The sequence below is a fragment of the Dipteris shenzhenensis genome, chromosome 9 (assembly GCF_047967505.1).
Source record: "Dipteris shenzhenensis isolate YYH24624 ecotype China chromosome 9, Dip_SZ_1.0, whole genome shotgun sequence".
NCBI classification, from domain to species: Eukaryota; Viridiplantae; Streptophyta; class Polypodiopsida; order Gleicheniales; family Dipteridaceae; genus Dipteris; species Dipteris shenzhenensis.
The window spans coordinates 51,478,951-51,551,039 of NC_141604.1; the positions used below are offsets into that span (position 1 = coordinate 51,478,951).

The 72,089-nt window shown below is 43.7% G+C and overlaps 1 protein-coding gene across 1 annotated transcript; it reads right to left on the minus strand.

The window, feature by feature from the left end:
* Positions 1–5,413: 5,413 nt before the first annotated feature.
* On the minus strand, positions 5,414–28,468 carry LOC147898808 (putative carboxylesterase 11). The gene is made up of 2 exons (XM_087379481.1): positions 26,731–28,468; positions 5,414–6,109 (listed from the first exon to the last, which is right to left on the minus strand). The coding sequence occupies exons 1-2, from the start codon at positions 27,780–27,782 to the stop codon at positions 5,572–5,574; spliced, it is 1,590 nt and encodes a 529-aa protein (XP_087235607.1). The 5' UTR covers positions 27,783–28,468; the 3' UTR covers positions 5,414–5,571.
* Positions 28,469–72,089: the final 43,621 nt, after the last annotated feature.

The window sequence follows — 72,089 nt, forward strand, 5'->3', positions numbered from 1 at the left end:
CTCCCCATAAACCTATTCTTTCAAATTCTGATAATTGTCCTTCTACCTTGAAGGAAAATAATAATTAGAATTGTAACATTTATGGTATGCCATTCATGGGATCAGGCACAAGATTTCATTTGCACTTCTTAGGAGATCCTCACAAGCAAATTGGGAAGTCAAAGTGTATTGGGCCAGGAGTCAAAGTAGTCAAAATGCCCAAAGTGAGGCATCTATGAGTTTAGGTGTTTTGTCACAAGATGTCCTTGATCGCAGTATGGTGGTTCGAACACACAAATGTCAAGTTGCATGGATGCATCTACGAAACATGGAAAATAGCAATGTGTCCCATGAGTCTAGCAACAATTGTTGGAAGCATCTTTCTAATCACAACACATAGTAAATCACATTTATTATGATGTGAAAATATCAAAAGGAATTAAAAGTAAAAGTACAAAAAAATAGATAGCTCTTTGCATATGTGTCAGTGAGCTCTACATGGCTTACGTGTTGTGCAAGAAATCTTATTAAACACTTCATTTTATTGACTTTCATTAAGTCTCCTTTTGTCACTTAAGAGAGCATGTTTCAAATTTGACTCTATGTGTAGATTAGCTTGTCTTAACCCTCTCTTTATTATGTTCCATATTGCCTTCGTTGTTGTTGGCAACCTTCAAAGACATGAACATGTGACTCTAGTCTATGTTGGCAAAACACACAATAGTAGGTGTCGTTGATACATTTGGTTAGCACAATAAGTAATTAATAAGACACCAAGTTTTTTGTCTTCTAAAATCCAAAAATGATTCACAATTGAGGGTTGGAAGTTGTTGTTGCATAGGTGATGCAAGTTGAATCGTTGCAGAGAGACATTATTGCGTGGTGCCTCAACATCTTTTCCTGGTACAAAAATTCTAGGAATTCCTTTTTTTTGCTATTAATGTTTATGTTGGCATAGTATTGCAGATGTTAATGGTCTTTTGGTGTGCACCACTAGATGAGACAAGACATTGCCGTGTACATTGTAGAAATGATTGAGCCAATTTTAGAGGGGGATTCAGAAAGGACTTTTTTGGTCGCAATGTAGGCCTCTTCATTCAAATAGAATTGAAGCATTTCTATATTTTTCAATGGAGTTGCTTTGAACATGTTGATGAATCAACAATGCCATCCAACCTAGTAAGACAAATTGGGAAACTTGATTTATGCATTGGCCTTATGGTGCAAACAAGATTTGGAACTTTTGGTGATCTTTGGTGGCAACATTGGGGAGGTGATACCTAATGTCTCATTTTGGTATGTGATGAAATTGAGAAAGAATATCATGTATTAAACATTGTGTATTATGAGAAAATTTCTTCTTGATTGCATTCACAAACAATGGATCATGGTCCTAGTTGGTCTTGGTCAATTATAATTGACTTGGTCAAAGATCATAATGGGAAAGCTTTTGAAGAAGTGACTCTACACAATAAGTTGGCCTTGAACTACTCATGTGCTACATTTGAGAGGAATAATTTTGTACTTTATCTTGTTTGGATCATCATGGTGAAGATTCTTGTGTTTTGAGGGACCTAAGGAGAGGGCACAAAGTTATATCCTTGGGATTTCACTCAAGGATATCTGTCATAAGGATGGTCCAAGGCTCACGGGGCTAAGGCCTTGTGAAACATTCTTGAAGGTGTAGCCTTGAGTTGGAAAAAGGCCTTTCAAGAACCCATCAAGAAGGACTGAGACCAAGCGGTTGTTGTCATGCAACTAAGGAATAGAGTCACCAAATGCTTTATTGCTACAATTAGACTAGTTATGTCAACAAGGGGAGGGCAAATTCATCTCTGCATTAATCTAAAGAAAGTTGAAGTTTGACCTACCTTTTAAAATTCATCGTTTTAGAATGGATTAGGTTATAGTTTGATATTTATCATTAGTCTTGATTCTAGTGCCCCAATCCCGATCATCTTCTTATATAGTAGACATCCACAAAAGGATTTCTATGTCATCTTTAAGCTCTGTGAAGTGAGGCTAAAAGTGTTGAGCAATATCCACACACTTATCATCTTGGTTACTCATCCCATCTAGGATTTCTCTAATAAGAGTGCTTAGGGAATAAGAGACATGCATTGAGAGTCAATCCTCAACTTGACAGCCCTAGTTTGTAGGATAGGCTTTTAGTTAAATGGGCTTATCTCGTTGCGTCTTTTAGTGACTTCCTTGGCCCAAGAGACTTATTGTGACTAAATGTATATTTTAGTGAGTTCCTTGGCCCAAGAGATTTCTTTTGTCCTCCCAAAGTGTCTCGCGCTAGCTAAAAACGAATGTTTAGGCTAAAAATTGGTGTTACTCCAAGAGTATAAAATTATTTAGATCTTCTAGAAAGTTTTCTTGCCAAATTTGAAGGAGCATTCACCATTTCGGGCTATCCAAAAGAATTTAGAAAAAAATAGTTTCAATACTTCCAAGACTTGACTCCGAAAGTGTATGGAGGATAAAAGGGATGCCCCTTTCAATGATTCGCGTCACGCTATTTCTTTAGTCAAGTGATGTAGCAACCAAGGCTACAATCCATCTTGAGTTCTTAAAGTCGTAGGTTTGCCCACCGAATGGCTAAATTTGGAACCCTACAATGAGTTCTTGAGGAGCTCTTGATGGCTTTGTATTTCTAATCTTCTAATGGTATTCCACATCTAAGTTGAAGAATGGGAGATCCATCCTCTTTGGACAAGATATCTTAGTTTCCTTTTCTTTTCTAGGTCTATGCACTTGGTATTCTAAGTTCAATCCCCGAAACGTTAGTTCTGAGGTTCAACAAATACATTGAGTGACAATCATGTGCAGCAGAGCAATCAATGCTCGCACCCAAAAAGAATCTCCTCACAAACCTATTTTCACACTGACAATAAGAAGGGGTAGCACTAGTACTCAAGTGTTGCATGCCACCTGTTAAGCATCCTTAAACCGTTGCACATCCACATCATGCTGCAATTGGTAATGCCATGCATGCAGTTGCACCATCATGCTCTCTTTTCCCATGCCAATCTCAAAGTAGCTCCAAATGACCTAGATGCTAGTGTGTAAGTGCCATCCACCTTTAGTAGATTTGAATTGTGTGCCACACCCATTAGACCAAATCCAAAATACTGCCATGTAACTCCACAATCTCTCAAGAAATATCATGATGAGCAAAGCACTATTGCACAACATGTGCATCATGAGAACGATAATCACTCACATAGAAATCACTCCCTAATAATCTCTCGAGACTTGGAAGTGCTATAAACCTCATTGAGTTGTGATTGTGCATGACGATAACTAATGTGCACAAAAGTAGCAACCTACACAAGGAGACAAAAAAAACAAGAATAAGGGAAATAGGATGGATATAAATGCAACAAATATGTAGTTCTTAACAAATTCTAGCATTAAGCAGCCATCCCTTGAGGAGACATACTCAAGCACGTGCAAAACTAACAATCCTTTGACTTTGTAGTGCGGGTGTGTTGTAGGTAGGGGTAGATCTTCCCTCTAAATGCACCAAAGAATACTACACATGGAGCCTCTTTCTCAACAACCATTTGGACATATAGTACATGCATAACATACTCATAATGCTGCCAATGCACTATCTCCACCTCACTAGCGTCCTGCTCAAAGCGTGGGAAGCCTAGCCAACTTAGCACATGTGGCACATCTCCCCTTCATAGCGAATGGTACAAGGCATCCTCCTCTTGTGGACACAATAACGAGTGAATGAAGTCACATGAAGTAGTAGGCACCACTCCCTTGTGACCACTAAGGGAACGAAAGACATCATAAAACAATTTAAAGTCAATATGGTATCAACATGTTCATGGTCTCGTGAGTATCTTACAAACCATGGCCAAACCATGGCTTGCACCTCTCAAAAGATCTTTGGTCAATATTGAAGTCGAGATGTGCCTCTATAAACTATGTGTACAACTCAATTTGGCTAACCTCAAGAGAACACACAACATGCTCAATGCAAACACCCCTATGAAGCTCTCTTCCTCAATGCCTTCTTGAAAATTGGAGATGCTCTACAACTGTCCCCCAAAACTAGCAATACGGGAAGAAGGTGGTATCCTTTGATAGGATGCTAGAAGAACACCCAACATATTGTAAGCTGTTTGTTTTAGAGGCATTTCAAAATTCCTTAGAAGACTCAATTTTGAGCTAGTTGTTGAATACCATAGGTGAAGCCTTAAGGCTTCAAAAGATAGACGCAACAAGACTTCAATCTCATAGATGGATACAAATATACAAATGGATGACTACCCATCCATGTATTTTCTAATGTAGTAAAAGCCAAAAGAGTAAAGCACTACATTGCTCTCGTGTAGGATAGCAGTGGTGTCCTTCACACTCATCCTTTTTAACGTGTGGAATGCCAGACTGGGAGAAGGAAACAGAGGAGTTAATGTCTCATATGGATGCTGGGATTATTATTCTAAAAGGAATAGACTAGAGAAGCCTTTAGCTCTGAGGTATTTAGAACATGAAAAGGTCTGCATACTGAGTTTCTGTCAGCACTCCAGAGATGAAAGGCAGACTCAGCCATGCCGAAGGCTAGCACTAAAGGCAAGCATGTAGGGTTGGGAAATAAACCAGATTGGCTTGAAGCTTGTGACTTTCAGTGGCAAAATCTGGGAGTGATTTAGAGAGGCATATTGGGTGTCCCATAGCGACTTTAAAGCAATGTTTGAATGGAAGTTCATTAGGATTGGAGCCGTGGAGATCCTGGTTGGAATGCCAAGATAATTATGCGCCATGTCTAGTCCACTTATCGTGTATTTATATATCTACTTTATAGTGCTTCAATGCCTCGACTGGACTTGAGAAGAAATTGAGGAAATTTTTTATGGGGTAAGGGTTCTGGCTCACAAAGCTTTCATGTGATCCCGTAGCAATCTATAATTTCCCCAAACAGAGAAGGCTGTCGGGAGTTCCTCATTTGAGTGTTATCTGAGACTTGGCCAATGCAGCATACTTAGCATAGAAAAGTCGACAAGGACAATAAATCATAAGTGTAAAACGAAGTGCTTTGACTACTGTAAAGAATTCATTTCTTTGGAAGGGGGAGGTGGCCGGCTTACAAGGACAGTGGTTCAGATGCAAAGGTTTTCGCCAAACCATAAACACTTCTGGACCCACTCCCCACACACGTGCATATGTGTGTGCACTCAAAGGTATGCATGCATAAAAGCATATGCAACACACACAGATATGCACAGGAGCAAAAAGTGTTGGTTTGGCTCATAAAATCAACTTTCTTGATAACTTCCTCTCTCTGCGAGAGCAGAATGATTAAGATGTTACATACAAGCTTAAAAACTACATCTTTCATAACTTTAAAAGAATCATCAACAATATGCAGGCGCTTTAATACGTTAAAATAAATAAAAAATGATCACCTTATATATCAAAAATTCAACTTTCCAAATTGACATGCCAAAATGACATGATGGCATACATAGACAAGAGACCTCTTCAGCATCTACAACAAGAACCGGTTACACGTTTCATAAAGATGAAACTCTGAGCTGATAATTCTGACAAATGGTCTTCATCAAAACATTAATATGAGAACTCATGACCTTTCAGGGAAATATACTTCTTTATCCATATAGCCATATCCTCTGCACATGCCTCTGCCTGTCTCGACTTCACTAAAAAATCAAGTGTTGCAAATTCATGGACCGCATCCTTGTACTCTAAAACAGGAGCATCAAGATTAACCCTCCTTAGTGCTTCAGAATAAGCAATAGCTCGATCCTTCATCCAATCTAGTTCTCCAACTACAGTTAATGTTGGAGGCATATGTTTCAAGGGTGGTTGCCTCCCAGTAACAAGAGGGTTTGCGACAGGATGGTCTAAATTATATTCTCCACCTGGAAGAAACAACTTCCAAGCACGAATACAGGTGGCTTTGTCATAAAAGTAAGAGTTCGCAAGTTTGATCTCCGAGTGTGTAGGGATAGTCCCCATAAAAAAGGGGTACATGAGAACCTGCGCCACAACCTTGACAGGTTCAAGCAACCTGCCTGCTTGAACTGCCTTTCTAGCAACAAAATCTGCAATGTTCCCTCCAGAGCTCACCCCAAGTAGCACACACCTGAAACATTCATCCCGCTACTGATTAGACGTATTAATAGGTCCTCCTCGTCACTTGACCATTTTAAAGTATGAAGAAATATTGGGTTTTGATTGAGGTGCATGTTTTTACTAACATGATACACATAACTGGAGTACCGGAAAACCGACATTCATTATAGATACCCAGTTTCATAACATTTCTATGAATTTTGTATTGCTTCTGAAGATGTTATACTTGCTCCTGGAATATAAATTATTTGGGCCAATCTTGTGTAGTCCATTATTCGCCACAGAAACACTTTGTTACATTAGGTTATGAAGAAAATGCCATGCTTTCTCAACACAGCAGCATCAGATGTAAAAATTTTTAAAGGCAAAAAGTTTGCTATGAAAAAAATTAAAAGGCTGGGGAGAGAAAATTTCAAGAACTGAAACATTCATCCAACGTTCCCTCTGATAACACTCAACATCTATTCCCGCATGCTGTAGATTATGACTCTAAACTGAGATTAACATTGGGAGTCACTGCCCACCTGTTGAGCCCCCCACATGAGAACATATGGGAAGTCGACTAGGAAAGTATGGATAGAGTGTCCAAGGGTGAGGCATTTTTGAGACTGCTGCTGCTGGCAGAAGGCAGCCAGAATAGGGCCTATTTATAGGCCAGACAGAGGCTACCAGAAGGCAGATCTGGCCAACCACTTACTGGTCAGCCAAAACATATCCAGTTGGGTCTCTTGCAGACCCGTCAGATGTGGTGGGGGGTGGAAACACCCCTTTAAAAGGCGGCCTTTTTGGTCTTCTGCACATCCCATTGAAGCCCTTCGCACAAGGCAGTACAGGCGTGCAGATTGGGCTAGACTGTCCTCAGTCTGCTCTACTTTGCCCAGCATCTGCTGGAGGTTCGCAGCCTTCTCTGGGGCAGGTTTTCCCACTCCTTGTGGAAGATTTAACTGAGTACTCTTGCCTTCATTCTCTGCTGAAATTTTGTCTACTGTAGGTTCAAATTTCAGCTTACCTTTTCTGATTGAGGATTGGAGAGAGTTGAGAGGTCCTTCAACTGTGTAAGATTGCTACAGCACTGACAGAGGCCAAGGTAGCACTCTCATGATCCCCTCGGGTTGAAGGAAGCAGCCTCTTCAAGACAAAGACGACCCGATACAACAAGGTGCTAGACATAATACTAGTGTAGGTCCTTCTGCTGTAGTGCGGGGAAGTTGATGGATCCTTGTTAGCTGTTATCTGCACGTTGCCACTGGAGCACTGAAGTTCCTCAATCTAGCAACAGTATACAAGTTTGGACTTGTTGAGAGGGGGCTTCAGAGGGGGCTTTCTAGCTCTCAATACAGGTGCCCATGCAAGGAAGCAGACCTTGCACCGGAGGCAGTATCAGTTGGATTATTGTTACAGGATCCTCTGTTGGAGTCATGTAGCAGTACCAGCAGTTAAATTGTTGTACCAGATGACCCAAAGTACCGTTACGAGACTAGAGGAGTGTACCTAGCACCAGTGGCCTGGGAACAACAATTCCAGGTTTCCAATGATCGTGCTGAGGTGGTTCGTGCCACAAGGGGGGCTTCTTCGACATTACCTATGGCAGTTTTCAACGGTGGAGTACCCGACGGATTCTTCCAGTAGTTCCAGCGGCACACCCAGCTTCATGGCCTCTCTGTTCCATCCAGGAGCTGAGAGGGGGTGTTGCAGGTCAACATCTCCTGATGTCACCTTAGTGAGAGAGGGCCAGTGCTTGTGGGTGCCCCCCCCTCCCCCCCGGTGAGACCAGGCTAGTCCAGAGAGAGGGCCTTGTTGTGGGTGCGCCCATCCTCCGTGAGGATAGAGTAGGAGCAGATCAGGGCAGCTTAGATCCATATACCTTGGTAAGGCTAAAATATGTCCAATCATACAAATTTAGATTTCTTGTTGTTCTAAATCTACACGGAAAATAAAAGAGAAAACGAAAGAGAAGAAAAAATAGAGGTAAACAAAAACTTTAATGAAAAACAAAGGAAGACATACTTAGCAAGCAAAGCAACACTTATGTCGTCATCAGTGCTGCCCAAGCATAAAGTAGCTATACTGGGCTTCAAGACCCGCAGAGTCTCTTGGGAAAACCTAAAATACGTCAAAAAAACAAAAACAAAAACAAAAGAAAACAAAAAAAAACAAAGAAATAAAGAAGAAAGGAAGAAGGTGACTAAGCAAAAATAAAGAAGCAAGTAAAGAAACAAAATCTTCCAAAAAACAGGAATAAAATCTCTCTCTCTCTCTCTCTCTCTCTCTCTCTCTCTCTCTCTCTTATTTAAAACATAAAAGCTAAATGGACCCTTGATACTTATGTATCGCTTCCTACAAAGAGGCAAAATTACGCTCCTAACTTAGAAAGCACAAGCATACTCAATCAAAATCTCTTTTGAAACTAAAAGAAAAACGGGCTATTCAGCTCCGTGCTTTTTGTTTTCAGCTTATGATCAATCATTCTCAACATACCTAAGGCCGATACACCATAGATAAAAGACTTCATATCTAAGAATGTGTGTACTTTTTTCATTATTTTTCTAGGATTATACCTCTGATCAAATTACTACATTGAGTGATAAAAGACTCGGTATGGAATTGGAAAGAAATGACTCCATATTTTGCCCTCATTTTGCCAAATCAGAAATGTTTGAGTCGATGTGAGGCATTTTTATAATGTGTAAACCACTATATTCAGGTTGTTCACGTTTATCGTATATAGCAACCTCTAATCCTATGGTAGATTGAGAAAGTCTAAGATCTAAGAAAACATAAGAATCCCCTCTTGAAGTGCAGTTCAATTCACAAGAGTCACGAGGATATATTCCTTCTCCAAACGCACAAGCATCTTTATACATAAAGTCTTGAAATTCAGGAACATCTGGTACAAATAAATCATCTATAAAACGCCTAGCTTGGCTAAGCTTATGTGAAATGATAGGGCAGGTATTGATAGAAATAAGACGTTGCATAAACTCAAATTCATAAGTGTGAAAAGATAAAAGTTTGCTAAAAAGATAGCACAATTAGTGCCCATGGGGATTCCTTAAAAACCACCTATGGTGATGTAAAGATTATCTAAAAGAAAATCTATCCAAGAGCAAACATCTTCAACACTTACTACCTTTGTGTATCTTTTCTTTTTAAAACCCATGTCATGATCTTTATTTTTCAGCCACAAAAAGTCAAAGCATAAAGCTGTTTTCTCAACTTTTAGCACTTTTCATCTATCTTTGTCAAATCTCAGCTCAGATCCAGCCTAGTATGGCCCGTATGTATGCCATGGTGGCTAGCTGTGGAGGCGCCCTTGGTAGGCTAGGAGAGGAGGCCTTGTAGGCCGTCCTTTGGGGCAGCATATCCGACTGCCAGGTCGGTTTGGCAGGCCCCAGCAGAGGCGTTCTTTGCTGAGGTGGTCCAACCTGCTGGTCAGCCCCTCAGCAGCCTCTATATGGCTGCATGGCAGCCTTTCTTGTGGCGGACCCCAAGGAAGAGGGGGGCGACCCCCTAGAGGTGCAGTAGGGCTGTGTGCCAGCCCTTTATAGAGGGCAAAGGTGGGTCGGCCCACCCTCTATGCTGGTTGGTGGCCTAGGGCAGGGGATCGGCCATGAGCCCCCCTGCTGGTCGGTTGTATAAGGCAGGGGCTGACCCTATTTGTAGGGGCCCCTCCCCTCATTTGTTTCCAGCATCTTGTGGAGCAGCAGTTCAGCTCATTCCAGGGCCTCGCAGAGGAGCAGAGCCAGCCCAGTCTTGCACCTGTGGAGCAGTTCATCTACTCCCTTGTGCTCCCTTCCACGTGTTGTTGAGCTGTGTGTTCCGAGCTCTTGAGCAGCCTGTTGTTTCCGTCGTTTTTCTCCAAATGTAGCGGGGTTTTCTCCAAAGATCACTTCCAGTTCTCATGTGCCTCTCTCTCCTTTCTCTCCCAAGCGTGTGTGTGTGAGGTGTGCTATCCCTCTCTCTCTTCCGTTTATTTCCGTTGTGCTTCTCACACAAGCAAAGCCCTCTCTCTAAGGTGACATAAGGAGATTTGACCTCCAACACTCAAATGGTTTCTACGAAAGAGGATCTTCTACAACTACTACTCCTATTCCTAGGTTACCTATTGTTTATGGCTTTAATATGTGTCTGTAATTTTCTTTAACAAACTTACTTGGAGTGAGATTTGTTTCCTCCATTGTGTGAACCCTGAGCAAGGATTTCTTGGGGGAGGCTATAGTAAGTGAGACTATGTTTATGACATGGAGCAGCATGCCCAATCATCCCATGAGGGAATGGTAGAGTCTGATCAGGTTGGGACCTCATTGCAGATTCATGGAATATTGGAGGTGACTTCAACATGGTGGAGTTGCCTTCAGACAAGAAGGGGGGCGGAGAGGAGGCAGCCGCCTAGGATGCCTTCAGTTTTAGTTCAATCGCAGAGATGTTTTAGTTGGATGATTCCTTTCACAGTCTGTCACAATCACTCCAATTCTCGTGGTTTAACAGGAGACCTCAGATGCCCATTCACACACGCATTACATACTTTATGTTGACGCCTTGGATAGAGATGGTTTCTGTATGCATTCCTCATGGGGTTTTTACCTCAGACCACTTTCCAGTGGTCTTGATGATTTCTGAGTCTATAGGAGAGGTCGCTCTACCAGTATTAGGACAACAGGAAGAGGATATACAGACAAATAAAGAGAATGCCTACAGAGAGCTGATTACTCACTTGGGAGAGGCAAGAAGCGACCCTTTGTTTCGCAGGATGGTACAACCTCTCTTTGAAGAAGAGCCAGAAAAGCCTCCTTTTGGAGCAAATTAGGAAGTGATGGGCAAAAAGAGATCTTTGAGTCCTACTCCTCTTTCCACAGATGATGCATCAGAAAAGAGTAAGAAGTCTCGCCATAAGGACAGCAAAAAGAGGAAAAGAGAAGGTTAAGGACAGCAAAAAGAGGAAAAGAGAAGGTTCTCTTTCCAAGAAAAAAAAGGCTTAGCATCATCATAGTTCATCTAGTTCGTCTTCTTCTTCTAGCTCTACCGCTTTATCCTCGACATCATCTTCTTCTTCTAGATCCTCAGAGCCAAGGCATAAGAAGAAGAACAAGAAGAAGAAGTCTAGCAAGAAAGCAGAGACTAAAAAGTTCAAAGCTAGTGGGAAGTCAGAGAGATTTACCACATATATGGTCAAGCTAAGAAGGCAATGCAATTCATAAGGCAATTTGATGCTGCCTTTAGTCTGGAAAATTTCAGTAAGTCTTCGAAACTTCGTATGGTTGGTTTGCATTTGTTTGGTACAGCCAGTGCATGGTGGATAGCTAAAACTGCTAATTATACAACTCCCAAGAAATGGAAGGATTTCAAGAAAGCCTTTTATAAACAGTTTATTCCCAAGCGGTTTCGAGACCATGTCCTTGGTTGGGAGAGCATGCATATGGAAGCACAAGTTATAGTTGAGTCTTATAATCTCATGTGTAATGAAGGGGAAAAAGAGGCCAAGTTAGAGGCCCTTTAGGTGGAAAATGTGGAGGGACTATGTAAGTCTCCATCCACCCACTACTAGGTACCTTTTTTATGTGACATATAATCCTATCTACTCACCCTCCTCCTTCCTGCTGCCTATGCTCACACTCTCTCTCCTCCCTCTCTCTATCTCTCTATCCCCTCATCCTTCTCTCTCTTCCTCTCTCTTTCCTTTTCCCCTCTCTTCTCCTCCCTTCCTTCTACTATTCTATCACCATCTCCATATCTGCCCCTTTCCCCTTCACTACATTGGTATTAGAGCTCCGTTCTCTCACACCTTTGCTTTCGTCCTTTACACCCTTCACTCTGAATTCTAGCAATTGCTACGCCAACGCCTATCCCGAACTTGCAAGCTACAAACAAGCTACGCCAACTTCCGAACGACGGGCAAAAATCTTGAGCGTTGCTCCAATGCCTAAGCGTAGGGCCACCATCGCCAACAAGCGCACCACCACTGTGATTATCACGCTCAAGATCTGTGATAACATTCTCAAGCATCGTGTCCCCAACCGCCATTGCCAACGAGTCCAAGGTCTTCTACCTCAAGATGACGGGCGACTACCATCGGTACACCTTGCTCACCTAAAAGTCTACCCAGTGGCTCTTGCGTGACGCGCGGGACACCCCTTACGCCGTTCCTTGCCCGCCCCAAGCCTCTTGCATGGCATCACTGCCCCTGCGTCCATCCCACGTCCATCCTTTCCCGTCCGGACGACCTGTCGTCCCTCGTCGTCGCTGCTCGCATCCATCCCTCCCGTCGTCGAGACCGCGCCGTCACCTTTACCCTTGCAAAAAAACCTTAGCCTTTCTTCCTTCCTAAGGTTCAGTAGCCAGGGTTAGTTGGGCTAGGTTAGGTCTGGCTAGTTTGGTTAGGTTTAGTTAGTGGAGTGAGTTAGGTTAGTAGATTGGATTAGGTTAGGTTTAGGTAGTTTGGCTCTAGGTTACTAACTAAGGTTAAACGTTGGGTTGGATTGGTCTAAGACATAGTCCTAAAGGTCCTATGTTAGAGCTGCCCTAACTATCCTAGGTGACTTAGGACCCCTTCCCCCACATTATTTAAAATTTTCTATTATTTTTTTTAAAAGGGGGCAAAAACTCAAAATTCCAGCCTCTTTTAGGAGCTTTCCACTGCCTTATTTGGGCTCATTTGGACCCCGTTTTCGAAGCTTTTTCGACGACCCTTCTTCCAAGCCTCTCCATCAACATTTTCGTGTTTCCACGCACTATCTCAGGTGCTCATTACGCAGGGTTTTGTTATCCATTTCTCCTTGCCTACATTCGAGCTCCTCTCTCCATGGCCAATCACCATGGCACCGAAGCGCGTCCCTCGTGATATATTGCATGACACTGATGAGGCTGCTCAGTATGAGCAAGTGCCTACCATAGTGGTTGCATCCATTGGTGGTGCAGAGGTTCCTTCCACTCAGCCTCTCTCTCCTACATCCCGGGAAGTGCAAGTAGCGCAGACGCAGTTTCTGGATGCCCTTTCCTCTATGCTCCAGGGTGCTTTCCACCAGATAGGACAGGAGTTCAGCCAACAGCTTACCACAGCCATGGCTATGTAGGATACGACTCTTGTCCAGATGGGACAGCAGATTGGTCAGCAGATCACATCTGCCATTGTTATGTAGGATAAGGGTAAGCAGCCCACACCCCAGCACGGGGACAATTCAAACAGTCAGGATGTTTTGTCTGCTCCATGCAAGGGTTTTATGGCAAATACCCGTCATGCCTATGAGCATCAGTCTTCTAGACCATTGCATGTACCCCAGCTTGGGGATAATATTGACATAGATGATGCATTTTCTGTGCCACAGAGCACCTTCTTGCAGGATGTCAGGCCATCTTTTGGCTCTCATCTTTTTGCATCTATGCAAGCTGAGCCGTCTCTTTTGGGCCGACCCATTGGTGTGCATCCAGCTAGTGCTCCTTTCACTGCACCAGCGAGTATGCCTGGAGTTGGCTTGGGTTTATATGGCAGCCCACACCCCTGGGAGAGAGGTTAGTCCTCTTCTCAACCCTTTGGTATGCCATCATTTCGGAGAGATGCATTTCGCAGAGAGACCCAGCCCGGGGTTCATGCACCTATCGCTCCGCTAGCGAGCACATATAGCTAGACGCAACCAGTGCATCAGATGGCAGCAGCTTCTACGCAGCAGGGGGTTGATGGTGGGCAGCAAACCACTTTTGATGACATGTTGGCACATTCTTTGCGTTCATACAAGGCCCTACCCGAGGCCATCAAACTTGAGATGCCCTTCTCCAATTATGTGAACCTCAAGCGTGATGATGCCCGCACTTCTGGAGGTTACACACACAAGAATTATGCAGCCAAGGATATCAAGGACAAACTCACAATGCATAAGTTTAAAGGGGACACTCGCACTCCCAATGAGTTGGGAGGAGTGGCTCACGAAGCTGGAAGCCTATTTCCGCTTCTACCCCAAGTCTGAGGAGGAGCGCATCATTTTTACAGGTATGCATATGCAGGACTATGCCCACACATGGTGGCGATACATGAGGGATTCACCTCAGAGACCAACCACTTGGAGGGGTTTCAAAGAATTGATGATCACTACATTTGAATCTCCACTTGTATTGGATCAATACTTGGCTGAATTTTATGCCTTGTCACAGACCGGTACGGTCCAAGAGTACTTGCAGCGCTTTTGGAGGCTTTCCCTGTTTGTGCAGGACGTATCTGAAAAAGGAAAGCTGTTGTGTTTCATCCATGGGTTAAATTCTTCTCTCGCTGCAGATGTGAAGGCACATAACCCTCAAACAATTAAGAGGCCAGCTCAACTTGCAGAGGTATTCAAGCCTAAATATGCTGGGAAGCACAGAAATGCCATGGGCAGCTGGCATGCTACGGGATATGACACTGAGTCGAAGCCTAAGTTTGCTGGGTGGACTGACAAGAAATCTGCAGCAGCACCATTTCCTTGCTTTCCCACTATCTCGGGTAATAAGATAACGTATGCCAAGCCTTACAGGTATCTTGATGCCAAGCCTACTGCTGCAAATGAGCAGGCTGAGATAAAACAGCATACACAGGCAATAATGGACAGCAGAAAGAAGGCCAACTTATGTTTTAAATGTGGCGACTAATGGACTCTTGAGCCATGGTTGACACGTACGATCACGTTCGATGTGTACCGTTCGATATTAAGTACGGTACTAAACGAACTAAAAAATCTTAGGCGTACGTCCGATGGTACGTTCGATACCCAAAAAAAAAGAAAGATTTTAGAGTTTTGGAGTAGGTACTTGTACAAGCTTTAAAACTTGTACAAAACATGTAATATAGGTGCTTGATGGAGATAGAGGGAGAGAGATGAAGATGCTTGATGCAGCTTGAGCCTCGTCACTTGTTGGAGATGGAGAAGGGAGAGTCGAGACTCAGAGTCGGAGGTAGATGCTTAGTGTGAGATCATAGTGAGGAGAGAGGGGGTTTATATGGAACCTTGCCATTTGGGAGGCCCAAAATCAGTTTGACAGAACCACCACCAATGACAAAACCAGTCATCCAAAACAAACGAATGCAAAAAACAAAAACAAAACAAAACCCCACCCAAAAAACCAAAACCCCCCCCTCCCAAAAAAAAAACAAACATAATGTACGGATCGTACAGATCAGAACGGAACGTTCCATACGTTGAACGAGGGCAACCATGTGGACCTGAGCACAGGAATGTGTGCAAGATGCGCAACAGTGGTACTACCAAGCTCAGCATGATCATTGACTTCTCAGATGACGAGGAATTGTTTGATGCCCCAGGTTCTTTGGATACGTCTCAGGATGAGATGGCAAATACACATGATGCAGATGAGGCTCCTGACACTGGAGCCACAAAGGGCACTGACTTTCCTTTTGATCCTGGTGGTGCTATTGCACATGACACTCATGCTTCGCATTCGTATGAGATTCTGCCCACTCGTGACATGAGAGGCCGTAGGCCCACACTCTTTTCTGTGAAGCATCACGATGCGATACCTTTTTATGCACGTGAAGATGCAAGTGGTAATGCTCCTGTGAACAAGGAGGAGGTTTATTGGGATGCCCAGCCAACACTTTATAGTATTTCCATGCATGCCCTCATGGGTGCCAAAAATGCTGATACTATCAGATTAACAGGGATGATTAATGGCAGAATTGTGCATGTGTTGGTGGAAAACGGTAGCACCCACAATTTTGTTAACTGCAAAACCTTACAGAGGGTGGGACTGATTGCTACTGAGATAGACCATGGGCTGAGAGTAGAAGTGGCCAATGGACAGCATATGATCAGTAGATCTTGTTGCCAAGATACAAGGATTAAGTTCTCTGATGACTATACATTTGCAGGTGATCTCGTGGCACTTGAAATGGGCCCAATAAATGTTGTCCTGGGCTGTGATTGGTTGCAATCACTAGGCAAAATCAGCATGGATTTCAATGCCTTGACACTCAGCTTTGTCCACAGGGATGGATCGGTTACATTGCATGGTATTGCAACTCCTAAATTGCAGGTTGTTTCAGCAAGGCAGTTGGCCAGAGAGCTCAAGAGGGGCAACGCCATATATGCATTAAATGTGTCAGTAACTAAGGAGGGTGGCACTCCCCGTGTTGATGATTGTGATATGCAGAAATTGCTCTTAGAGTTTGCAGATGTGTTTGCTGATTTGCCATCACAGTTGCCTCCGAGAAGAGATGTAGATCATGCCATAGTCCTGGAACCTAGCAGTAAGCCAATCAATAAGGCCCCATACTGACTCTCTAAGGTAGAACGGGAGGAAGTGGCAACTCAAGTGAAGAAGAGTTTCATCACTCATAGCACTTCTCCTTTTGCATCCCCTGTGCTCCTAGTGAAGAAGGATGGTTCTTACCGTATGTGCATTGACTACAGAGACTTGAATAAGGTCATCGTCAAGGAACGAGTTTCCAATCCCCACGATAGATGACCTGTTGGATGAACTCAAGGGTGCTCAGTTTTTCACTAAGATTGATTTGAGGTCCAGTTATCATCAGATTAGAATGAAAGCACAAGACAGCCTTTCGCACAGAGAGGGGACTGTATGAGTTCAAGGTTATGCCTTTTGGATTGACCAATGCACCAACTATCTTCCAGGCACTCATGAACAAGATTTTGCAGCCTCTCCTTTTCAAATATGTGCTGGTATTTTTTGATGACATCCTCATTTACAGCAAGGATAAGCAAGAGCACATCAGGCATGTCAAGCAAGTGCTAGAAATTTTGAGGTTGCATCAGCTTTATACTAAAGCCAGCAAATGCACTTTTATGGCACAAGAGGTCGAGTATCTTGGTCACATTGTGAGCAAGGATGGCATTCGAGTGGATCCTGCAAAGGTGAAATGCATTGAGGATTGGCCGCAGCCACGCAACCCTACTCAGTTGAGGGGATTTCTAGGTCTTGTTTCCTTCTACATGCGCTTTATTCGCAAGTTTGCCAAGCGGGCAGCCCCTCTAACAGACCTTTTGAAGAAGGATGCTTTTATGTGGTCTACAAATGCACAGCGCAGCTTTGAAGACCTGAAATTCGCCCTCACTCATGCTCCTGTGTTGGTATGCCCTGATTTTTCACGTACTTTCATTGTGGAGGCAGATGCCAATGGCAAAGGATTAGGGGCTGTGCTAAGACAGGAACACAGGGTAGTTGCTTTTGAAAGCAAGAAATTGGATGCCAAGGAACTAGATTATCATGTGTATGATCAGGAAATGTTGGCTATCCTCCATGCTTTCGAAAAATGGCACCACTACCTGTACAGTAGCAAAATCAAGGTTAAGACAGATCATAGGACACTCAGGTATTTCCTTACACAGCCCAACTTGTCAATGAAGCAGAAGAGGTGGCTGGCTAAGGTTCAGTCTTATGATTTCGACATCGTGTACAGGAAGGGGAAAGAAAACGTGGTTGCAGATGCCTTATCCAGTATGTGGGCTTACAGTTTGTTTGCCATTTCTACCATCTACCAAGAGTGGATTCATGGTATTCAAGAAGAATACATGCAGGATTCTAAGGCAGCTTCCATATTTGTGGAGTTACAGAGACCATTGAGCCAGGGGCATGCTGAATTTAAGCTGCATAATGGGCTGTTGTGGTGCAAGGACAGAATTTATTTGGTGCCAGATTCAAAATACCAACCGCTGGTCTTACAGGAAATGCACTCATCTCCTATGGCAAGACATGCGGGTATTACTAAGACATATGAAAAGGTCAAATAGAGCTTTATCTGGGATGGCTTGTGGCGGGATGTAGTTAAATTTGTCAGTGAATGTTTGCCCTGCCAGCAAAATAAAGTGGACAGCCAGTCACCCACGGATCTCTTGCAGCCATTACCTATTCCAGAAGGCAAATGGACTCACATTGCTATGGATTTCATCACAGGGTTGCCTTCCACAGAGCGGGGATGGGATAGCATTTTTGTGGTGGTTGACAAAATGACAAAGCAGGCCCATTTCATACCCACTAAGACCCGTTATTCAGCATCACAGGTTGCTTGGCAGTTCATCGAGCATGCTTTTAAGCATCATGGTTTGCCTCGGAGATTGTCAACGACAAAGATGCAAAATTTATGGGTCACCTTTGGCAGGAATTATTTACAGCAGTGGGTACTTCTCTTACACCTAGCACTGCTTACCACCCTGAGAGGGATGGACAGTCAAAAGGGTAAACAAATGGCTAGAGGAGTATTTGAGGCATTTCTGTCATGATACACAGAAGTCTTGGGATAATTGGTTGGCACTTGCTGAATTTTGTTACAACGGTACCAAGCACATCTGTATTGGCATGAGCCTGTTCGAGGCTATGTATGGATGCACAGTGGGTATGCCATCTTTAGTTGCAGACATGGCTGTGAAAAATCAGCAAGCAAGAAATGACTTGGAAAGTATGGATGCCCTTCTGCAATTGGCTAAAAAGAATATGCAGGATGCCCAAGCCAAGAAAAAGAAGTATGCGGATGAACACAGAAGGTATCTGTCTTTTGAAGAAGGGGATTATGTGCACTTACGCCTCCATAAGAACCGTTATGCCTCGCTGAAGGGTAACACCAACATGAAGCTTGCTCACAGGTATTACGGTCCCTACAGGATCATCCGCAAAGTTGGTGAGGTGGCGTATGAGTTGGAGCTACCCAGGACCTCCAGGATTCATAATGTTTTCCATGTGTCCTTGCTGAAGCCACATGTCGGACAGCATGTCCAAGTCCTTCCTGAGCTACCACCTATGGATGAGGAGGGCCACATACTCTATGTTCCGGAGCGCATCATGGGTTTCACTGATCACGTACTCTGAAACAAAGTCTACACCGAGTATCTTATCAAGTGGCACGGACTCCCTGAGGATGAGAACTCATGCCAGCCAGAGAGCATTGTCCAGGACAACCCCTATCTCCTACCGGGCTGATTATTATTTGCTGTTTGCTGCACCTATTTAACAGCCTGCATATGAAATTTTGAGGGCAAAATTCTACAGGAAGGGATGGCTGTAATGAAGGGGAAAAAGAGGCCAAGTTAGAGGCCCTTTAGGTGGAAAATGTGGAGGGACTATATAAGTCTCCATCCACCCACTACTAGGTACCTTTTTTATGTGACATCTAATCCTATCTACTCTCCCTCCTCCTTGCTTCCTGCTTCCTACACTCACACTCTCTCTCCTCCCTCTCTCTATCTCTCTATACCCTCATCCTTCTCTCTCTTCCTCTCTCTTTCCTTTTCCCCCCTCTTCTCCTCCCTTCCTTCTGCTATTCTATCCCCATCTCCAAATCTGCCCCTTTCCCCTTCACTACATCATGCCACATTTCTCTTTAGCATTGTTTCTAAATTGTAGCATGTTATCAAAGCATTATTTCATCTAGAGAGAGCTTGAGAGAGAGAATTCCTTTGAGAATACCTTAATTCCTTGCCTTGTAAGAGAATACCTTAATTCCTTGCCTTGTTAGGGGGAGAGAGAGAGAGAGAGAGAGAGAGAGAGAGAGAGAGAGGGATCCAATTGCAAAGGCATATTAACTTTCTGAAGAACTACAGAGGCAACTTTCTCTTCAACCTCACTATGTGGCATTGCATATTGCTTTAGAATTAGAGGAGAGAGAATTGAAGCAAAGATGGAGTTTCTCTTCTAGAAGGACTAGAAACGGCATATCATTCTCTGTGTGGGAGAATACAAGGGCAAACTACAATGCAGTCTTTTGAGACCTGTAGGCAATGCAATGCTCATATCCAGAGCTAGAGCTAGAATTCGGATTTGAGTCTTCAACCAAGTTCTAGATCTTGTTAAAATATACAACCTTTTTTTTGCATTGCTTCGTAGTTTCCTAGGCCTGTGTTCTTACTACAAAAGATTTATCGGGCATTTTGCAGACATAGCCGCTCCACTTCACGACCTTACTAAGAAAAATGCAGTTTTCAGATGGGGAATTCCACAAAAGGCAACATTCACAACACTCAAAGAGAGGCTGACCACAAAGCCAATCTTGATAGTTCCAGATTTGTATCAGCCATTTGATGTGGATTGTGATGCTTGTGGGGAGTCCGTTAGTGCTGCATTGCATCAGAATGGTCATGTAGTGGCCTATGAGAGCAAGAGACTCCGAGATGCAGAGAGATATCTGGAAATCTATGAGAAAGAGGAGTTCCATACATGGAAGCATTATCTTTTGGGTGCAGATTTTACAGTTAAAACAAATCACCAAAGTCTGAGATACTTTTTGACTCATACAAAACTCTCCAAGAAACATATGAAATGGGCAAACATGCTGTCAATGTACCATTTTCAGATTGTCCATACTCCTAGAGTTAGGAACCTAGTGGCAGATGCTTTGTCTCGAAGACCCCAGGTGAACAATGTGACTATTGCTTATCATCGAGATCTGGAAGACATGAGGGAGCAATATGCTAATGATGCAGATTCTGGTGAGATTTTACATCAATTGCAAGAGGGGCAGTCTAACTAGTCACTATTCCCTGAAAGATGGGTATCTAATGAAAGATGATTGTCATGCATCACCCAGGAGATGAGGAAAAAGATCTTGGAGGAATGCCATGCACCTCCCTATGCTGGGCATAGAGGAATTACAGCAACAACTCAAGCACTCGAGAGGTATTTCTCTTGGCCAGGGATGCGGAAAGATATACACCACTTTGTCACATAATGCCTTACCTATCAAAAGGTCAAATATGACAAACGGAAGGCACCTGGCCTACTTATGCCTCTTCCCGTGCCTCAGGCACCGTGGGAAATGTTAGAAATCACGGTACATCGGAAGCAAAAGAGATGCATACTTGCTGGAAAACAACTCAACAAAAGTGCAGCAACAAAGTAACAAAGGAGATGGCAAAACGGAACAAGTTCTTCCTTCTAGAATGAAGGGAAAAAGGCTACAAGAGGAGAAGCTACAAAGGGCAGCAGTTGCTGCAATCTTCTTCCACCAATGACAAGTCGCCTTCTCCCTACTAAGTACGCGCTGCTGGATCAGCTTCAGTGCTGAGAGGCTGAAGGCTGAGTGCTATATGATAGTGAGGGGGAAGGGGGCTTTATATAATAGAGGGGAGAGGCCACAAAGGGGTGGTGGATTGACCACCGACCATTGACCTTGACCACTAACCATTGACCTTGACCACCGACCATTGACCTTGGCCACCAGCCATTGACCTTGACCACTAGCCATTGACCTTGACCACCGGCCATTGACCTTGACCTTGGCCACCAACCATTGACTTTGACCGATCGGCAACCCCCTCTCAATCACTCTCCCTTCTAACCGCTTGCCCTTCTCCTCATAAATTGGGGGGCAAAACATGTGGGGCATTAACCACGAATTCTAACACCCCCTCTTCATGACCAAATGGTGGGCCGATACCCATGCGTGTGATCACATGCTCCAGTTGCTCTCGAGGGAGAGCCTTCGTGAAAACATCAGCAAGGTTGTCGACGGTGGGGACGTACATCAGCTCAACAATGCCATCGATGATGAGCTCTCGAACAAAATGGTAGTGAACCTCGATGTGCTTGGTTCTGGTGTGAAACACCGCATTCTTCGCAATCGCCATGCAACTCTGGTTGTCACACAGGATCACGGTCGCCTCCATCTATGTCTGGTCCAGATCCTCCAAGATCCATCTGAGCCATAAAGATTCCCATGCTGCGATGCATGCAGCCCTGTACTCTGCCTCTGTCGATGAAAGGGCAACGGAAGGTTGCTTCTTGCTGAGCCATGAGATAGCTCCTGAAGAAAGCACAAAACAATAGCCTGTAGTGGATCTCCGAGTGTTGAAGTCCCCAGCCTAGCCGGAATCACAGAAACCCCCAAGGTCCAAGCCTGAGGTGTAGAGATACCACTTTGGGAGTTTCCTCACTGGCTGAGGATCCTCTGAAGTGGGTACTGGGGCTGGTTGCTCCTCCTCTTCAGTTTCTGGGGCCTCCTGGGGGACCTCCTCAATGACAACTTTGGGTGGGGGGATGGGAAGAGCTCTGAATTCCTGATCATCATCAACAGTCTCTAGCAGTGTCTCCTCAAACACCACATCTCGGCTAACAATGATCTGCTTCTTCTTGGCGTCAAAGAGTCTGTATGCCTTTGTAGCCAACAAAGATGCACTGCTGGCTTTTGGGATCAAGCTTCTTCCGTTCATCCTTGTGCACATGAACATAGGCGTTAGAACCAAAAATCCGTAAGTGAGAGATTGTTGGTTTCTTACCGTAGTACGCCTCGTATGGAGTCATGTGTTCCACAACCTTTGTCTTCGTCCGGTTGAGAATATGAATTGCGGTTGAAAGAGCTTCACCCCAATAGGATTTGGCAAGATTCTTGCCTTGCAACATGGTCAATCCCATCTCAACTGAGGTCCCGTGTTTCTTTTCAGCTACACCATTTTGCTGAGAAGTCCTAGCTATAGTCAATTGTCGCTTGATTCCATGTGTTTTGCAGAAGCTGTTGAATTCAATTGATGTAAACTCGCCTCCCTGATCGATATGGAAAGCCTTGACCTACCTCTCTATTTCTTTCTCCACCTTTGCCTTCCATTCCTTAAACTTTTCAAAGGACCGAGATTCTTGGCAATACAGTAAACCCAAGTCATCGTGCTGAAGTCGTCAACAAATAAAAGAGAGTACCTTGAACTTGGGTTCTGTTGTCCCCCACCGTTACTTTGGAGCCTCGATGAGTAGACTCCATGGTGGTAAACCAATCCTTTTTCAAGGACGTGTGTTTCGAGGCACCGCTGTCCACGAACCAGCCATTGTCGTTCTCTCTTGCCAAGAGAGCAAAGCATGTTTCTAAGATCATGAAGAGCTTCTCTGTAGTAACATCTGCCGCCTCCCCGCTTGACTCCTCCTTGCGCCGCTTGTTCTGCTTCTTTCACTTTAGGTGTGCCTTCTTCTTGCGGCATTCCTTCGCCATATGACCTGGCTTCTCGCAATAGAAGCATTTCATGTTCTTCTTGCGCTCCTGATCATCAGTCTTCTTGTGGAAGTCCTTGGACTTGCACTTGCTAGACCTGTCCTTCAGAGTTAGGACTTTCTCGTCTGCCTAGGAGTACAAATCCTCTCTAGCCTCCTCCTGGATGAGAAGAGGGCAAAGCTCTTCAAAAGTCATGTGCTTTGTTCTTTGACCTGCTGTGACCGTCGTCATGAAACCTTTGAAGCTCCTAGGTAGCTTATGTAGCACCATCAGTGCCAACCGGCTTGAACCCACCTTTTGACCAACTGGCGCAAGTTGGTCTCTCACAACCTTCACCTTCGTCAGGTGGTCGTGTACTTTGTCTCCCTCACTCATATCCATGTTGCGAAGTTGATGAGGATGCGGGCCATGTTGTCTATCTCGTAGAGATCTTTCAAAATGGCCCATGCCTCTACGGAAGTCTCTACCATCTAGATATGTAGGATGACCGTGTCTGCCGTCGTCCCAATAAGCATGGCAAGAGCTTGAGCATCTCGATCTTCCTAGTACTCGAGATCATCCGGATCCGCCAGGGTAACTATGTTTCCTTTGCTGTCCAAGGTGCCTACCAGCCTTGATTCACCTCCCATGACGAGCCTCCATAGTTTTCGGGCCACGAGGTGCCTCCGAATCTTCACCTTCCATATCGGGTAGTTGGTACCATCGAGCTTCCCGCTTTCTCCGAAGTTGGGGATGAAGGAAGAAGGAAGATGAGAAGAAGAGGGAGAGGAAGCTGTCGTGGATGAGGCTTTTGTCAACATGTCTAGAAACAGAAACCTTCTTCCTTACTGTTCGGACAGCAAGGGCAGCAAGTAATACTTGAGCTGGGACCTTCTTCCGCAAAGATTCTCGTGTTGAAGTCCCTTCCTTCAAGCCCCTAGGTGAGCCCTAGAACATGGGCTCTGATACCATGTTAGAAATCACGGTACAGCGGAAGCAAAAGAGATGAATACTTACTGGAAAACAACTCAACAAAAGTGCAGCAACAAAGTAACAAAGGAGATGGCAAAACTGAACAAGTTCTTCCTTCTAGAATGAAGGGCAAAAGGCTGCAAGAGGAGCAGCTACAAAGGGCAGCCGACAACAAGTAATACTCAATTGAAACAAGACCGTCTTCGGTGAAAATTCTCGCGTGGAAGTCCCTTCCTTCAAGTTCCTAGGTGAGCCCTAGAACATGGGCTCTGATACCATGTTAGAAATCACGGTACAGCAGAAGCAAAAGAGATGAATACTTGCTAGAAAACAACTCAACAAAAGTGCAACAACAAAGTAACAAAGGAGATGGCAAAACTGAACAAGTTCTTCCTTCTAGAATGAAGGGCAAAAGGCTGCAAGAGGAGCAGCTACAAAGGGCAGCAGTTGCTGCAATCTTCTTCCACCAATGGTGGGCTAGACAAGTCGCCTTCTCCCTACTAAGTACCCGCTGCTGGAATAATAGAGGGGAGAGGCCACAAAGGGGTGGTGGATTGGCCACCGACCATTGACCTTGGCCACCGACCATTGGCCTTGACCACCGACCATTGTGGTATGCCTAAGCCCATTGTCAGTGATCGATCCTAGAATGACCACTCTATTCTGGAGAGCTTTATTTGATAATATGGGGACGAATCTGAATTTTAATTCTTCCTTCCATCCCCAGACAGAGGTAGCAAATTCTACAGAGTTGGATATGCTGAAATGCTACGTGGGTGACCAAGGTTCAACCGGGAGAAGTACCTACCATTGGTGGAGTTTGCTTACAATAATACAGTTCACAGCTCCACAAGGAAAGCCCCCTTTGAGGTCATCCATGGGAAGGTGATTCTGCCACATATCCTAAGGACCAAAGATGAAATATTTGCAGCTGATCAGTTTGTTAGAGACCTCCAGACAGCTTTCAGCCAAGTCCGGACAGCAATTGAAAGGTCTCAAGAAAAGCATAAAAGAGCTGCAGATAAGCATAGGAGACAATTAGATCTTAAGGAAGGGGATTGGGTGCTTTTGAAGTTTGAGAAAGCTAGGCTCCACAAGCTAAAGGGCAAACAAAAGGTGTATGCAAAGTTATCTCCCAAAAACTATGGCCCTTTCAGGGTTACAAAAGAGAATTTCAGGGACTAGAGCCTACAGAACCAATAACACAGGATACACCAGAAGTGGATGAGCTGGAGGAGGTCCTTCAGCCAGAGCAGATTGGGTACCATATTGTACGCAAAGGCCCTCAGGGCAAGGAATTTTATAGATACATAGAAGGATTGAAGAACCAAGCAATATACATAGACAAGAAGTTTGCTTCTCGGACAGCTTGGATTGTGTCAAATCTCTCTCTCTCTCTCTTTCTCTCTCTCCTCAGCCACCCTAAGCCATCCACGGGCCCCCTTGTCGCAGTTTTCTTCAACTCTGAGCCACCCACCAGCCCCTGGAGCTGGCTCCAACTTGTACGCCTCCAAAGAACCTGCGCTAGGGCTCCAAGGCCCCCCGCGATTTGCAACAGGGCCTCAAGGCCCCCGTGAGCAGCAATGTGCGCCTATATTGTGCGCCTATATGGCATCCCGCGCCAGGGCTTCTAGGAGCCTTGGAGCAGGTTGCGTGGGGGGGCTTAGCCCCGGTGACCTGTGCCAGGGCTTCTAAGCCCCCCCACAACCTATGATAGAGCATTTGCATCTGGAGGAACCGAAGGCAATGCTCACGAGTACTTGTCCTCACTTGTTTCCTCCCTTTCTGCTTCCTTTTTTTTGTTTGTGTTTACATATTCATAATTCCATATCAGGCCATTTCTATGGCTTTTCCAGATGTTACAACAATCTTCTCTGAGGGCAATGTTTGGCTAGGAGCTGAGCCCTGCCCACACCTCATAGATGATCCTTAAGAAACACTCTCCTAGTGCTGCCAGAGCTCAACTCCCATTGGTTTTGCGGGCTCCTCTTAGTCTTTCCTTTGCTTTGTGGAATTTCTAGTTGTTCTTATGCTGCCAAAAAATTCAGTGCTTGTAACTATTGGTTGGTTGATCCAAATCACAAGAATTATGTCTTTTTCTGAGTACAAAAGCATGAAAAGTGATAGATCTCTTTCGACAATCCACTGAAGCCCTCAGACATGCAGGAACATCCACTACTCAGTCTTGTGCAGTGGGGGCCACACGATGGGACAGCTTTTGAACTTGTTCAGTCCACAAGCATAGCAGTTTGCTGCCTGCATTGCTGTATGATCTTGCGGATCTCTGACTGCATGTAAAGGTATACAGCTTGGCTGTGGCAAGCAAGCCTGTATTTTCCACAATTATCTTGCCTTTGCCATAGAGCCTTCAATCCATTGTGCTATCTACTTCAGAAGAGAGCTTATAGTTTAGCCTTGTCAGCCGACTATATTCTCGTGCAAGCGCAAATGCCGCCATACTTATGAGACAGTCTTACAAGAAAAAGAGCATACACAAAGACATGACTAGATAAGGCGCACAATCTCAGAGTAAAGAGGCCAAAAGCGTGGACATTATTCTCAGATGCTAGAAAGTTTGTTCCTGGGTTTTGTGTTTCTTCTATAGTTCCTATTTCTCAAGGGATGTTTGGACACACTCCGTACAAAGCACAAGACTGACACTAAAGCAACAAAATTGAGCACTATATAGTCACCCGAATAGAACAATAACCAGCACAGAGAGGCAAGAAAATCTCATAGCTCGTTTCACATCTACACTAAAACAGAGGAAGCCTTACCGGGATGGATCACCATGAGAAGCAATCCAGGGCTCCACGACTGAAGAACCGCCAAACGAATCAACCAATTCCCTATGAAGATCAGGCCGGTGAATATCTGACCCATTTCGAAAGAACCCAGATGGAACATGTCCAACTGACTTACTGCACTCTGCCAAGTTCGCCTGCTTTGCAAGCCAGCTCAGGGCCTCAAAACCATCATCAAAGGCAGCAGGATACTTGTGCTCAGGGGCAAGGCGGTATCCCACAGCAACTACAATAGCATCACAGAGTTTTGCCATTCTCCTGCAAAATATATCATTAGATGCAGAGTCCTTGCTCCCAGTCACAAATCCACCACCATGGAACTGTATTATGATGGGAAGCTTCTTGTGACCCTCTGCACAGAAATCGGGAGAGTAACCTCGATAATGAGCTGAATCACGCCTGCCAGGGCCCCCAGTGCTGTTGTGTTCTGCTTCAGAGCCCTTGTTCCCTGAATCAGCAACCGCAGAGTGACCATTCGTCGAAGGATCGGCATCTAAGATCGTTTCCATAAGCTGTTCTTCTCGATCAGTTGATCTTCTGGCCTCATCTAGCCTAGAATACTCGTTTCTTACACCAGCCCTGCGACCTCTGATGAACTCCCCTCCATAGCTGTTTCGCCTGCTCTCTGCTGTATAGTCTGTCTTTCTAGTCTCCCCGCCATAGCTGCTGCGTCGTGCAGCCTGACTTGCCTTCCATTCTGTCCACTCAAGCGTAGGTTCTGCGGTCTCTGCATCCCTGGTTTGCTTGGATGTGTGTTCAGAGAATCCCGTGCCTGTCGGATGAGGGATCAACTCTTGCGGAAGAGCGGATTCGGGGAGGAAGATCCGAATGGAGAGAGACGAGAGCGAGTCTATGTGGATATCCTTGGTAGCGACGCCATTAGAAAAGGAGGCATTCGCAGGGACGCCGTGACTGGGCCGCCCGACGGCATCGTTGGAATTGGAAGGGCCGGAGGAGTTGAGGAGCTTATGTTTGAGCAAAGCTTTGAAGAAGACGCTGTAGAGTTTGACGACGACGCTGGGCATATCTGGATGCCGCGTACTCGATCTGATCCTTGAGTTTTCTGCGAGCTCGTTCGCGATCTGATCGTTCTGTTTTCTGCTCAATCTCAAGAAAAGGGAGAGGAGAGGAGATGGATATGGGTTGTAAGCTAAGCTTGCAGCGGATGAAAGATGGGATCAGAAACAGTTAGCCGAAGAGATCATGGCTTCTTGTGAGCTCAAAGCGCATCAATCCGTCTTCTCGCCTCGCAATTCCTCGAGCTCCATCCGCTACAGCCAACGTCGCAGATCCAGAGGAGAAGATCGATCGATTTGCCCTGCGGTTTGCCACGGATTTCTTGCTGTAGTTTCTCACGATTGCACAAGGCTGTCACCGCGCGCTGATCCTGACAACGCTTCCAGCTGGAAGGAAAGGGACCGGCAAGCGACAGAGCCTTTCTTCGGAATTTCCTTTTCGCGACAGCAACTGTCTGCACGGGAGGACGACCAAAACCATGCAAACAGTTCTTGTTTCCCAAACAGATGATAGATGCTTCGTCTCAATCGATGACGGAAGCTCTCCCGACCATCTCTGTTCTCACTCTTAAGGGATCAATCGACGACGAAGCCGATGCAGAAACGTTTCTGGAAAACTTGACACGCCACATCTGCGATCACGGACTTTGATCGTCTTCTCCCTCTTCTCGGGATCCTCAGACTTCCAATCTCAAATTCCATTTTCCCGCTGCGAATTAGTCGCCGCCGCCTCGCTTGTCTCCAACCTAAGATTTATCGATGCCGTTATAGTCAGCTAATCGCCATCGCTATCGTTCTAGAAGCTTTCACTTGCCCGCGCGTGAAATTCGCCTTAGTCCCCGTTGCCTTCCATCACTCTCACCATCTCTCTTTCGATAAACAGATCGGCCATTCGCGCAATTCAAGGCCAGCGACCCTTCCCCGTTTCTTTTCCTCTCCACGCAGTCTCGTTTTTCCTGCTCGTGCAGGAATTTTCTCCTCTCTCCAAAAATCGTGTCAATCCGCACACGCCGGGATACAGTCAAGAGTCTGTGAGCTAATTGCTCTCCGTTTTTCTATAATACCAGCTTCCTGCTCGTGCACACTGCGGCCATGGTTTTCCCCCACCTCCTCGTCTCCTGGCTGCACCCTGCGTCTTCTATTGTTTCTCCTCTCATCACCAGTCATTCCACATCTTCCTCTTTCGTAGAGACATTCATCTGGCTATCTCCATCGTCTCTCATCCGAACGTATTCTGGCAGTTTCCTACATAGTTGGATTTCCTCCCACCCTTACTTCAAAATCTGCTTCTACATAGCGTCTGCTCCCACTCATTCGTGCTCCGTCCTTCCTCTTCCTCCTCGCTTGCTGCTTGCTGCTGCTCTCGTCAACTCACAACCTGCTCCTGGATCCCCCTTCCCAATTCAACAACTGCTTGAATCCGTTCTTTACTGCAGTAAGCGCCTCTGCAATCCTTCAGCCGTTCAGCGCTTTTGGTATTCCAAACAGAGTCCCAAGAACTAAATTTGCAACTTCATCGTAACTAATTACAAGCTTTACGGCACGCAGCATAGGGGGGGAAGTTTGGCTTTCCTGAGCCACTTGTACAATTGTAGGTCCTTCATCTTGGATTGATCTAAGAGTTGGAGGTAAAAATCAATCCTTCCAACATTGCAAAAGCTTACGACTAGAGATAAAAATCAATCCTTCAAAAGCTTACCGAAGGACTCCAACCAAAGAGAAAATTATCTTTTGGGGCTTTATTTTTCGAGTTTCCTTTTGCTGCAACTTTCCACATGTCGCCCGTTCCGCCTCTCGATTGTGCATGCATGTGAGACATTTCCGGCAACAAAACCCCCACTAGTGCTCTGTACCTAAGAGAACATCGAGTCCTGACATAAAAACTAAAGGGCAAGCCAATTGAATCTGGTTCAATCTTGTTTTGATTGTTGTGCTTTTTGGATTGTTTTTTTCGATCAGTTCCCTTCCTAGAGCATCGATTAATTTCCTTCCTAGAGCGAGCCTGCATTGGACACTGCGGGATTTGGATGTGGTCGTTGGTGCTCATCATGAGGTTTACTGTGCTGGAGAAAGTCGGGCTTAACCTGGAATGTACAGAAGAAAATCGTAGAGGCTCGAGATGACGTCCCCGCTTGGCTCGACACAAATCCGATACTACTAAACAATAAGGCCATGGAGTTCCTCGCGATGCTTATGTCTACGATGAGGAAATCCTATCTGATGCTTATCATCTCACGTCTTTCAATTTAAAAAACCCTAAAGGTTAGATTTTGTTGGAAGGACTGGTCTATCCTCAGGATCTGGGGTATGCATATCGGCTCTTACGCATCATTAGTCGGCAATTACCACTGCTCCTGTTGCTTTGGGCCATGCTCCAGAAGCTCCGGATGATCAATCTGAGGGTCTTTTTCCATGAAATCACTGAGAAGCTTCGGACAATCAATCTCCAAGCCGAAGGTCTTCCTCCGTGAAGCTTTCGTTCCAATCTAAGGGTGTTCCTTCATGAAATCACTCAATGATGAATCTCCACCACAGGCAGGTCAAACTGAGCTGCCATAGTCACGGATCATGTGGGCGAGGAAGAAGAGGTGATGAAGCATTCGGGATGATGGACACGGATCTGGTTTGTTTTGTGCTTTCCAAGCCTTGTAAGGAAGAAGGATGTACATTCACATTAATTCTGGGGCAAAATGGTATCCCACCTCCTCTACCACGTCTAGTGCCACCGATGCCCGATGTGAATGCTCAAGACCAATGGGGAGGGTCTAAATTTATCACCAAGCCAATCAATACTAATAAATCCTTCCCATTCATGTGCCAAAGATAAGGACGGTTGCGTCTTTACTTCCTTTCCTTTAAAACTAGGATGGGTAGGCAGCTGGAAGACAATGACGATGAGATGAACATGAGTAGTAAACATACATGATGACGATAAGATTAGAATGAATGACGGATGTGGACAAAGACAATAAGACGATCAAGAAAAATGAAAATGGAACTAGAAGAATGAATGAGGGACGTGTGGTTTTATTTTTGTGTAGTTGATGGAAAAGTGAGAAGCGAAACCATACTCTTTTGTAGTGGCGACCAATTGCCATTCCATTAAATTTCCTCTTATATGCATCATGATTGTCCTAATAACTAAAATAGTGTAGCTAGTATTGCTTTAGAAGAATTCTACATCGAGTGACTGGTTCTTAAAAACAACGTTACAAGAGGAAAATACAAAAGCATAAGATAGTAGCAAAGTACCTGGTTGTGAAGCATCAACAATAGAAGTAGACAGTACCAAGTTGGAGCTTGGAAAACATTATTGTACACCAATTAGAAGCACCTCAAGACAGAAGAGCGAAGATTGTAAGAATTTACATTGAACGGGAAGGAAAGATAACACCATTTTGTAACAATAGGAAGTGAAATATATTTCTATAATAATATATAATTAATAGTATAATATACAATATATAGTATAATTATTATAACCACACATCGTGCGGGGAGGCAGCTCGCTTCCTTCCCCAAAGAATTATAATCTGAGGGAACGGGCCTTTCACTGGGTATCCAGTATATAAGAGTCCAGTAAAGAGTGCAATATATAAGATAAATAAGATAAGACATATTACCTGGATGTCTATTATGATCAGTGTAGTATTAATATTCAAATTCGAGGAACGGATATTCTACTTACATCAACTACATAGATCTCTTTGACTTTGACTTTCTGCAAACATTGAAACACACACTTGTCAATTCAAAAGAATTATATGGATTTGTCGCTGCGTTTTGTAGGATGGGTTTTGTCGACTTCTGTCCCCATTACTCCTGTGATGAGCTGTGATGAGCTTAATTACTAAGTGTCACGGTGCTTTGGCCTTCCGGGCATAAAATTACCAGCCTTCCCAGTAACACAATCAATTTGGTTGTCAGGAGCCAAAAGCCTCGCATTTACCTGGCGGGGTGATTCATTGTAAGAGCATCACCCCTTGCTAATATGCTTTGAGCAATGCATCATGGGCGGAGCAAACAACGTAGTCCCTGGACCTGCGATCCCTTTCTCAACCCCTATCTTTGTCCCGATCCCATTCTAAAAATCTCTCCTTAACACCAAGCACAATGTCCACTTTGATGATGGCTGTTGGCTCTTTCCTACAGCTTTCGTAGAAAGAGCAGGGTATTCTCAATATGCAGGCTTCCGAGGCTTTTTATCACCTATAGATATATCGGGGTTGTCGTTTGTAGTATACGTGTAGCTTAGGACCTCAAGTCGTGTTTCGGTGAGAGACGTAAGCTTAAGTGTGGTAAGCAAACGTAGTGCACGCATGTGTAAAAGGAACGTGTATCATCATGGTTGAGGTAATGAAGACTTTCGTCTTCATTGGAGGTTGTAGGGTTTCGGAGGAGTTTAAGGGTTAGAAGGAGGTTTCAAGGTTTAGAGGGAGGTTCTAAGGTTTAGAAGGAGGTTCCAGAGTTTAGGAGAGGCTCCAAGGTTAAAAGGAGTTCCAAGGTTTAGAAGAAGGTTCCAAGGTTTAGAAGGAGGTTCCAGAGTTTAGAAGAGGTTCCAAGGTTTAGAGTAGAGTGCATGGTGGAGAACTCGTCTCCCTTGTAGATCATGGAGATTAAGGGTTCAGGAACTAAGGGCTTAGGGGGAGCAAAGGAGTAGGAGAGGAAGAAAGTGTAAGAGCATGGGGGAAAGAAGAGAGAGGAGGGAGGAGGAGGAGGAGGAGGAGGGAGGAGAAGGGAGGAGGAGAGAGGAGGAGGAGGAGACGGGAGGAGGAGAGGGAGAGGATGGGTTGCAAGGTTGGAGGAGTTACAAGGTTAGGATATGCTTTTGGACGTGGAGTGCAAGGAAGCATGGACACTTGAGACAATTGCTTGGAATACCAAAGTAGAACTCAACACAATGCCCCAAAGAGTGTGGACTTCATTCCATTATGGGGTATTTATACAAGTTAGAGAGCTTCTCTCTCTGCATGTAGGAATTGTAAGACATTCTCTCCCTACATGTAGAACTTGCATATAGAAGTTGCATGTAGGAGTTGCATGTAGAACTCACATGTAGGAGTTGCATGTAGAACTCGCATGTAGAAGTTGCATCTAGAACTCGCATGTAGAACTCGCATGTAGGAGTCGCATGTAGGAGTTGCATGCAGGAATCATATGTAGAACTCACATGTAGGAGTTGCATGTAGAACTCACATGTAGGAGTTGCATGTAGAAGTTGCATGTAGAACTCGCATGTAGGAGTTGCATGTAGGAATCGCATGTAGAACTTGCATGTAGAACATGCAAGTTGGATTTCTAAGAGGGATTATTTCTAGCCTTATGCAAGTTTAAGTAGAGCTTTGCCGCTACTCTCTACACACACATTCTGTTCTACCTAAGTCCATGTTGGCACAGAGACAACATACTCCCGAATCCATTTTACATCCTCGGGTTATGGCTTATTGTGATTTCAGAGTTGGGATACCTGTGGGTGTTGAGCTTATGGCATGCAAGTCGTTCCTGCTGTAATGCTTTTGCACCATACAATTTGTGGTCTGTAGTCAGGAAGCTTATCTTCTCTTGAGGGGTAGATGGCTGTGAATTTCAGAGGGGATCTCGTTGCTGAGGTTGCAGACTCTACCATTGAATCTTTTTGGGAAGAGGTTTGGCGGGAGTCTCGTTGTTGAGGCTGGCATTTCTTGCTATCTTGCATACATGTTGGATGCGACTGCACCCGTATCATTGAGCTTGTAGATAAGTTTGTATGCAAGTCTGATATTTTTGCATATAGGAGATGGCTGTGATGTTTGGCGAGGGTCTCGTTGTTGAGGCTGCAGAGTCTTTTACCAATTCATCTTGAGTTTTGGCATAGCTTCTTGTCCTGCTTGTGAATTCATTGCATGCTTTGAGAGTATGGAATGAAAGTGTGTGATACTATTATTGATGCAATCTATTATGTGCCTATGCAAAATCGTGTGAGTGCACGTGATGTGTCTAACTATATGCTTATTTGTGGGATTTAATAGGGAAACTAAGACTCAATCATCCCTAATACAAAATTGATTAGGTCTTCCTAAATGTGCAAAAATGTGCATATGCCAGTGAGTGTGCGTGTAACAATCTAGTGCAAACTGTATGTGAAAAAACGTGCATATGCTAATGAGTGCTCATGATACAATCTAATCCTAACTAAGGAAGACTTGGTTTCCCAAATCTTCATTTTTGTCGGGGGTGGCTTGCGTGTTGAAGTATAAGGGTAGGGGATAGTGATCCCTAATTGTGGCTGCATTCACATTTTTTAAGTTTACGCATATTCTAAGCTTCTTGTTGCGTTTAGGCACAATGAGGATGGGTGAAACCTAATCAGTGTGCTCTATCTCGTAGATGAATCCGGCATCTAGGAGTTTTTCCAGCTCGTCATAAACCATGGTGCCATATTTAGGATTTGTGCGATAAGGTCCACATACCTTAGGGTGAGCACCTTCCCTTATAGGTATCGTGTGTACTGCCACGTCTGGTAAAATTTCTTTCATCTCTTTGTATGACCATGCTAGGCAGTCACGGTACTCCATTAGGAGTGCTTTGAGTTTGGTTTCATCTTCTTGTCGAAGCTGTTTCCCAATGAAAACTAGTTTTTCTTCCTCCCCTTTAAGGGCAAGGTTTATTATGTGTGTTTTTGCCAGTCCCTCATAGATTGGAGTTTCTCCAATGCTATTGGTTTCTTAACTTCAGATTCTCTTAGTGGTCTTGGCATTGCTATTGGCGCACTACCACTTGTGTAATTCTTGAAGTATTCTGGCACTTCTTGAAGATCGGCCTCTGATGTTGTTGAACTAGCCTGACATGTGCCATGTGTACCGGGTGCCTCATTGTTGCATTTACCAATTTGTTAGGCTCTTTTTGACTTTCTTTTTCTGAAGTCTCTTGATCGAGCTTCATCCGCACATGTGGCTTATATTTTCGAAACTTCTTACGTTGGGAACTATGGGGCAGCTTTTCCACTGGTAAGGTGTTTCCAAGTAAGGGTTCATTTGCTGCGCATACTCCTTTTAGTCCCTCACGAGACCATTCAAGAGGTAGTGGTTCTGATTTTGAGGGAGTTGGCTTTGCAAGGTACAATTCAACGATTCTTGTTTGGACTTATTCAAATTCATTGAAGTGTTCGGCCTTGGCTTTTCTACGATTTCCTCCTCCAGCTTTCTTGCGGGATCTTCTACTATTATTCAACTTTGGAGGTTCAACTTTTGGGAGTTTGACTACCATTAGGGCATGCAGAATGGCCAAGTCATTATCCAAGATTTGATTTTCAATTTCAGCATTCTCAACCTCAGTTTCAAGGTCCCAAGGAAAATCTGAGTCATCATTGGTATGGGTACTTTCTTCAGGTTCATTATCCCACTCGAGGTCAGCCACCATAGAGAATGGCATCTCTAGATCGATTGGTTCTCATGTGTGAGTGGAGGATCTACCTGTAGCACCTTAGCATCTATCTATGAGAAGATGGGGTCTAATGAATGGCAGTGAATGGCAGTTGTCGATGGTTGCCAATGTTTGTATCCAGTTATTTACATTGCTTTGGGAATCGCCCGCTATGGCATGCTATTGCAAGGGAGCTGATTTGCTTGAGATTGTTGTTGAAGACAAGTCATCCAATGCTCTAGGCACAATTGGTTTTATAGCTCCTGTCCCCACATTCACCTTGACTGCAGTGTCGCAATTTTGGATTGTCAGTCTATCAGTTCCCCAGTCATGGAGGATTGATGCTTCCCTTAACCAAGGACGTCCCAATAAGATTTGATAGGATTTTTTGGGGAGATTCAAGATTGTGAATTGAAGGGAAAAGTAGACTCCTGTGACCTTTGTGGACACGCCATTCACTCTTCCCAAGGGTTTAGCCCGTGAATCATTGGCAAGGTGTATGTTGAAATTAGCCTTTTGCATTGGTGGGAGGCCCCATTCTTCGTAGAGCTCCTTTGATAGGACATTTACACCTGCTCCACCATTCACTATGGCTTGGACTTCATCATATGCCTTGTGGATCAAAGGCACAGTAATGTTGCATATGTCATCTCTCTCACCCATCTGCACAGGGATATCTGCGATGTCGTTCATAGGTGGAGGGGGATTTGCGAGTTCAATCCATCCTTTGAAACTCTCTCGAAAATTGGGACAATTCTGTAGGAGGATTCCGATGGGAATTGACACAGGGCAACTCAGGATACTAGAGAGTGCGGCTCCTTCAAGTTGATGTGGCGGTACATTATGTTGTAGAGTCTATTGTTGGAACAGAGGCTCGAGTACAATATCAATACTTTGTGGGGCCAAGTCATGGGGGTCTTGAGCTTGTTTCTCAGCCTCAAATTGAGCTTGTTCCTTTTGTACCCATTGTTGAAGTGCCTGAAAGCGGGCTGAAAGCCAGCCTTCTCCACCTTTGCATTTGGGTATGGAGCTTCTTTTATTTGAGGCTCAGGAGTTGATGTGGATGAGCTCGGTTGCTCATTACTTAGCGGAGGTGGAGGTATTTGTGCTTTCTTTTTAAGAAGTTGCTTTGGTTGGATTGGTATGTTAGGGTCCTTGGTGGCCTCTTTCTGTTGGCGTGTAATTACATTTACAGGTTGTGATATTACACTTGCTGGGCCCAGACTTTGATGGTCCACCATGTCCTATGCCACAATCTCTGCAGAGTGGTTGGAAAGTAGCTGGGCTACCACGATGAGGGCACTCAGCAATTCGATGATTTTCGCCACAATCGTAGCACTTGATTGATGCTTGATATGTGTTGGGACATACTTGATTTGCATAAACTGGTATTAGACCCTCTGCACCTTCTACATAGTACACCGGGTACTCTGTTTCATACTCAAATGATGAGTCTACTTCCTTGACTTGTAATTGATGTATTGGAACTACCTAAGGAGCTGGATTTGGTGCTCTTGGATATGGTCGTGGATTTGGATTCCTGAGTAGTTGTGGTACTTGTGTCCGAACAGGAACAGGATTTAGCCTCGGAGTTGGGGGAACTTGTGCAAGTGCCGGTTGCTTGTACGGTTGCTTGTACACTGGCATGGGTGCCGCTTGGTATTGTTAAGGTCAAGGCGGGTTGTTGTGCATGTTGAAGATGCAACTGTTTTCATCATGGCCGCTGACGACACAGCTATGGCACCACAACCTTGGCAGTGGATTTGCTTGTGCAGTGATCCTGGCTCTTAGGACTGGGCACTCATTTGTTGTATGATTGGCCATGAAGTGTGGACACCAGACATTTTCTCGTCATGGATATGTCTGAGTTGGCAGCTGAGACAAGTGAAGTTTTTGTTCCATGGCCTGCATCATGTCTTCTTTCAGCTTCATGGTCATGGCCTTTAGGCGATCTTCATTTGATGTTTCAGCAATGGACTTGGATTTGCCTTTTTTCGAGCGCTTATCTCGTGTACTAGATCTGCCATCATCACTGCTAGTGTCTAAGTCGGTCCTGCCATCCTTGATGTTAATGGTTGTCGCATGAGCAACACTAAATGTTTCATAGCTGCTTATCTTTTTCATATATTTTTGGATTTTCTTTCTTAGTCCTGCAATGAACCAGGCCGTGAGGTACTTTGCATCGGGGTATGGGTCACATTTGGTGATTAATCTTTTCATCTTATCCAAGTACGTGCGTACATCTTCTCGACGGCCTTGTTTGATCTTGCTTAGTTGGAGAGCGGGATCATCTTGTAGCCTCTCCGTTTGAAAGCGTCTTTTAAATTCTGTTTGAAGCAGGTCCCATGTGGCGCGCTCTTCCATTAGAAGGTCCAGGTACCATTCAGACGCTTCATCAGTTAAGGCCATGGGAAACCAAGCCACCTTGGTTTCATGGGATTGATCTCCACCTGCTCGGCATGCTGCATCAAAATGCTGGAGGAATTGGGTTGGATCTCCCCTACCATTATATTTGGGAAGTTCCAATTTTCCCAAGGGGTGCCTACCTTGAGTGTTATTATTTCTTCGATTAAAGAAATTGTCAGCCTCTGCATCGAGGTCGATATCCCCATCATTGTCGCGATGGCGTCCAGCCATGTTGTGGCATGGAAGAGTTAAAGGGAGTGATTGAATCTTGGGGGGGGATTCGGGGTAGAGAATTATCGGGGGCTGTGGTTGTAGTGGAGTTGTATGTGGATTTGGTAAGCGTTGGAGTCAGAGGCATTGGCCGGAACGTAGCTGCATGCAGATTGGGTGAGATTTACAAAGGGTGTCTCTGCCGCAAGTGCGGGTGTGGATGTAGTTTGGTTGGGAGGGTTAGAGTGGTGTTAGTTTGTGTAGGGACCGTCATGTTAATAATGTGCCTAAGATTGTCCTACGTGTGTAGGGAACTGTGCCGGTGTAGACGGATTGTTAATCAGAGGTCACAGTGTGAAGATACGAGCGAATTTGTGCGAAACAAGGCCCACACAGGGGCGCGAATGAGCGAGTGCTAGGGATGCCAAAATGGTGTGCAATGGGCTGGAAAAATACTCCATAGTGTGGTGTTTCTGTGTGTGAAATCTTGGTTCAAACAAGGTCCAGTTTGGGTCCCCAACGGATGAGTTACGAGGGGTTAAAGTAGGGGTAAAATTGGCTTTTTGGGAAGGGGGGTCTTAAGGGTGGTGTGAATGGACTTTAAGTCCAACTGAGGGGTTTGAACCAAGTTAATTCTAGTTAGATTAACTAGCCTATATCCTCCTCAGTTATTGTAACTGGGAGGTTAATCTAACTACTCTTACTAACTACAATTAGTTATTAACTAAAGGTTAGTTAGACTAACCTAACCTAAGTTAAACTAACCTAACCTAGGTTAAACTAACCTAAGCTAGGTCTAACTAACCTAACCTTGGTTAGTCTTAGGGTTAAGTTAGGATTTAAAAAAACTAATTAATTAATTTAAAAAATAAATAAATAATTCGTGGGAGGGGGGTTTCACGTGGCGGTGGGTAGGGGGAGGGGGGGGTGTTTTTTCACTCGGCGGCGGGGGGTGGGTGGAACGGAGGGTAGAGGGGAGGGGAGGGGGGCTACGAGGAGTGGAGGGGAGGTGAGGCGGGTGGGCAAAGGGTGCAAGGAAGAGGTGGCTTTTGCGAGCGAGCACGGGGAGGAGGTGGTGTTGGCGGGTGGGCGCCACTGGCGTGCCGTCACAGGCGAGCACTGCGAGAGTTGTCGCAGAATCGCTGCGAGCATCACGGGCAAGCATTGCGAGCGCCACCGTGAGCATCGCTGCGGGTGCTGCTGCCGGTAGCAGCCAGGCCCAATGTAAGGGCCTTAAGCCCTTAGGATTAGAAAGGGCCTTAGGCCCTTAGATTAGGGAGAGGCATGTGAGCAGAGGGTAGAGAGAGAAAGAGAGAGAGAAAGAGAGAGAGAGAGAGAGAGAGAGAGAGAGAGAGAGAGAGAGAGAGAGAGAGAGAGGGGGGGGGGGGAAGGGGGGTGGTGAAGGGGGTGAGGGAGTGGTAGAGAGGGAGGGGGGGGGAAGGGTGGGGGGGGAGATGGGAGGGGGGGTGGTGGAAGGGGGGGGGGGGGGGGGGAAGGGTGGTGGTAAGGGGGGGAGGTGTAGATGGAGGAGGGCGGGGGGGAAGGGGGTGGTGGTGGAGGTGGAGGGGGGTGGAGGGGAAGATGGAGGAGGGGGGGCGAAGGGGGTGGTAGTGGAGGGGGAGATGGAGGAGGGGGGGATGGAGGGGGTTGGAGGGGAAGATGGAGGAAGGGGGTTGGGGGGGGGGGAAGAAAGGGTGGTGGTGGAGGGAGAAGGGGGGGTGGAGATGGAGAGGGGGGGAATGGAGGGAGTGAGGGGGGATGTGGGTGGTGGAGATGGAGGGGGAGATGGAGGAGGATATGGAGGAGGGGGAGGGGGAAAAAAGAAAAAAACTTGACGGACAGAAAACTTTGATGAAAAACGAAAAACTTTGATGAAAATCCAAAGGGAGGAAGAGATGGTCAACTGAACGCTCTCCAAGTCTTTCTCGATTAACGGGATTGTTGAGGACCAATGGTGGATGGCTAGGTTATCGCTGTGAGATGGGCTCAAAGTAACTTACCATGTGAGGATGGAGGCAAGATGTGAAAGAAAAAGTATGAGAGGGATGGGTGCTCTTTTATAGGGAAGGAGGGGGAGCTGTGGATTTAGTCAGACACATGTGCACCTTTGAATTTGTCCAAGTTTGACTAGGGAGATGCTTTTAATTTTTCTTTTGGGTTATGGCATTTAGAACCTTTAATCATCGATTGCCCATAACTTTTGGTGGTTGTGTTAGAATGTGCTTTCATTAAAAGGAGAAATGTTCAAAATTTCAAGCTCTACACTCTGACAACCATCACATGGTTTGATTTATTCCTTAAGGTGCCGTTTTCCTAGAAAACATGCATTTTCCTAAACTGATAACGAAGAGTTTCAGCTAGGAAATTATTATTACTTTTTACTTGAGTTGGAAAAATTTTAGCTCTCCTAGCTCTTGAGTGATATGTTCATGAAAGTTCAAAGTAGTTTGTTTTTTTAGACATACCTACATATGTTTACTCTTTACTTGAGATGCTAGTCTCCTCGGCAGTGACGCCAAATGTTGGCTCTTTCCTACGGCTTTCGTAGGAAGAGTAGGGTATTCTCAGTATGCAAGGTTCCGAGGCTTTTTGACACCTATAGATATATCGAGGTTGTCGTTTGTAGTATACGTGTAGCTTAGGACCTCGAGTCGTGTTCCGGTGAGAGACGTAGGCTTAAGTGTGGCAAGCAAACATAGTGCATGCATGTGTAAAAGGAATGTGTATCATCATGGTTGAGGTAATGAAGATTTTCATCTTCATTGGGGGTTGCAAGGTTTAGGAGGAGTTTAAGGGTTAGAAGGAGGTTCCAAGGTTTAGAGGGAGGTTCCAAGGTTTAGAAGGAGGTTCCTGAGTTTAGAAGAGGTTCCAAGGTTAGAAGGAGTTCCAAGGTTTAGAAGGAGTTCCAAGGTTTAGAAGGAGGTTCCAGAGTTTAGAAGAGGTTCCAAGGTTTAGAGTAAAGTACATGGTGGAGAACTCGTCTTCCTTGTAGATCATGGAGATTAAGGGTTGAGGAACTAAGGGCTTAGGGGGAGCATAGGAGTGGGAGAGGAAGAGCATGAAGGAAAGAAGAGAGAGGAGGAAGGAGGAGGAGGAGGAGAAGGGAGGAGGAGAAGGGAGGAGGAGAGAGGAGGAGGAGAAGGAGGGAGGAGGAGAGAGGAGGAGGAGAAGGAGGGAGGAGGAGAAGGAAGAGGGAGGAGGATAAGGGAGGAGGAGGAGGGAGGAGGAGAGGGAGAGGATGGGTTGCAAAGTTGGAGGAGAGGGGAGGAGGAGTTGCAAGGTTAGGACATGGTTTTGGACATGGAGTGCAAGGAAGCATGGACACTTGAGACAATTGCTTGGAATACCAAAGTAGAACTCAACACAATGACCCAAAGAGTGTGGGCTTCATTCCATTATGGGGTATTTATACAAGTTGGAGAGCTTCTCTCTCTGCATGTAAGAATTGTAAGACATTCTCTCTCTACATGTAGAACTTGCATATAGAAGTTGCATATAGGAGTTGCATGTAGGAGTTGCATGTAGAAGTTGCATGTAGAACTCGCATGTAGGAGTTGTATGTAGGAGTTGCATGTAGAAATCGCATATAGGAGTTGCATGTAGAAGTTGCATGTAGGAGTTGTTGAGAGTTCACGCTCAACATCATGTGATCATGTGTGCATAGCACCATCACGTGATCATATGTGCATAGCGCTAACCTTATAGAGTGCTATAAAGGAAAGGGTTAGATCCCCTAACCCTAACCCTAAAAGGGTTTGTATATATTCTATTTTTTCAACTAATTCTAGTGTACAGTTAGTCATTTGTGGTGTGCTCTCTAGCTGTGCCCTCTCTCCTCATCTCCACTCTTCTCCTCTCCCCTCTTCATATTTTGTCATGGTATCAGAGCTTCCTTGTCTTCCGCTGAGACATTGAGATTCTTAAGAGTGTGAGAGAGATTGAGAGATCGAGAGAGATTGAGTGTTCCTTTCACTTCCGTAGAGTGATAGAGAGAATTTCCGTCATACAATTCCGTCCATGTGAGAGAGAGAGACTTCCATGGATAGAGAGGTCTTCAAAGGTTTCGTGAAAAAGATAGGGAGTGTCTTCTTTCTGTGAGAGAAAGAGATTGAAATCTATTCATTCTGAGAGAAATCTATTGAGAGAGTATTCGTTAAGAGAGTTCTTGCTTTGAAAGGTCCGACTGGGAGTTCATTTACATAGTAGCTAAGAGAGTTTCTTTCTCTCATGGTTCACAAAAAGAGAGTTTCTTTCAACAACTTGCGCGCCTCTCCAATAGCATGCTTTAGCACATAGACCGACCGGCTACATAGTCTCAGCAAACGGCCTAAGCTTCATCAACCTCCCATTGTGACTCCTTCACCAAACTCTGCAATGAAGCGCCACCAATTATGAGCTCCAAAGCTCCAGCAACAAACTATCTACTCGAAGTGCCTTACCTACAATAATAGCAACATATGACACCTCAATAGAGCCCCAACTATCCTCAACGATTGGCTATTGAGCCTCGACTCCAAGCCTTCAGCAGCTCCTCGCACTCAAGCCCTAAAGCAGTTCATCTCTGGCTCCCTATGCTTCTATAGTTTCTCCATCCCGTAATGACTACGTCGACTTTTAGTGCCTCCAAATGACGCCTCCAACATTAGCGTCCTCTAGCTCCTACAGTCGTGCTCTTTCATGCTCAACCTTTGCATGCCAGCACTCCATCAACGACCCTTATAAAGAGCTCCTTGCCACCGCCAAGCTGGCCAACCAGCTCTAGCTCATTGCACCAAAGCCTCTCCAAGCCTCTCAACTGAGTAGCGGCTCCTTCTACAGCCAGTCGACCTTCTTCAGTTTTCTCCAACCGAAGCTCCAGCCGCCATCAACGAAAGCTTCACCAACGGCCAAAGCAATCGGAGGTCCCTGCTCCATCGACTACTCCTAAGGCCACCATCTCCTCGTAGTGCTCAGCCTTTCGAACGTTGCCCTCCAAGGCGGCTTAGTAGTCTACTCGATTGCTTGCACCAGCAAATAACAACAAGCTCCATCCGAACGACTATGTAGCTCCAAAGCCCAACGTCTTCAACAGCTGCCCCCTACAAGCCAGGCTCTAGTGCCATCTTCGATGACCAACTGCATGCAAGCCTCTCCAACAGAGCCTCTACACCGACCCTCCAAACAACGCTCACGACGGTGCACTCAACCGCGGCTCCTGAGGCGGCGCATCGACTCCTTCTCTACTGCTCATGATCGACTGCTCTCCAGCGACTCCTTCAGCGTAGTCTTCTACTGCCTCACCATACGAGCTCCGTCTCCATCAACATAACCGAGCGGCGCCTCCTACAACGGGCTCGACGGCCGCCTCCGTTTCTTGGAAAAGTTTGCGAAGCATGCTGTTTCGACAAACAAAAGCGAACCAACTTTGTCAGAAGTACCTCTCGTCATGAGGTATTCTTGATTTGATTCATACAGATGTATGGGGTTATGCCCAGACCCGCAGCATCAATGGTTCACTTTATTACTTGACCTTCATCGACGACTACAGCAGATATTGTTGGGTCTACTTTCTGAAAGAGAAATCTGAAGTGTTTGCCAGATTTCAAGAATTCAAAGCCATGGTAGAAAACCAAACAGGCAGAAAGATCAAGGTCATGAGATTAGACAAAGGAGGTGAATACATGTCTTCAGCATTCATGAACTTTTGCAAAAATCACAGCATTCGAAGACAATTCACATGTGCAGATACTCCTTAGCAAAATGCAAGAGCTGAACGGAAGAATGGGACTTTAGCAGACAGTGCTAGAGCAATGCTCAGTGAAAAGCATCTTCCGAATCAGTATTGGGCAGAAGCAATAGCTACAGCTAACTATTTGCTTAATCAGCTTCCTACCGAACCGATACAAGGTATGACTCCTTATGAAGCATTCACTGGACACAAGCCACGCATTGGGCATCTCCGCATATTTGGTTGCATAGCATATGCCCACATACATGATGATCATCGCAGGAAATTGGATGCGAAGTCACGCAAATGCATCATGGTTGGCTACAGTGAAGAAAGCAAAGCATACAAATTGTATGATCCCATCAACCGCAAAGTCATTATCTCCAGAGATGTAATCTTCGATGAGGAATCAGAATGGAAAACCTCACCTACACAGGAGATAGAAGCATCGACTTCACAGTCATCTACAGAACAGGTTGATGAAGAAGAGCAAGAATTGCCAGCAACACCCCAAGCAGTGCCACAGCAGCTCAGACGGTCTACTAGGGAAAGCAGACCACCAGCCAGATTGACATATGCTCAGAAAGGCAAAGCAATTCAGGTGGAAACCACCAACTATGCTCTTATGACTACCATCATGGCTACAGAAGAGCCAGTGTACTTTGAAGACGCAGTAGACAAGCCCAAATGGCAAACTGCTATGAATGAAGAAATGGATGCTTTGTATAAAAATAACACTTGGGAATTATGCGACCTTCCACCAGGAAAGAAGGCCATAGCCAACAAATGGGTATACAAAGTGAAGTACAATCCAGATGGCAGTATTCAGAGATACAAAGCCAGATTAGTTGCAAAAGGATTTGCACAACAATATGGCCAAGATTATGATGAGACTTATGCTCCAGTAGCAAAGATGGATTCCATACGGTTCTTGATATCACTAGCGACACTCAGCAAATGGAATGTGTATCAGCTCGATGTCAAGAATGCATTTCTCAATGGTTATCTAGACGAGGAAGTCTACATGCAACAACCCGCAGGTTATGTTGGACCAGGAAAGGAGAACAAGGTTTGCCATCTCAAGAAAAGTCTCTATGGCTTAAAGCAAGCACCCAGAAGTTGGTACAGCAGAATTGATAAGTATTTTGCTGATCTGAGATAGATGAAGTCCAATGCAGATCATACTCTCTACTACAAAGTTCAAGGGGAAGATATTACTATTGCACTTTTGTACATAGATGATCTGATTGTGACAGGAAGCAAGGATAGCTTCATCAGAAAACTAAAACAAGACTTATCTGCAGAACTCGACATGAAAGATCTTGGACTTATGCACTATTGTCTTGGAATTGAGTTCTGGAGAGACTCAGATAGCACATTCATGAGTCAGCTGAAGTATGTTGACAGTCTCCTGAAGAAGTTTCATATGGAAGATTGCAAGATTGCAGCCACTCCCATGGAACAGAGTTTGAAACTTACTAAAGATTCAAAAAAGCCTATAGTCAATGACAGATACTACAGGCAACTCATTGGATCTCTTATATATCTGACAATCACACGGCCAGATATTTGTTATGCAGTAAGCTCACTAGCACAGTTTATGGCAAATCCAAAACAGTCTCACTGGAATGCAGCCAAAAGAGTCTTGAGATACATCAGAGGTACAAGACAATTTGGGATAGAATACAGAGGAAGTCATCCACGGTTGCATGGATACTGTGACAGTGACTATGCTGGAGATCATGAGACCAGGAGATCGACACAGGGATATGCATTTTTCCTTGGTCAAGGTGCTATATCATGGTTGTCAAACAAACAGCCAACTGTTTCTTTGTCTTCGACTGAAGTAGAATATAGAGCACTCACTACAGGTGCATGTGAGGCTATATGGCTCAGAAGACTATTATCAGAAACAGATTACTTTGATGAGTCAAAGCCAACAAAATATACTGTGATAATCAATCGGCTCAAGCATTGGCCGAAAATTCGAGTATATCACTCCAAGACAAAGCACATTGATGTCAGAGAGCACTTCATCAGAGAAAGACTGTTACTTGGTGACATCACACTGCATGTGAGGCTATATGGCTCAGAAGACTATTATCAGAAACAGATTATTTTGATGAGTCAAAGCCAACAACAATATACTGTGATAATCAATCGGCTCAAGCATTGGCCAAAAATCCAGTATATCACTCCAGGACAAAGCACATTGATGTAGAGAGCACTTCATCAGAGAAAGAGTGTTACTTGGTGACATCACACTGCAGCATTGTGATAGCAAAGAGAATGTTGCAGACATCTTTACCAAACCACTCGGTAAAGAGCTATTCGAGAAACACCGACTAGCTCTTGGTTTGATGCAGAGGAAGGACATTCCCATTAAAGGGTGTGATGGAATGTAATGCTCAGTCCTTCTTCGATTCCCCAGAATCATCATCTTGAGGGAAGGCCTACTTCATGATGTTGATCTTGAGGGAAGGTGTTGAGAGTTCACGCTCAACATCATGTGATCATGTCTGCATAGCACCATCACGTGATCATATGTGCATAGCACTAACCTTATAGAGTGCTATAAAGTTAGATCCCCTAACCCTAACCCTAAAAGGGTTTGTATATATTCTATTTTTTCAACTAATTCTAGTGTACAGTTAGTCATTTGTGGTGTGCTCCCTAGCTGTGCCCTCTCTCCTCATCTCCACTCTTCTCCTCTCCCCTCTTCATATTTTGTCAGGAGTTGCATGTACAACTCGCATGTAGGAGTTGCTTGTAGAAGTTGCATGTAGAACTCACATGTAGGAGTTGCATGTAGGAATCGTATGTAGAACTTGCATGTAGAACATGCAAGTTGGATTTCTAAGAGGGATTATTTCTAGCCTTATGCAAGTACAAGCGGAGCTTTGCCGCTACTCTACACACACATTCTGTTCTACCTAAGTCCATGTTGGCACAGAGACAACAATGGCTCGAGCTTCTTTACAGAGAGCTCGGATGATGCTCCCTTCCTTCTCAATAACACCACCAATCTGGGCCTGGATATGATACAAGTGAGGAGGAGGGTGGTCGGTTTCACATCTCTATAGACAATCCATCTCTCTTCTTCCCCGTGAAGATACAATAGTGCTGCATGGTTGCACAACTACTTCCGAATCTGAGTCATGAAGTGTCATCACGGTAATTGCGCTCCAAGAACGTACCTTTATTTTGGCATTGCCATGTGGAGCCCAATGAAACATGAACATTCAAGAAACAGTGTTAGACTATGAAAAGCAACTTTAGGATCAACATCTTAATCTTGCTCAAATTGAAAATTTGGAGTGAGTGCTCAATCTGTATTGGGATTCCTAAAATTCATTCAAGGAGGACTTCCTCCTTGGCCTGTTCATGCCATGTGCTTAACATCTAGTAGGAGAACCTTTTGGTATTGTATCTTGTTCTACTTTGTGGACAAACGGAAATATAAAGAGTTGCTTCTATATTTGTTTCTGAGCATTGTCTATTTGTTGGCTTGCACATCTATGCACGAAACTTAAGAAGTTTGTGATTCCACACACACACATTGTGTGAACTCCTAGGCAATACTATCAGTCTTCTATTGTGCATACCCTCTGTGGGGTAATTTCTAACATGGTATCAGAGCCCAAGTAGGAGGCTCACAGGTGTGGGAGCCTAAAGGCAGGGACCTTGCTGAAGGACAACCCTACTTCAGAAGCTCTTGGGAATCAACTTCCATGACTGGAGGACAGTGCCCTTGCGAGAAGGAGGGTGTCAGGTGCATTTAGAGTTCGTGGTCCAGGCTATCTGGAGATGTTCTTTTGTTGCGAACCTTGCCAAAGGAAGGACGGTTTGAAATAGACCCTTAGAGCATGGTGCCTAGAAGACTCCAAGTTATTCACTTATTATGAGGGGGACAATTGGAAGATCGTGATGGCTAGATTGCTCGAGTTTGAAGGCAAGAACATGACTGAAGATGGTGGTGCCAGGAGGTGCTACAAAAGATGGACTTGTGTACCAAGATGGTGTGTGGAAGCGGAACCAGACCTGGTGGAGCAAGAGCCACTGGATGAAAAGCCAGGAAAAGATTTCGACATCGAAAAGTTCCTAAGGACTACGACCAAGCAATTATTGGAGCATCTTCATCGACGTGTTGGCATTGGGCTCGGATGTGTCAGTGAGAGGGGGTGTTGGGATGGTCACCTGCCCATCTATAAGCCCCCATATGAGGAGAGTGTAGGGGAGGGAGACCTAGGGTAGAAGATGCCCAAAGAAGAGAGAGGGAGGGGGCTACCACATGGGCAACACCTCACAACCAAGAGAGGAGGATCCCTGAAGGAACAGTACAAGATAGCAGCGTCTCTAAGTACAGGTGATGATGCATGGCTATACGGGACTGCAGATCCTTAGAGGCACTCACATTAGTAGGGTGTACAGAATTGTACAGCGCTGGAGAAGGGCCTGGCAGAGGCGCAACATGGCGGGGGTTACTAGCAGCCTGGTTGGCCAGGTATAGGGTGGGTAGGGCTGGTTCCAGCCAGCCTACCATGCCTAGAAAATGGCAAGGAAGAAGGGGGCTGGACCCTGCATATATAAGAGGGCATCAGCCCTTGAAGTGACAGCCAAAAGCCCTAGTTTTGTGGGCCAGGGGCTCTGGTTTTAAGAGCCCTTTTAGGGCAGTTTTGCAGCAGCCTAGTCGGCCTGTTTGGGTTGGCTAGATTGAGGCTACCTTGAGAGCCTATAAAAGGAGAGGCCTCAGGCCTCATTTTGCATCCAGCCAAGTAGCTTTAAGAGGAGCAGCATATCTACCATCCTTGGGCCTCTACACAGGAAGTGAAGAAGAGAGGTGTTGCTGCAGACTTAGCTCCAAGGAGAGAACCTAGATTGTCTTCTAGGGCAGAAGGTTGATGAGATCATCATCACTTAGAGTAGCAATTGGAGAGCAGATAGCAGCAGCAGCAAGCCCACCCTTGGACCTACACACAGGAGGAGGAGGCTGACATAGGGCTACAGACTGAGCTCAAGGTGCTGCCCACCTAGGCTGGCTTCTGGATAGCAAGGTGGTAGGGAGCTAGACAGAGAGTCTACATATGCTCGAGGTGGAGCACACTGGCTCAGAGATCTAGAAGTGCTTTACATCTAGTAGGAGAACCTTTTGGTATTGTATCGTGTCCTACTTCGGGGATGGATGAAAATATAAAGAGTTGCTTCTATATTTGTTTTTGAGCATTGTCTGTTTACTGGCTTGCACATCTATGCACATAAGTTAAGAACTTTGTGATTCCACACCCCACACACACACTGTGTGAGCTCATGGGCAATACTATCAGTCTTCTACTGTGTGTAGCCTTTGTTGGGTCATTTCTAATAGGAAAGATCGGTGCAGAGCAACCACAAGCCAGGGAATTGCAAGAGCAACCACAGGTAAGGTAAGTGCAGGGAAAGCAACCTATCCAAGAATCCAAACAAGGAGAGTCAAGTGGAAGAAAAAAGACCGTTACCTACAATAGAACATGTGGATTCCCTATAGCGAGGATGGCTGCCACCTGTCCTACAAATCAACTTGAGCATGGCAATGGTGGAACACCTTAGGCAATACAACAAGGTATACCATCAAATGTTTTGGCCTACTATAAATTTCATTGCCCATGTGGAGGAGAACTTACAGCCCTTGGGAGTAATAGAGTTTAGGGTGGGAAGATATAACTAACCTAACATTTTGAGGTAACCTAATGTTTTGACTAACCTAATGTTTTAACTAAGTAACCTAACGTTTTAACTAACCTAACCTATTTAACATAAACTAACCTAACGTTTTAACGTTCTAACTCTAAACTAACATTTTTACTCTCTACTGACGTTTTATTCTAAACCTAAGCCTATCTAAAGTCGTATACCTAAACCTAAACATTGCCTCTCTTTTGTTGTTCGCTGTGCTGCCATCACGAACATTGCCATTGACTCTGTGTTGATGTGCACCATTGCCTTTACAAACGTTGCCATCGCCAGTATAGTCAATGATCCCAATCATCACCATCGCAAAGGTTGAGGTCGTCATCAAAAAGGTCGACAAAATTGCCATCGCCATTACCATCGCAAAGTCCCAAACTCACCTATAAGGCTGCCATCATCATCACCTCCAAGGTCACCATCACCTGCTTCCACGGTCTACATAGTGTTTAGAATCGCCATCGCCATCGCCTACAAGGTCTTGACAGTTTGCATGGGTTGCAAGGTCTCCACGTTCTTTACAAGCTCCATGGGTTGCATGGTTTCCAAGTCTCCACGGGTTGCAAGGTCACTTCTGTTGCCTCCAATACCTTCTCCACATTAAGAATCTCCATCTACATGGTCGTTTTTGTCACCTCCAATGCCTTCTTCATCTTCAGAATCTCTGTTTGCATGGTCGCCTTCATCACTGTAGCCTTGAATTCTTTCAAAGCTCATCGTCTCCATGGGCTACAACGTCTCGACGAGTTTCAACACCTTTCATTCCACCTTCAAAGCCTCGTGAACGTTTGTCAAGCCTCTGGCCTTTCATTACATCAAGGCCTTCTTCTCCTCCTGCGAGGTCATTCTCACGGTCGGGTGCTGCTAGGAATTCACTATTGGAATTCTTGCCATTGCATTGAGCTGCTTGATCCTGGTAATGTAATCCCTTAGGGATTCCTTATCATTCTGCTTTACACCATACAATTGGTTCTTCGTGCTAGATTCTCGCTGGTGATGGTGATGCCAATCGCAGTCATCTGATCGCGTAGATTCTTCACCCTAGTGATGAACTTCTTTGCCGTTTCAGACTCAGACAGTTTCTCATTCACAAGTTGAGTCTCCAGATTCTAAATCCGTGTCTGATTCGTGGTCTCATACTGATTTTTCAAGACCGTCCATGCCTCCTCCGATGTGGTAACATGTTGAATTAACGCCATGATAGAATCACTTACACTGCACACAATAGAACACAGCGCATCTACATTTCTTCTTGTCCACGCGAGAATTCGATCCACAGTTGGTACTATCTGTTGTCCTGCATTGGCTGGATTCGTCGGTCTTGCAACTGGCTTCACGTCCACCCTAGTAGCAGTATCCCAAAGCTCGTATGTGCTTAGGATGGTCTTCATCTTAAACTTCCAGAGTGGATAGTTAGTGTTGTCCAACTTTCCGCTTTCGTCGAACGGTAGGATTTGTAGTCTTGTGGGCTGGGCCATCTCTCACAATCTGCTCGCAAATAGAAACACACTACCAAATCTTCTTGCTAGAGCCCAAGCTCTGATACCATGTAAGAAAACAATACAACGTCTGTGCTCAACAGATAACCGGATCTCGTATGCAAGAGAGAAAAGCAGATAGTATGGAGAATCAAGAATTTGATTACTGTAAAGCTGATACAATAGATGGCACTGCCACCTAGCCATGCGCTCCTATGTGAGAAGCTTCGATGGCATGCTAGAAATAGTAGAGGATGGAGGCTAGATGCTAAGGAATCAGGGTTGCTGTAGCCAATGATGAATATGGGCTTCACGGGCTTGCTCTTATATAGCCACCAATCGTAGTCGGTTAAGACCCAATTGGGAGACCGACCCAGTTGGCCCAAAATGGCCAACTGGAGGTCAGTCCTGAAATAGGACACTGACCACATGTTACAACTGTGGCACAGAATAGAGCAACTAACCTATGGTCTCTGTTTGGCCCTGAGCCATCTGAGATCATCTGGGGCTCCAAACAGGCCCCGCAACCCGAGAGTGGGTTGCCCTGGGAAATGCTCCATCTACCCTCAGTGTGGTTAGTCATGGGATGCCTTCCTGCACTTGCATGTAGCTTAGTTGATAGTGTGCCAACTCAATCTGAAGCCGTCGAGCCATCATGCCACACATGGCCCCCATCTGGTGTCTAAACCACGGATAACCGAGCTACTTAAATGCCTTCTCCTCATATGGGGGGCTTACAAGTAGAGTTAGCTGGTTCCCACGTAGTTACATGAGACTGGAGCATTGATATCTAACATTTTGTACTATCTTTGCATAGTAATCAACTTCCACCCCTGGGATAGCATAGCTGATCTCTCTCCTCACACTTGTTGCTCTTGTTGAATAGTTTCTTTTTCCAACCTTGTTTGGGCATTGAACTCAGACCACTCCAGTTCTCATGGTAGGATGTAACCAATTGCTTTAGCTCAGGAACTCTTCACGCCTAGTGCATACCTTCTCCTTATTTTCAAGCATGTGTTAGCCATCAAATAAGGCAAAAAGTATCAAGTATAAGTCCAAATACTTTGTGTATCCCACACACCGATCTTCAAAGACACCACCAGACTATGCCACTCATCTAGAGCCACTTTCAACGTTGGCACTCAGTCACTGCACTTAGACCTATGGCTGCATGTTAGCCTAACCCGAGGGCTAACAAAGATGTGCCTTAATGCATGATGATCTTGCCAAATTTGAGAAAACATCACCAGAATCTAGGAACGTTCCATACAAGTTTTGAAGGTTGGATCCATGATTGCAACTCTTTCTCAAGAGGACCCTCTCAAAATCCATTTTTGGATTTCAAAAGTGATAGAAATGTAAAATTCTATGCAACAAAAAGTGACTTCCATTGTTGTGCAATGGTTTAGGGCCATACATGCTAACTCATTAAAAGATAGATATGTTCTTGAATTAGTTGCATGTCCAAAAAAGGAAAGGAAAAGAAAGGGAACCAAAAGCAACCATCACAACATACAGCATGCTAGTCTTGAATCTCTAGTTTGTAATGGGTCATCATTGCTTACATGTGGCTTAGCATCCAAACTCCAAATGCTTAGCTAAGGGAACTATCTATAGAGCACATTTATGACATAATCATTCATATCAAGAGGTTAGTGACCTAGGGATATTACCTTGGAAAAACTTATATTTGGGTACCCAAGGTACTTAGTGCAACAAGAGTACATCCATCATCTTCAAACAGCAACAACAACAATGTGTTAAATAAAGATCAGAAGAATGAATGGATGCCAAAGCCTAAAAAATTATCATCACCAACAAATGAGAGGCAAACATCAACTTCAGGCCTATCGATTATGAAAAATTAAGGCAAAGATTGGAGAGTAGAACCACAAAACCTACTTTGAAAAAGGTAGAACCACAAGAACTTGCTCATAAGGGCAAGGGAAAAGTGCCAATAAAGGAGCATCACCCACCAGGGATACCCTCTAACTCCTATTGAGTAGTTATGCAAGAAGAACCTATCTCAAAAAAAGAGATAGTAACACAAGAACCTACTCAACCACCAATCTACCAAGATGCCTTTGAATTCACTACATCATCTTAAGGCAAATGGAAGTTACACAAGAACTTGTCTCCAAAAAAGAGACAATAACAAAAGAACCTGCCCTGAAAAGAATGGAATCTACTTTAGAAGCTACACAAGACCTTCCTTAGTAAGAAATTCAACATCAAGCTTTGTGACACCTACACATGTTATATCAAGCATGCCGGACACAATGGAAGTCACACAAGAACGAATGAGAATGATGAATTATTTTCACTAGCAACTTTCTCCGAAGTGACTTGGGCTCAACAAAAGCAGATCTCTGAGACACTACGGTCCTACTCACATTTGCTCTAGAGGACATATATCACATTATGGTGAGGCAATGAAAGTTGAACAGGCTAGAGGATGTAATTGACAAAGGCACCATAAAGATGGGATCAAGAATGAACTAATGCAAGCTCAAGGATCTTACGATGGCAATGTGGATCGCCAAGCATCATCAACATGTCAATCCACATTCTCGTGCTTGTATTATGGTCAGCTTCATCCCTCTAGAGCCACAAAAATAAAAGACTGGCAATAGCTCAAGAACCCATTATAAGGTCCACAAAGGGCAAGGCAATGCTAGTTCAAGGCCTTCATTAGTTTTCCCATGAAGAAATATGAACCCACTCCTTTAGTGCGGCATTCAGTCAACTCCATAGTAGCCAACCCACAAGAATTTACTCCTAAAAATGGAGTAGATCCACGAGCACCTGCTACAATAGAAGATACGAGAAACCTTAATGAAATGTAGCTACCATGGAAAGAAAATCTTCACCACTAAAGGGTACACAACCCTAATAGCTTCATCAAGGTCTAGGGCCAATCAAAGGCACATCAACCACATAAGAGACAATAAGTGGTCCTACACCAATAGCTCTATAGGATGATTTTGATTGTAGGGTGAATTTGATACAATCAAAATGCGTCTAGATGATTCTTATGATCCTCAAAGATTTGTTTTCACTTTCATTTATTGACCCTTCATTAGCCAGCTCCAACTCTCCCTCCTCTTTTTATTTCTTCTTATTCTTAGTTTTGATGCTTAATTCTAGTATGCACTTAACCATTTGAGCCTCCCATTTTTGTATCAGCTTTAATTTAGAGGATTTTCCTAGAACCCAAGATGCATTTTAGCTATCAAGTCGACCAAGCAGAACATGATTCTTGGTACATCGATAGCAATGCATCATCTCACATGACAAAACATTAGGAATGGTTCACATAGTTGAAACCATTAGAAGGTTATAAAAATGTCATCTACACAGCAGATAATATACCAAATCTAGTTCAAGGGACAAGCATTATCTGTATGAATAATTTCATTGGTACGAAAGGATTGGTGAAAGATGTACTCTATGTTTCGAAGCTTAGCAAGAACCTCTTGTCAGTAGGTCAAATGACGGAACACAACTATTGAGTCATCTTCGACAGAGATGAATGCACTATCAGAGACAAATCCAAAAGATTTTCAGCTAGTAGGAAAAGGTGTCAAGGAAGGACGCTTGTATAGAATGTTAGTTACAATACCATATATGCATGCCATGTTAGCTCAACTGCAAGAGATGCCACTATCCCCAAAATGGCACAAGAGATATGGTCATGTCAATTTCAAGATCTTGCTAGATCTTAGGAATAAGAATATGGCAATCAGAATTCCTAAGCTACAGTTTCTTGGAAAAGTTTGCAAAGCATGCTGCTTCGGCAAACCAAAGCCAACCAACTTTGGTAGAAGCACCTCTCAAGCAAGAGGTATTCTTGATTTGATACATACAGATGTATGGGGTTATGTCTAGACCCGCGACATCAATGGTTCACTTTACTACTTGACTTTCATTGATGACTACAGTAGATATTGTTGGGTCTACTTTCTGAAAGAGAAATCTAAAGTGTTTTCCAGATTTCAAGAATTCAAAGCCATGGTAGAAAACCAGACAGGCACAAAGATTAAAGTCATGAGATTAGATAGAGGAGGTGAATACATGTCTTCAGCATTCATGAACTTTTACAGAAGTCATGGCATTCTAAGAAAATTCTCCTCAGTAGAATGCAAGAGTTTGGGAGAATGGTACTTGTGCACACAGTGCTAGAGCAATGCTTAGTGAGAAGCATCTTCCAAATCAGTATTGGGCAAAAGCAATAGCCACTGCAAACTATTTGCTTAATCGGCTTCCTACCAAATTGATTCAGGGTATGACACCTTATGAAGCATTCACTGGACACAAGCCACACATTGGGCATCTTTGCATATTTGGTTGCATAGCATGTGCCCTCATACATGCTGATCATCACAGGAAATTAGATGCAAAGTCACACAAATGCATCATGGTTGGCTATAGTGAAGAAAGCAAAGCATACAAGTTGTATGATCCCATCAACCACAAGGTCATTATCTCCAAAGATGTTATCTTGTATGAGGAATCAGAATGGAAAACCTCAAATACACAGGAGATAGAAGCATTGACTTCAGAGTCATCTACAAAAAGGGTTGATGAAGAAGAGCAAGAATTGCCAAAAACACCCCAAGCAGAGCCATAGTAGCTCAGACAATCTACTAGGGAAAAAATACCACCAGCAGATCGACATATGGTTAGAAAGGCAAAGCAATTTAGGTTGAAACCACCAACTATGCTGTTATGACTACCATCAGGGCTACAGAAGAGCTAGTGTACTTTGAAGATGCAGTAGACAAGCCAAAATGGCAAACTACTATGAATGAAGAAATGGATGCTTTGTATAAGAAAAATACTTGGGAATTATGTGACCTTCCACTAGGAAAGAAGGCCATAGTAAACAAATGGGTATACAAAGTGAAGTACAATCCAGATGGAAGTATTCAATGATACAAAGCTAGACTAGTTGCAAAAGGATTTGCATAGCAATATAGTCAAGATTATAATGAGACTTATGCTCCAATAGCAAAGATGGATTCCATATGGTTCTTGATATCACTAGCAACACTCAGTCGATGGAATGTGTACCAGCTCGATGTCAAGAATGCATTTCTCAATGGTTTTCTAGATGAGGAAGTCTACATGCAACAACCAGAAGGTCATGTTGAACTAGGAAAGGAGAGTAAGGTTTGCCATCTTAAGAAGAGACTCTATAGCTTAAAGTAAGCACCTAGAAATTGGTACAGTAGAATTGATAACTTTTTACTGATCTGGGATACATGAAGTCCAATGTAGATCATACTCTCTACTACAAAGTTCAAGGGGAAGACATTACTATCATTGAGATACAAAAAGGACTTAGATGCATAGAGATGGGTTGAGAAGAGGAAGAGGCTTGTTGGGATTCTATGGTATGGCTAAATGGGTATAGTTTGAGAGGACTTTTGGGAGTGGTGGGCTAGTGGCAAAACTTTTGGAAACTTTTTACTTTTTGGATGAAAAATGTATACAAGATTTAAGGCCAATCAAGAAAGGGGAAGTGCAAAGGGAACCATCCAAATGGATGCTGGAGGAGCATGGAGACAAGATGGAGAGAGAAAGATGATGAAAAGGGAGAGAGTTTATCCATGAGAGATATGCCCAATATATAGGCATAAGTTACATCCAAGAGTGACATCATATGTGAGCTCAAGAGAGCATCTCTAGATCCACAATTATCTCTCAATCCCACATCACACTCCTAGATTCACTCATTCACACCTACTAACTGACACATCATCAGTTACACCTAACTCAGGCACACCTACACACACCATGTGTTCACACACTCACAACCATAGACCTTAGGACTCTAGGTATGATCCCATTACATCAATTTGTCCTTCATTCCCCCCCACAAATTGATGACCTCATCCCTCAGGAGTAGTACATGGGATGCTCCATGGCTTGCCCACCATCATGTGGCAACACACATGGCCCCAACCTGTGACTCACTCCTAGGATTCTTGGTTTTTTACACAACTAGAGATAGACAATGACTATTCATGGGAATACCCTTAGATCCAGCAAGGTAAAACATAAGACTAACAATCATTTGAGGGGGACATCCCAAGGCAGAGAACCCTTATTGACCACACACACAAAAATTCTAAATTGAAGATGTGGGAAATACCCCCCTTTGATGGCATATCTTGTCCTTTTCCTCCTTCTATTCCAAGCTACCATAGTGTGAGGGAGGTACATTGTCATTGGAGAGGTTCTTGGTGTAGCCATTCTTGTAACTCCTTTGCCCTTTGACCTTTCTTGCATCCTTCTTCTTCATAAAAGAATCACTAGCTAGTATAGCTAGTATATCACCATTGAGGCACATAATGTCTTCTTTGATCTTCACATCTATGCTCATCAAATCATACTCAAGTGAAGCACATAACCTTTCACCATTACATGCATTTTAGGCAAAGCCAAGGCAGAGAACCTATGAAGAGTATCCATCATATGCTTCAATGTTGCATAGCATAGTGTATGAAATGTGAAGCCATAGATAATTAACCTCAAACTTTTGTAGTATGCATAGAGCATAGCATCCACGTAGAAAAGTAAAGGGTACTAAACCAGTCTGAAACATCATGAATGATGCATTCTTGTGACCAATATAACCTTTCATCCAAGCATATGTCTTGAAAAACATGATTTGCATAGTGATAGACCAACTTTGGAGCATTAAATACTTTAGCCATCTATTCATATGACCAACACCCATCAATGCCAAGCAAAAACAGTAAAATACTGAGACTTTTGAGCATCTAACCACTTGCAATGCTTCAGCCATGAAGGAGATATGAGAGAAACCCCCAAATTGAGCAAATAGAGACTAGAGGATCAAATATGACCTATCTTGAGCAGCAACCAAGCGGCTTTTGGGTGGAAATGAAAGCCCTTACTAAGGCCTACTAGCAACACAAAGGATGGGTGAAATAATGCACACAATAATCCGGCATTACATCAGGAAATTCGGCCCAAGAAATAGTGATATCTCCCTCATCAATGGTTGTATTGAGCTCAATTTTCGGCAGCAGCTAGCCCTAAGTGTTGTCCAAGCGAGGCTAATAGGGCAAGTCAAAATTGTGAATGTAGAGGCAGAATTTTGAGGAAGCTTGGTGACTAAAGAACAGAGCCACAGTGTAGCTCAGAGTACAATTCTATCGATCCAACGGTGGGAAGGTGCACCTAATGTGGGGAAGTTGCAATTGGAAGTATTTTGAAAGTTAACGGTCGGATGTGGAGAAATTGAAGTTGCAAGATTTTGGCAGAATTGGGGAAAATGGGATAGACATGAAAGAGGTGGAAGAAGGTTGAAGAAGATGATGAGGTGGCACTAGGATGTGGGTGGAGCCTCTGATACCACATGTTGGAGGAGCATGGAGACAAGATGGAGAGAGCAAGATGATGAAAAGGGAGAGAGTTTATTCATGAGAGATATGCCCAATATATAGGCATAAGTTACATCCAAGAGTAACATCATATGTGAGCTCAAGAGAGCATCTCTAGATCCACAATTATCTCTCAATCGCACACCACACTCCTAGATTCACTCATTCACACATACTAACTGACACATCATTAGTTACACCTAACTCAGGCACACCTACACGCACCATGTGTTCACACACTCACAACCATAGACCTTAGGACCCTAGGTATGATCCCATTACATCAATTTGTCCTTCAATGGAAAGTTGGTACCCACTTAGTGTCTATATGCCCAAGAGGGGGGCTAGGGAAGCCTCTGACCAAGTGCTTTATTATCCTCTGACCAAGTGCCTTATTATAAACATGCCTTATTAGGACTAAGTGACCAAGTGCCTTATTATCCTCTGACACCTGGCACTCCTGGTGGATAGGATTTTAGACATATCTCTGCTGGAAATTCATAGACTCGGATCCTTATATATGATAGTCTTTACAAAAATTGAGATCAATTCCTAAACTATCTTTTCTACTGATAAGCTCAAAGTCTTTTCCTTTGTCTTGCGTGAACTGATCCAAACCTTGATTTGTAGATTGTTCTTTTGCTGTGAGAATAGATACTTCTAGATCACATATCACATTCTGCTCCAAAATACTACAAGTTTTAGACTTGAGGTCCTTTCTCGGTTTGAGCTGCAATCTCCTTTCGTTTCTCGGTTTGAGCTGCAACTAAATTTGGCACTTGTGTAATCTTCATTGCTTCCTACTGAGGATTGATCTCCATTTTGGCTTGTAATTCTTGTTTTTCTTTCTGCAAAGACATGATTTGCATATCTTGCTATCTTTGGAATATCACTTGATATTCCTAAAAATTTTTTAATACTCCTAGAGCCGTCTCATCTTCTTTCAAAGAAAATTTTCTTGATTCTCTTGCTCTTGAGTATCTTTGGAGTATCACCTGCTATTCCTGAAAATTTTTAAATAGTCCTAGAGTTATCTCGTCTTCCTTCAAAGAAATTTTTCTTGATTCCTCTACTCTTGAGAAACTTGTATGCACACGAGTGTGTTGTTCCTCTGGTTCAGCCCTTGCTAGTTCATTATCATCAAAATGCCCCTTCAAATTGACTTGGACTTGCTTTTTCTAATTATCCTCTCTTTTTGAGTTTGCTGTAGATTTTTCATCAAAGCCACTCCCAATTGGCTTGTCCCATAGGCTTTGAGCAAGAGTCTTCCCAAACACCATTTTGTGTACTTCCTCTATACAAGAAATAATTTTTTGTTGTTTTGCTAGTTGCCCAAATTCTCTCAACATATTTGCTTCTACATCCTTGTCATATGTGAGCTCTTCTAGAATTAAAGGTACCTAAAAAACATGTGCGATAATTGACAACCATACCTGGACCGATCACTCCTCCTATTCTTTTGAACTTCTCATACTGGTTTAATGCTCTTGGTTGTGCTCTTCATATATTCCATGGTAAAGCCGCATAATTCATCAGTTGAACTTCTTCCAACCAATCTCCATGTTTCTTCAAATCCAATGACACCTTGAAGCTCATGAAAGAACTCTATCCGAATGGCTTTTTTGTTGGTGGTGAGACGATTTGTTCAACCAAATTGTCATCCTGCTCCTCTTCCACTGTCAGTTCCACAGCTTAGGTTCTGCCTCAATCACCTCTTAAACGAGAGGGCTTCGTTGCGTTGGTTGCTATTGCCACTTCTTTCCCATGGCCTGCTAAATTTCCGTAGCCTCACTCAAGAGATACAAGTCGGTGTCGCTAATCTATGCAACTTCTAACACTCGAAGGTCTGTGTGATGACGCCTCTCCCTTGATAGAGAATGCAACTCATTGCCCATACAAACTGCATAGCCCCTATAATGAGAAATAGCCACAAGCCAGCATACTTTGCTTAGTGTAGTGAACTTCGAGGTATTCCCCACATAAGTACCACCATGCATGCAAATGTCCAATCAGTATTCATAGCAGTTTAGTTGGCACACACAGCACCCAATCATGATTTTGATTTGTCGGCTCCTAGATTGATGAAAATCATCATCAATTGACACATGCACCATAATGCCACTCCTTTTTCCTGCTCGAGCTTTTGATTCCTACTTTCTTCTTCGTACAACACCAAACAAGACCTTGCATAAAAACAAGTCGGATATTCCACTAGTTGGATTGGAGTCGCGAACTGCTTGTCAGCTAAATATGAGTCATACTACAACCAAACCCTCTGTGACCATACTCTGCAGTCGGATACTGCAGTCGGATATGAGTCATACTACAACCAAACCCTCTACGAGTTAGATTGAATTTAAAGAAGGTATAAGTTGGACCACCATCGAATCAACTCAAACTCTGATCTAGGTCATATTAGCCTTAAGAACAACAGTCGGAGCTGCTGGCCCTGGTCAAAAAAGAGTCGGACTCTTACCCAATCAAAACTTACCACTACAATCCGCTATACACAAGATTTAGCAATGCTTTGACTAACCCAAACATGTTGCCTCAGCCTCCATAAGTATGAATATATTGTCAGAAAACAATACAATGACTGTGCTCAATAGATAACAGGATCTCATATGCAAGAGAGAAAAGCAGATAGTATGGAGAATAAAAAATTTGATTATTGTAAAACTGATACAATAGATGGTGCTACCTCCCAGCCGTGTGCTCTTGTGTGAGAAGCTTTGATGGCATGCTAGAAACAGTAGAGGACAGAGGCTGGATGCTAAGGAATTAGGGTTTTTGTAGCCAGTGATGAATATGGGCTTCACGGGCTTGCTCTTATATAGCCACCAGTCGTAGTCAGTTAGACCCAATTGGGAGACCGATCTAGTCGGCCCAAAATGGCCGACTAGAATTTGAGGCGATCGACCACATGTTAGAACCCATCTAGGATCATCTGGGGCTCCAAATGGGCCTCGCAACCCAAGAGTGGGCTGCCTCGAGAAATGCTCCATCTACCCTCAGTGTGGTCAATCATGGGATGCCTTTAGGCCACACATGGCCCCCATCTGGTATCCAAACCAAGACCTACTAGATAATCGAGCTACTCAAATGCCTTCTCCTCATATGGGGGGGTTTATAAGTAGAGTTAGCTGGCTCCCACGTAGTCACATGAGAGTGGAGCATTGATATCTAACACCCCCCCTTAATGTCCACCCGTAAGTGAACTACTTTTTTGGCTCAATGGCAAGTCGATGAAGATGCCTCTCTAGCAAGTCTCTTCCAAGAGCCTTCGTGAAGATGTCCACAGCATTCTCTGTAGTCAGACAGTACACCAAGTTGACCTCTCCATCCATGATGAGCTCGCATACAAAGTGATATTGAATCTCAATGTGTTTTGTGCGAGTGTGGTACACCGGATTCTTGGCAATTGCCATGCAGCTCTGATTGTTAAATGATAACTGCATAGGCTTGTTCTACACTACACCCATGTCCCCTAAAATCCTCCTTAACCACACTGCCTCACAAGAAGCAAAACATGTTGATTTGTACTCAGCCTTGGTAGAAGAAAGAGTAACTGTAGGTTGCTTCTTGCTGACCCATGACACAGCTCCATATCTAAGTAAGAAACAGTAACCTATCACTGATCTCCTGCTATCCACGTCTCCTGCCCACCAATCCGAGTCATAGAATCCAATCAAGATGTTGCCCTTGGTATAGGTGATGCCATAATCAAGTGTGCCTTTGATGTATTTCAGCACACGCATCCCTGCCCTCCAATGGTTCTCCCGGGGCTTATAGGAAAACTTGCTTAGTACACCAGTTGCAAAACTGATGTCCGATTGCATGTTGCACAAGTAAATCAAACTGCCCACAAGCCTTCTGTACTTCGCTTTGTCCACCAGTGGTGATGAATCCTCATTTGAGAGCTTCTCAACCATGCCAAATGCCTTCAGTATCTCTCCAGCATACTTCAGCTATGAGATGAAGATCTATTTTGGCTCTTGCCAAACTTCAATCCCCAAACAGAAATGCATCAGTCCGAGGTTTGCTATCATTTCAAACTCTCTTCCTAGCAACTGCTTTGTCTACGAGATCTTTTCTTCATGGTTCCCTATTATGACAAGGTCATCCACATATAGGATCACAATCATACACCTACCTCCTTCTCTATAGATATACAAATTTGCATTAGATGGGCTCCTCCTGAACCCGTTTTGCAGAAAGTAGGCATCAATCCGCTGGTACCATGCTCGTGGGGCCTGTTTCAGCCCATAAAGTGCCTTCTTCACTTTACAAACTTTACCTTCTGAACCAGGGATCACAAAACTTGGTGGTTGTTCCACGTATATCTCCTCTTTAAGATCTCCATTCAGAAAGGCAGATTTTACATCCATCTGAAACACGGGCCAAACTTTCCTGTGCTTCTAAAGCCAAAACACAACGAATTGTGGTTAGTTGAGTTGTGGGAGCAAAAGTGTCTTCATAATCAAAACCATGTACTTGTGCGAATCCTTTTGCCAAGAGCCGAGCCTTGTACTTATCCAATGCATCGTCGGACTTGTATTTGGTCTTGTACACCCACTTGGTGCCGATGACCTTGCGTTTTGGTGGTCGATCCAAATGGTCCCAAGTGTTTTTCTTCATTATGGAGCCATACTCCGACTGCATAGCCTCCATCCACCTATCATCACCCTATGCCTCTTCAAGACACTTGGGTTCTTCAGCACGGATCACGTCTGTCATCAAAGCGTAGTTGACTAAGTGTTTCTATGCACTTCTTTGCTCCTCTAATCTCTTGGACCGACGTGTTCAAATGATTCTTCCTCAATGGTTGGAGGTTCTCTGCCATCCAAAAGCTACTTTATCCACTTTGGGAATGGCTGTTGCTATTGTGGTTTTGCAGGCTCTTCTTCCTCTTCTTTATCTTGAATCCTCCTAAGCACCATTGGGGGAGTTTGATCTGCTGTTGGTGGTTGTATTGGATGGATATTCTAGTCCTGGTTGTTTGGGAAGGAAACATCCTCCTCCAATTGATGCGGCTATTCTGAGAAGACCACATCACGACTTACTATTACCTTCTTGGTAACAGGATTATAGAGATGGTAACCCTTCGCCTCTTCACTATAGCCCAAGAAAATACACTTCCAGCTCTTTGGTTCCCATTTGGTCCTGTTAGCATCAGGGACATGCACAAAAGAATCACATCCAAAAACTCTAAAATGTGCAACTGAATGTTTCTTACCAGAAAAGGCTTATAGTGGAGTCATACCGTTCACAGTCTTTGTGTAGCTATAATTCAGAATGTAAACTACCGTGTTACATGCTTTAGCTCAAAAAGTCTTTGGCAAATCTTTCCCTTTCATCATACTCCTGCCCATTTCGCAGATGACGCGCATCTTGCGCTCTGCTACTCCATTTTGCTGTGATGTATGTGGCAGGGGTTTCTGCCTCTTTATCCTGTAACTTTTGTAGTATCTTTCGAATTCTCTTGATGTGAAATCACCACCTCTATCTGATCTCAACTTCTTCACCTTTCTCCCCATTTCTTTCTCGACCATTACATGCCATTCTTTGAACTTACTAAAAGCCTCATCTTTAGTCTTCAGGAAGTATATCCATATCCTTCTATTGTAGTCGTCGATCAATGTCATGAAGTAGTAGGAACCACCCAAAGCTTTCATCTCCATCTTTTCGCAAAGGTCCGTGTGAATGAGTTCCAGAGGAGCCTTTGCCCTATTGGCCTCTTTAGGAAAGGGCTGCCGATGCTGCTTGCCCATCATGCAAGCTTCACATACATCGCGCAGATCTGTAATTTCTGGTAGGTCTGTAATCATTCCACTTTTATGAATCTCCTTTAAAGAACTAAGGTTTAGATGACCAAACCTCTCATGCCACAGCTTAGTGTTGCTCACATCGGCTCGAGCATTGAAAGCTGAGAGTTCGTAGATGTTGCGCCGTGTACCTTTACCAATGACCTTCCCTTGAAGATCCAAAATTTGTGCGCCATTCTTATCGAAGTGAACTTTGAGGTCCTGATCTATGATTGAAGAAACGGACAAGTTCCTCTTGATATTTGGCACATAAAGAACATCGGACAACTATTTTACAACTCCATCTGACTTGAGAGCAATCATACCTTTTCCTTTTGCTGGACATTTTGCATCATTGTCGACTACTACCAGGATGTCATTCCCTATCGGATGTAGAGAGGTATACCAATCCTTACGACTGGTCATGTGGCACGATGCACCACTGTTAATAATCCAAGGTTCATCCGCAGGTACATGAACTGCCTCTGTGCAAATGTCCTTAATTGCTATGAATAGCTCTACTGGTACTGCCTGCGCACTGTTGCTAGACTCTTTCTTTACTCCGTTCTTCTCATCTGCAATCTTCTTTCGGCACTCATTCTACTTGTGCCCTGCCTTGTTGCGATAGAAGCACTTGATCTTCTTCTTTCTCTTTTTATCATCAGAAGAAGATGGGTTACCAGTGTCCTTACCCTTACCTTTCTTTGATCCAGTCGAGAAAGCCAACAGTCCTTATCTTTTGATGCATCTCCTCCTCCAGAAGCATCACACTGAAATCCTCAAAGTTGAGGGGTGGATTTTCGTTTTGTGTATTCAGTGCCGTAATAAGACCGTCGTACTTTGGTGGGAGAATCCATATGCACCTTCATGCTAGATTCTCGCTGGTGATGGTGATGCTAATCACAGTCATCTGATCGTGCAGATTCTTCACCCTGATGATGAACTTCTCTGCCATTTCAGACTCAGACGGTTTCTTGTTCGCGAGTTGAGTCTCCAGATTTTGAATCTGCATCTGATTCGTGGTCTCGTACTGATTTTTCAAGACCGTCCATGCCTCCTCCACTGTGGTGACATGTTGAATTAATGCCATGACAGAATCACTTACACTGCAGACAATAGAGCACACGCATCTACATTTCTTCTTGTTAATGCGAGAATCTGATCCGCAGTTGGTACTATCTATTGTCCTACTTTGGTTGGATCTGGTCTCACAACCCACCCCAATAGTAGTATCCCAAAGTTCGTATGTGCTTAGGATGGTCTTCATCTTGAACTTCTAGAGTGGATAGTTAGTGCCGTCCAACTTTCTGCTTTTGCCGAACGGTGGGATTCACAGTCTTGTGGGTTGGGCCATCTCTCACAGTCTGCTCCCAAACAGAAACACACTACCAAATCTTCTTGCTAGAGCCCAAGCTCTGATACCATGTAAGAAAAAAATATAACGTCTGTGCTCAATAGATAACAGCATCTCGTATGCAGGAGAGAAAAGCAGATAGTATGGAGAATCAAAAATTTGATTACTATAAAACTGATACAATAGATGGCGCTTCTTCCCAGTCGTGTGCTCCTATGTGAGAAGCTTTGATGGCATACTGGAAACAATAGAGGATGGAGGCTAGATGCTAAGGAATCAGGGTTGCTGTAGCCAGTGATGAATATGGGCTTCATGATGGGCTTGCTCTTATATAGCCACCAGTCGTAGTCGGGTAGACCCAATTGGGAGACCGACCCAGTCGGCCCAAAATGGTTGACTGGAGGTTGGTCCCAAAATAGGCCACCGACCACACGTTAGGACCCATTCAGGATCATCTGGGGCTCCAAACGGGCCCCGCAACCTGAGAGTGGGCTGCCCTGAGAAATGCTCCATCTACCCCTAGTGCGGTCAGTCATGGGATGCCTTCTTGCACTTGTATGTAGCCTAGTTGGTAGTGTGCCAACTCTATCTAAAGTTTTCCAGCCATCAGGCCATACATGGCCCCCATCTGGTGTCGAAACCAGGACCTACTGGATAACCGAGCTACTCAAATGCCTTCTCCTCATATGGGGGGGCTTACAAGTAGAGTTAGCTGGTTCCCACGTAGTTACATGAGAGTGGAGCATTGATATCTAACATATATCACTTTCAGCAGTTCTTTATATTGCCAACCCTATAGGTTGGCAGTCAAACATCAACAACTTGCTAATGTTGTACTCGTTGCATGACTCTCAACTGCCTTCTTCACCATGCTTATCTTCTACAGTGGATAGATACAAACCATCACTGCACCCATGCTAGTATCTCCACCTACTCCGGCTCTAGGTTGAGATTTAGTAGGATCATCACCAAAATATGGTATAAGCGTAAAACTATTCACCAGCTTAGGAAAGCTATTCTCATGCAAATGACTGACCAAGAATGTCCCTTGTGTCATTACTTCCACAATCCGATAAGGTCCATCATATCTCAACTTAAGTTTTCCTGGATGATGAGGTCCCAACATGGAATTGTACATGAGTACCAAATCACCTTTTAAAAACAATCTAAGCTTGATATTTCTATTAATCAAAGCTTGTCTTCTTGTCTGAATGATCTCCAAAATGACTGAACTAATAATTATATCCTCATCTAACTTCAAAAATTGCTAAAATCTAAAATTCATGGATTCTTTAGGAGATAACTTGTGTTTTGTAGCAATCCTCAAGCTCCCTACAATAAACTCCATTGGAACAACTGCCTCTATGCCATATACCAATCTAAAAGGGTCATTCCTATGGTTACTTTGAAGGCTGTTCTAAATGCCCAGAGAATTGAATCCAGCTTTTGATCCCAATCCTTAGGATTATCAACTGTCCTTCTGAAAATTTTCATAATGATCTTATTTGAAGTTTAGCCTATCCACTACCCTATGGATAGTATGTTGTGGACTTCTTATACAACATCATGTGAGTCTTAGTTAGCTTTAAAATGACTTGATTAATAAAGTGAGTACCTCTATCAGATACTATGTCAATTAGTATTCCAAACCTTGTCATGATATTATGATACAAAAAAATTATTATCATAATCTAGAAAAGTATGTATTTATTATCATAATCCAAAAAAGTATGTATTTATTATCTGCATACCTAGCTGTTGGCTTATTTGGGCCAATAAAGTCCAAGCCCCATTTCTAAAAAGGTTCAAGGAGAAGAATCGGTTGATGAGGCATCCTCTCCTTTGGTGAAGGTTTCCCATCTCTCTGACATGCTAAACACTCCTTTGCATATTGATGAGCATCTTTAAACACTTTTGGCCATCACATGCCTACTTGCATAATATTTCTACGTGTGACCTCCCTTGAGAAATGTCTTCCAACACCTCCAGCATGTGCCTCTGTCATTACTGCCTACTGCTCATGAATTGTTACACATATTCTAATTACTTGATCAATACCTCTTTTATAGAGCACTCTAGCAATAACCAATTAAGGCTTACTTTGTAACACCATTTTCTTTTTCTGATCCCTTGTCAAAGAATCAGGAATTAGTCCATAAGTAAGGAAAAATAGCATCCGATCATACCAATCTTTTGGATCATCCATTCGGATCATGAACAAGTCTACATCTGGTAGTTGATCAGGCACTCCAATAGGATCTTATCCTGTGATAAGTCTACTCAAGTAATCAAAAATTGCATGCTATCTCCCCGATGTATGAATGCAAGTCTTATTGTTAGTTGTGGTTTAGTTACCAAATAGATCAAAGCCTGGTGATCTACATGAAATACAACCTTATTACCAAGTAGGCATGTATGAACTTATGTAAACCATATACCATTACCAAAGCTTCTCTTTTAGTGACTGCATAATTCTTCTCAACCTTTGTCAACACTCTATTGGCATAATAAACAGGTCGAAACCATTTTTTATGCTTGTTTTGCATCTATACTTCTCTAACTGCCACATCAAAGGCATCTACAAGCACATGAAAGCATAACTCCCAATCTGGAGGTTGTAGGATAGGAGATACTACTAACATCTTCTTTAAAACATCAAATGCTTGCTGTTGCTCCAATCCCCATACATAATTTACTCCCTCTCTTGTCAATTTGGTGAGTGGCATACATACATGTGAGAGATACCTCAAAAATCTGCTATGCCATTTCATTTGGCCAATAAATCTAGACAATGCTTCAACATTCTTAGGAAACAAAGCTTTTGGTATGATAGATGACTTCCTTGGATCAATAGCCATTCCATCCCCAAATATAATGTTCCCCACAATAACACACCTCTTTCCACAGTAAAAGCACACTTACTTGGATTCAAGCTCAAATGAGCCATCTGTCATTTTTCAAAACATAATCTGAGATGATCCAAATGATAAGATCTCTTCAAATGATCAGATCTCTTACCAAAAGTTGTAAAATCATCTAGGAATACTCTTATGAAGGAAGTAAGGTAATCTGCAAACACCTCTTGAATCCACTTCTGGAAAGTTGGTGGAGCATTCTTCAAACCAAAAGTCATTACATTGCTTGCAAATACTCCCCATTCCATGACAAATGCAATTTTGTCTTTATCCTCAATCTTGAGCCATTCTTATTTGATTGTAACCATTGAATCCATCCACAAAGCTATAAAACTCATGGCTTGCCATAGCGTATCACAAAAAGGTAAAGGGAATGGATCAGTAATAGTTGCTGCATTTAGCTTCCTATAATCCACACATATTCTTAGCTTGCCATTGTTTATTAGAACTATAACAATAGGTGACAACCAAGTGACTCTATCCAGAGGATATATAATCCCAAATTTCAGAAGTTTAACTTGCTTAGCATAATTAGGATTCATTCTATATCTTTGTTGAACAATTGAGACCGCATCTTTTTTAAGATTTATTTTATGCTGACAAAAAGAAGGATCAACTCTCTTCATCTGTATATAATGCCATGCAAAGATGTCTTTGAACTACAGTAATAGCTCCCTCTTTCCCTTTGAAAGGTTCTTTCAATTCAGTGCTGACACAAACCATCTTTGGGTCTTGTCACCAAGATTCATGTCTTCAAGCTCATCTTCTTTCACTCAAGTACTATTGCTCATATGTTCTTCAAAGGCCTTCTCTGCCTGGATCACTGCTTGAATATGTGTTTTCAAAAATCCTTCCACTATTTCTTCATTAGCATCAGAGTCATCTGACTTCTTTTGGTTGACATCCTCCTTTTGGTTGGAACTTCCTAGCTTGTTGCTCTTCACAGTTGGATTTGTATCCGAATTAGTCTTTTTATGATTTGTGTATTTTTGTAAAATGCCTACCACATCCACTTGAAAGAATGGTACCAATGAAGCGTTTCTCATTAAAAATAATCCTCTTCATCCTCTTCTAACTCTGCTACCATATTAACTCCCTCTGCCTCTATGGGTTGCATGTGTCTAGGAAGAGTTCTCTTTGGGGTTAGACTTATCTTATACTTTTTCTTTCCCTTCCTGACAGTAATCCTTTTAGCTCCCCAATCCTACTTAGATTTTGTAGCATGAAACCAAGGCCTACCCAATAGCATAGAGCATGAAATTTCTTTTTCCTCCATTCTGAGTACCACAAAACTTATTGTAAATGTCAGTCCCCATATACTGATTTGTTGACCTGTCACTATAACCAATGGTTGGATTATCCTCTAATCAACCATCCTAACTTGAAAGGGTGCTAGGACCAATTCATTGTCACAAAATCTTTTATACAACTCTTCTGATAGTATATTAACACCAGATCCCCCATCAATGAGTACTTTTTGAATTATTTGTATTTTGTATTCCACATCTACTGTAGGTACTTTACAATCAACATCCTCCACCATAGATGTATAGGTTTCCACATCTTCTTCATCTTCCATTCTTACTCCCACTTCAACTATAGAAGGTTGCTCCTTATGGAAATTTTGGCACAACTATTCTTTAAAAGCAGATAGTAGGTTGAGCAATTGATCAAGTGTTATGTGGATCTTTGAGTGTAGCAATTCTCTAAAAAATTCCTCTTGACCTCCATTATTTTTTGGCTTTAGTTTAGATTCTTATACTTCCTCTTTGCTCAGCAAATCGTGCTCCCTTTTAGGTGCATCCTTTTCTTCTTTCTTACCTTAAGTTTTCTCCTTACAGCTTCTGACTGTGTTCAGATTACTAACTGAACCAGTCTTGCTAGGTGTCAAATTTTTTATTGTATTACTCTGAGCAATATCTTCTTAAAACTAGACTTGTTGTTGCTTTATTTGTTTTATTTTTACCATTCAAACATTACTCTTATCAGTATCATTATCTTCCTTCATTCAATCTACATCTAGCTATTGTCGAACTTTATTCGACTGTTCTCCCGTGACTGTGGGAATTGTGGCAGATCCTTATTTCCTTTATTGGACTCCTCTCCTCTATCTTTCTTTGCTTCATTTGCTTTGTATATATCCTTTAAGGCTGCATCCTTGACTTCTTGCTATTCCTCCAAATCCACCAATTGTTTTGGATCGAATGCCAATGGATGTTTTGCTTGAACTTTAGCCTTAGCTCCTGCACTTATGATTACTAATGCCTCAGTATTCAGTTGAACATTCAGTTGAACCATGGATGCCTCAACTTCCTTATGACACTCTGAACAATCACACTTAACTCAGGATACTGAATATCATGTTTACTATGAATTTTTGTAACTATTCTTGTAGTCTCCTCTTGGAAGATTTCTTTGGATTCCTCCACAATTGTCTCCAAAATGACCACACCACTGCTAGTGGTTGTGGTGGAGGGTTTGCATTAAGTCTAGGGGTGAAATTCAAAATGGGTATGCCTCTTTAATGTCTATGTTTACACCATAGCTCACATTGAGGGCCTTGATAATGTCCATCCTCAAGCCCACAATAAGTGCATGCTTGACTGTTTTGTCTTTGTTGCGTATTCCAATTCTGGTTCTATAGTATTCTAGGTGTTGCATTGCTATATCTTGGGTTAGCTTGTGCTCCCACTTGATTAACCACCACTACTATTTGGGAAGATTGTGCTACTGGCTACAAATGAGGAGGTAACCTCCCCCTATAACTTGGATTATACCAACACTTTTCTTTATCATGATTATCTTTTCCACAGTATTCACATGGTACCTTTTCTTTCTTTGATTCTACTCCCATACTCTTCAGTTGTTCCTTAATTATCTCTCAAGTTTAGAGTCTCCTTTAGGACTCCTTTCCTCTTTTTTCTTGGTTTTGGTTTTACCCTTTGTTTTAGACTTCTTGTCTTTTCCTTTTTTCTTCCTCTTCTTTCCTTCTCCTTGCTCATCCAAATCTTTGTCTCGGAATTTTCATCTTCTAAACTATCACTTTCCTCACTATTTGACTCAAAGTCTTTCTCATTTTGATTCAGAGTCAAAGTCATTGTGCTTTTTCTTCTTTACCTTCTTTTCTTTGTTCTTTGATTCTCCAGATCTTCTTTCTTCCCTTTGAGCAGCTTCCACCAGATTATTGAAATCATTTGCTCTAGCAAGTTAGTCATGGCCTGCTACTACTGTGGTCTATAACTCCCTATTGAGCCCCTTATAGAAATAGTCTCCCAACTGTTCTTTAGAAGGTCTCTATGGTGCTGCAAGCCTTTGATACAAATTTCTAAATTTTTGTGCATAATCCTTCACTAACAAATATTTCTTCTTTATGTTGCAAACCTTTTAAGCACTGCCTCTGGTGTTTTTTCCTTATGAAATATTCCAAAGAAAGATACCTCACATGTAGCATAATGTGGTAGCCCATACTGCATGAACTAGCTCATTGCTTTCTCTTCCATTGTGGCTACAAACTACTCCATCTTTACTACATCTTCTAAGCCCCAGAAACCGCTTGCAATCCATTGGGTTTCAAACTTCCCTACGTGATTGTCAGGATCTTGTCCCTTTTTCCCTTTAAACTATGCAGCTTTTACCAGTGGATTGGATTTGCCATGATGATCGATGGTTGACAAGTTTGTCTCCTTCTTGGTTGAGGTGCTAATGGATTGAACAAGCTTCTTTGGGTTGCAACACAAACTCATGCTACTATACATGATCCATGTTGGGATATCTCAAGGTGTATGCCCCAGGCACACCTTGCTTTCTATGTGTGTGTGCTAGAGGCACAGTTAGGTGCCCATAAGCACTATTAGGTGGTAGATGCCACATAGGATGATTGAGAGATTCTAGGAGCTGATTGA

Bases quoted from the DNA above. Each gene is read 5' to 3' on its own strand.
- LOC147898808 (XM_087379481.1), bottom strand. From the start codon at position 27,782: ATGCCCAGCGTCGTCGTCAAACTCTACAGCGTCTTCTTCAAAGCTTTG. The intron at 6,110-26,730 runs GTAAGGCTTCCT...TGAATGTTTCAG, and splicing joins TCTCATGGTGATCCATCCCG to GTGTGTGCTACTTGGGGTGA.